The 69,193-nt window shown below is 39.9% G+C and overlaps 7 protein-coding genes across 16 annotated transcripts; 2 read left to right on the top strand and 5 right to left on the bottom strand.

Annotated features, from left to right (window-relative positions):
• Nucleotides 1-10,294: 10,294 nt before the first annotated feature.
• On the bottom strand, nt 10,295-15,483 carry cbx5 (chromobox homolog 5 (HP1 alpha homolog, Drosophila)). The gene is made up of 5 exons (XM_010747374.3): nt 15,298-15,483; nt 14,537-14,716; nt 13,541-13,775; nt 12,761-12,861; nt 10,295-11,920 (listed from the first exon to the last, which is right to left on the bottom strand). Exons 2-5 carry the CDS (start codon nt 14,665-14,667, stop codon nt 11,779-11,781), a joined length of 609 nt encoding a protein of 202 aa, XP_010745676.1. The 5' UTR covers nt 14,668-14,716; nt 15,298-15,483; the 3' UTR covers nt 10,295-11,778.
• Nucleotides 15,484-15,978: 495 nt separating this feature from the next.
• hnrnpa1b (heterogeneous nuclear ribonucleoprotein A1b) lies at nt 15,979-19,785 on the top strand. 3 transcript variants are annotated; one of them, XR_797445.3, is made up of 12 exons: nt 15,979-16,107; nt 16,658-16,774; nt 16,860-17,006; nt 17,100-17,310; nt 17,394-17,486; nt 17,596-17,646; nt 17,729-17,782; nt 17,863-17,997; nt 18,071-18,196; nt 18,277-18,343; nt 19,527-19,583; nt 19,660-19,785. XR_797445.3 is itself a non-coding variant. In XM_019268660.2 (11 exons), the coding sequence occupies exons 1-10, from the start codon at nt 16,096-16,098 to the stop codon at nt 18,330-18,332; spliced, it is 987 nt and encodes a 328-aa protein (XP_019124205.1). In that variant the 5' UTR covers nt 15,979-16,095; the 3' UTR covers nt 18,333-18,343; nt 18,513-18,836. The 3 variants fall into 3 exon arrangements, 2 of the variants coding, with proteins under 2 accessions (XP_019124205.1, XP_010745649.2); XM_019268660.2 differs by lacking the exons at nt 19,527-19,583; nt 19,660-19,785 and adding an exon at nt 18,513-18,836 and having other exon boundaries at nt 17,394-17,471; XM_010747347.3 differs by lacking the exons at nt 19,527-19,583; nt 19,660-19,785 and adding an exon at nt 18,513-18,836.
• nfe2 (nuclear factor, erythroid 2) lies at nt 19,614-24,824 on the bottom strand. Of its 4 annotated transcripts, none has more exons than XM_019268658.2 (4): nt 24,106-24,824; nt 22,186-22,307; nt 21,953-22,090; nt 19,614-21,258 (listed from the first exon to the last, which is right to left on the bottom strand). In XM_019268658.2, exons 2-4 carry the CDS (start codon nt 22,231-22,233, stop codon nt 19,963-19,965), a joined length of 1,482 nt encoding a protein of 493 aa, XP_019124203.2. In that variant the 5' UTR covers nt 22,234-22,307; nt 24,106-24,824; the 3' UTR covers nt 19,614-19,962. The 4 variants fall into 4 exon arrangements, with proteins under 4 accessions (XP_019124203.2, XP_019124204.2, XP_010745626.3 ...); XM_019268659.2 differs by having other exon boundaries at nt 22,186-22,265; XM_010747324.3 differs by having other exon boundaries at nt 22,186-22,312; nt 24,106-24,823.
• A 5,530-nt stretch (nt 24,825-30,354) lies between these two features.
• copz1 (COPI coat complex subunit zeta 1) lies at nt 30,355-35,177 on the top strand. The gene is made up of 9 exons (XM_010747307.3): nt 30,355-30,492; nt 30,900-30,968; nt 32,344-32,425; nt 32,517-32,608; nt 33,359-33,414; nt 33,520-33,597; nt 33,716-33,767; nt 33,854-33,892; nt 34,566-35,177. The coding sequence occupies exons 1-9, from the start codon at nt 30,475-30,477 to the stop codon at nt 34,611-34,613; spliced, it is 534 nt and encodes a 177-aa protein (XP_010745609.1). The 5' UTR covers nt 30,355-30,474; the 3' UTR covers nt 34,614-35,177.
• A 10,928-nt stretch (nt 35,178-46,105) lies between these two features.
• On the bottom strand, nt 46,106-51,841 carry znf740b (zinc finger protein 740b). 2 transcript variants are annotated; one of them, XM_010747289.3, is made up of 7 exons: nt 51,668-51,841; nt 49,401-49,554; nt 49,012-49,239; nt 48,277-48,411; nt 48,043-48,187; nt 47,640-47,758; nt 46,106-47,495 (listed from the first exon to the last, which is right to left on the bottom strand). In XM_010747289.3, the coding sequence occupies exons 2-7, from the start codon at nt 49,443-49,445 to the stop codon at nt 47,346-47,348; spliced, it is 822 nt and encodes a 273-aa protein (XP_010745591.1). In that variant the 5' UTR covers nt 49,446-49,554; nt 51,668-51,841; the 3' UTR covers nt 46,106-47,345. The 2 variants fall into 2 exon arrangements, with proteins under 2 accessions (XP_010745591.1, XP_010745598.1); XM_010747296.3 differs by lacking the exon at nt 49,401-49,554.
• Nucleotides 51,842-52,934: 1,093 nt separating this feature from the next.
• Nucleotides 52,935-58,571, bottom strand: csad (cysteine sulfinic acid decarboxylase). Of its 4 annotated transcripts, none has more exons than XM_027288241.1 (16): nt 58,459-58,571; nt 57,286-57,435; nt 56,946-57,040; nt 56,730-56,851; nt 56,514-56,640; nt 56,332-56,422; nt 55,590-55,812; nt 55,363-55,442; nt 55,094-55,148; nt 54,843-54,959; nt 54,654-54,718; nt 54,462-54,543; nt 54,180-54,379; nt 53,823-53,874; nt 53,640-53,729; nt 52,935-53,455 (listed from the first exon to the last, which is right to left on the bottom strand). In XM_027288241.1, the coding sequence occupies exons 3-16, from the start codon at nt 56,953-56,955 to the stop codon at nt 53,282-53,284; spliced, it is 1,488 nt and encodes a 495-aa protein (XP_027144042.1). In that variant the 5' UTR covers nt 56,956-57,040; nt 57,286-57,435; nt 58,459-58,571; the 3' UTR covers nt 52,935-53,281. The 4 variants fall into 4 exon arrangements, with proteins under 4 accessions (XP_027144042.1, XP_027144043.1, XP_019124179.2 ...); XM_027288242.1 differs by having other exon boundaries at nt 57,286-57,430; XM_019268634.2 differs by lacking the exon at nt 58,459-58,571 and having other exon boundaries at nt 56,946-57,131; nt 57,286-57,532.
• Nucleotides 58,572-59,448: 877 nt separating this feature from the next.
• zgc:174906 (hypothetical protein) lies at nt 59,449-61,133 on the bottom strand. Its single transcript, XM_019268644.2, has 4 exons — nt 61,006-61,133; nt 60,052-60,389; nt 59,904-59,963; nt 59,449-59,816 (listed from the first exon to the last, which is right to left on the bottom strand). Exons 2-4 carry the CDS (start codon nt 60,362-60,364, stop codon nt 59,539-59,541), a joined length of 651 nt encoding a protein of 216 aa, XP_019124189.2. The 5' UTR covers nt 60,365-60,389; nt 61,006-61,133; the 3' UTR covers nt 59,449-59,538.
• Between the last annotated feature and the right edge of the window lie 8,060 nt (nt 61,134-69,193).

Below are 69,193 nucleotides of genomic sequence, written 5' to 3'. Positions count from 1 at the left end.
TGTCTCTCACTCTCAATTTATCCCTACTGCTCCTACGCACACACATGCATAGACACACATGCACAAAGAAAGGCCATAAATCTGCCAGTGAGTGCTGCTGGGATAGAGACACCTAAGACAGGCCTTTGCTGTGTTTGGAGAGAATGCAGATGTACCTGCCTCCAGCACATCATCCTCTGTCCCTCTTCCTCTTCTTCATTCTCCTCTTCCCCGCCCCTTCATTTTATCCTCTCGATCTCTCTCCAGAGTTTTCTGTCTCATGTTCTTAACCCCTTTCAACCTTAACTCAGCTCATCTCTCCTCCACTCTCCACTCCCTTTTCCCTTTGGTCTCACTTTAAGGACTGACGTTCTCCCACTTGGTGTGAACAAAACGCTCCAGCAGAGTCCCATGCCATTGTTGTGCTGAGCCAGAGGACAGACAATAGGGCAAACAGAAGGGGAGATACGGCTCACACTATAGGCGGCACCTTGTAGGGGGATAATGGTAACAAATACAGGGTCTATGCAACCTGTTTGCTGCAGTTCCCCTGTCTGAGAGCCAGTATCCATCATCCAGTGACAGGTCTAACTACCCGCTGAGTGATACCTGATGTCTTCAGATGGGCTACATTCACAGCTAACCACCTCTACATGATATGTCTGGGATAAAGACAGACAGGGACATCACAAAAGAAACAGGAAAAGTCTTGAGTAGGTTTCATATTTGCTCATAATGGAAAATGGTGACGGCAGGTGTAGGTATTGAGGGGATCTATAAAAATCATCTTTGTGAGTCAGACAGCATAATAACTATAACTATGGCTTGTGTTTCAACCCATCTGTATTGGCTGTGATGGCCTCCAGACAAAACAGACCTACAAACCTATGCACACGCCCTCCATATTCACAACAAAGCATTAACACCTATGCCTTGACATTATCACAACCTGGCTTTGCGCAGTCTCCAAGCAAAAACAAGGCCTCAAACACAGGCTCACATGCGTAAACACACACCGTCCAAACAGACATGCCCTGTATGACCTGATTTACAGCGAAGTAAACGCTTTAAGTCGCACATCTCACTCCAACACCTAAACACCTGACAGGCCTCTCATAAATAAGGCTGGCCAGCAACTCCCACATAATTTACACCTTGGCTATCTCCTAAGCTTACATGTAACAGGTCTTCACTCCATATTTCACCACCCAGAGCTCACCACTCACTAGAAAAGATAGACGTGCAAAAGTTAGAGTAGAAGAAGGGGGCAGGGGAACTTCAAAAGCTTAATAGAAAGGTCTGGATTTTGGGGATGTAGTGTGTGGATTGAAGCTCTCTGGGCCTGGAGTGATGTGTGTGCATGTGTGTGTAGTGGGGTGGGGGGTGTGGGGCATGTGAATGACCCTGGCCTGGGGCGTAGCCTAGCCTAGCTTAGCCACAGCCCAGCTCAGATCAAGGCCCACAGCCAGGAGTTCCACTTCTACGTCTGCCATAAATCGTCCTGCCTTTGTCTGTTCTCTCTTTCACTGGCTGAAACTTATCCTCTTCCATTAAGAGTGATGGATCAGCATCTCTCAGGGCGTAAGAGACTCTGAGGTTACAGGTCCTTACAAAAATTGTACTTTACACTACAAATGTGAAAGAAATATACACACAGGCATACATCCACATACACCCTTAACATGCAACATGAGACGTGAAATCAATTTCAAGGCAGGGAGGAAGAAAAAAAAAAGGGAAAAAATGGAGTTGTTTGATGTTACAATAATTTCATAGCAGCTGATATGTATCTGCAATAGTAATTCTTTCTAGAAAGGATGAGAACAATGATGTATGTTTTTAGTGTTGTTAGTTGCAGACTAATGGTTTTTAATTGTCGGGGACCTCCCTTGGATTTAGCAGCATCTGTGCTCCCTCTGGTGGCCGCTCTAATCCATGACTACTTGATATGTTTAGTCAAAGTTGACCCTTACACAACTCTTTGTTCTTTTGGTCTTAAAGAACAATATTTTTTTAATGTACTACGAGATAACTTTCAGTGTCACACCTAGATGTAACATCACAGTAACCATCAAAATAACCAGATTTTTTTTATTTTTTTTAATTAACTCTGGTTTTAAATTATAGACTGCTGTTAAAATAACAAGCATGATAGCGCCAGGTAAAACGAATACAAACCAACAGTGTTTTCTTTTTTCCAATAAAAAGACTTGGCTGTAGGTCGAAGTCTGTTTTTCCCACGGCATGAAAGAGATAATAGTTTGGCATAAGATATTACAAAACTCCTCCACATGTTACAACAACGACCTGCGATCAGCAGATGTGCGGTGTGTGTGTGTCTGTGTGTAGATGTGTGAGTGTGTGGGTGTTTACTTTACAGCTATGTAGAAAGTAGCACATGAGATGTTTGTGCTGTTTGTAAACTGTTAAAATAACAGTTGTTGAAAAGATTGATCGCTTCATGATCATCGCAGGATATTTAAGATGTCTAAATCATTCTCATACAATGACGCATTCTGTCATCAAAATAAAGAAGACCTTGGCCAGAAATTATGATTCTGCAAAAAGCCTGAAGTAGGATTAGTAATACACCTTATATCTGTAAATGTAAAGGGAGTAAGCTCTAGGCAGATTTAAACAGAACATAAACACATAGATTTGATAATACACAATATTATTTGAGGACTAGAGTTGTTTCCCCAGGCTGCAGCTGCGGGCAGGCTGGCTGAGTGATGTTGCCCTCAGGTGGTGAGAGTGGAAAACAGCATCAGTGGATGTGAAGTCCATCAGCCAGCTGAAGGATTCACTACTGATGCTTTCATCTGCTCGCTTCTATAGTACCCCATTGGCGTTTGAATGAATCGTGTTTTTGATTTAGATTGTGTGTGCGTGGTTGAATGTATGCGTGTTGAGTGGTGTTTGTGTGCTGCGCATGCGTAGTGACCGAATGAGCAGTGGCCTTTGTCTAGGAATGCCGGCTTCATGCGCTTGCGCGTTGCTCCGCCGGACAGAGGAGGCACATAAAGCCTGGTAAATTGCACCAGGGCAATAAAATGGCAATAAAATGACAACAACAGTGCATTAATCCATCACCAGGGAGCGCTGAAGGTACTGTAAAGAGCTCTGGCTGGAGTCGGGAATGATTTCTAGGGTTTATCAGCTCAGCGGCTGCAGCGCCCATTCAGTATGCCAGGGGGCAGTGAGGAGCTGGGGAGGGCTCAGGATCTCCCTCCCTGTAGACTAGGCTCATATTAATATCAGACAGGTAAGAACCAGTAATAAAAAAAAAAAGATGCATCAACTTTATATTGAGTGGTCCAGCTTCTTTTAATTAGAAGAGAGGACTGATAAAATGAAGAAATGGAGCTTTGAACTAGCAGGGGGTTGATGGAAATCCCCATCTCTCTGACTATTTTAGCTTAGCCTTATTTGGAGCAGTATTTTCCATGACATGTTCTCACAAGGAGGCAGAGCTTCAACTGTTGCAGCGGTACAGCCCCTCCAGCCTGCAAGCCTCCCCTCCGGCTCCCTGTGGCTCCTGGAGAAAGAGAGCTTTATTCAGGAGCACCTGGATTTATGTGGGGGAACCAGAAGCAGCAGGTGATGGAAACTGCTGGCCCAGTAGGTTGGATGTGGCCAGGGGGTTCTGGCAAAGTAGTAAGTGGACTCAGTGGGTCACACTGTCATTTCCTGTTTCTCTACCCTTTTACTCTCTTTTTACCGTCTTTATACCCCAGCCTGCCTTCATCTACTTGCCCCTGCCTTCCTGCCAGAATCACTTCCTCCAATAGGAAACAGATGAGTAGCTCCGAGTCTGAGGTGGCCGTGCTTTGCCCTTCCCATCATCAAGGCAACACATCTGACATACATTTTCACATACTTGAGGCTAAAATATGCCTTTTAAAGATGTCATTTTGAAGTAATGCAGCTTTGCTAACAAAAAAAATATCTTAGGTCATTTATTTGGCCTGTTAACAACTACATGAAACTCATTTTTAACAAGATTGTTGATGTTGCCTAAAGGGAAAACTGTTCTCTTCAGGTTTCAACTTGGAAACCCAAGCAATGGCTTACCACTGACTTAGACTTTGATTTTGCGCCTGCATCTCTACGCATTTCACTGCTGCCATGACAACAGATTTGAGAACACACACAGGATAACCTTTTAGAGAGAGTCTGTGGTGTAAACATTTAGACCTCCAGATGAAACCACCAGCCGGTTTGCCGTCAGCTATTCCACAGAAACAGCATTCTAAACTGAACCAGGTGTGTACATGCCACAGTGGAGAGGTCAAAAGTGGAAACACATGATCCACCCTTTCTTCTTCTTCTCCCTGCTCTTCTTCCTCTAATAACCGTTGCCTGGTATAAAAATGCTCTGTGCTCAAATATATCATTAAACCTCTTAATGTTACATAAGCATTGTTGGACGTTTTGCATTGTTCTGTTCATGGCAAACAGATTTCAAACCAGGCAACACAGGCGCAGTTCAATTAGTAAGAGGAGGTGAGAGGGGTTAGACAAATGGACAGTCAGGTAAAGTGGGGGACAGACAGCAGAGAGCAGAGGGGTAAAAGTAGGAGGTGTCCATGTTGTGGAAAGACATCTGTTTGGTCTGCTCTGCTTCCTAGATTCTCTCACGTTTACTGGACCTCCGCCACGCTGCTTTGCCTGGGTTGATTCCTGGCCAGCAGTTTAAATGAAGGACTCTATGTTTAGACACGAGCTGTTTGGATAAATTGGCTTGTATATGTTACAGATCCTGTAAGTAAAGCCCTGTATCACTCCGCGCCTTCAGATGTATGACACCTACGACACATTATATTTCACAGCAATTCTACCATGAATCAGCACCACAGACCATCCTCCTCTATTTCACTAAGTTTTATTACAAATGTGTTTACTGCTAATCAGTGTAATGGACTAGACTGTGAGCACTTGAATGTGTGTTTAACGTATATATATCCTGTGGGCCCCAGGAGATGACAGGGCCCTTACAAGAATGGTGGTTGTAATATTGAATTATAAAACCTGGTCAAGAACCTGTCAAGAGTCCCTTTATTCTGTGTGGAGTAACATCTATGCCTTCTTTTATGTGTTAGATTTGTTATGCAATGAGGCTTTATAAAGTATTTATCAAGGCTTTATAAGCCACTAAAATTATAATCAGTTCAGGAGCCACCTCCAGCGGCAGACCAGCCCATGTTGTTGAAAGCACTCTATTCTGAGGCCTGGGTAAGCCTTGCAGCATTTTAAGTTCTGCCAGAACTATTCCTTGTGGATCAGTTAATATGAACTTCAACATCTCCTGTTGAAATAAATACCTTCCCCAGAAAATCCTGGGGATTTCATGGCTCCTCTGAACTCTAAGCCTTGATGGAAATAGAAAGAGCTGAAACTTCATGTTCATTTGACATTCTATGATTAAAATGTAAGATGTGTAGAGTTCTGCAGACAGATGTGATTTTTCCCCTACTCTGCCAAAATGAGACTGTCGCAGCTGGACTCTACTCACTTGGTTATAAGCCTTGCATATTGGACCTCAAGCGTATAATACTTCACATTCATATACAGTGTAACATTAGATAGTTTATGGCGCTGTATTATGTCGAGGCTGGCTGTGGCTGGGAGCAGAGGCAGGAGAATGTTGTGGTCAGCGGTGGGTCAAAGACTGTCAGGGCTCAGGGCTGGCAGAAAGCCAGGCTCTGTACGTGTCTGCTCTGAATGTTAATGGATTAACGCTCACCACACATACAGCTAGACTGGGAAACTCAAGATGACTTTTAACGTGAAAGGCCGCCAATAAGTCGCCATCATAAATTCAGGGACACATGCTGTCTGTAGCAGCGCGGCAGTCAGGCGTGTTTCCTCTGGGAGGCCAGGGCTGAGGGACTGTGTGATGGAGAATGGGGGAGCAGGTGGGCTCTGCGTTGGCTGACCTTGCCTCTCAAGCCCCACAAGATATGATCAGAGCATGCTGGCAGCTGTGGCCTTGCCTAAATAATTTCCAAGGTATCATGTAGAGCAGGTACACAAATACAGTTTTCCCCTTACAGACTACTGTACTAGTTTTACTGTCACTTCACCCCCACTCACTTGTACTCGGGATACAGTGTTTTAAACTCAGACCCTGCTGATTTTGCATTTTCCACCACAACACAAAACCCATTCTGTTACATAATTTTTCTCCTAATTGCTTTGGGAAAGTAACTTAGGCTTGTCTAATGTGAATTTCCGCATGGCAAAAAGAGCTGCAATTGTAGTGCACAGACGCTGTTCAGCGACAGCCCCAATCACTGTGTGTAATTTAGCAGCAGGGGACAATGAGCTAATCTTGCATGAGAGCATATACTCCCAATTTAAAATCAATCAAGATGCTTTTGGTTTTTAGGACCTCCACTTGAGCTGTGCTGTAAATAAGCGTTAGGCTTGACGCGCACAATCGTTGTCTGCCTGCGTGGGGGGTCATTTGAAATCCACTGATGGATTCACAGCACATTTCACTGCAAAGTTTCACACACATTTTGACACTAATATACCCCATTTTTCCTAATCATTTTGCTGCTGCGCTGCAAGTAATTAGGTATAATTATGTCAGTGGATGATGTCTAGCCATTTACAGTATTGAAGAACTGACTTACAAGCAATCATTAGCAGCGGCATGGTTTTAAATACTTGAAGGAAAAACAAGTGACATATGTAGGAACAGAAAAGTTATGGTGTGGGAATTTGTAATCTAGTTATCCTATTCCAGTGAATAAAACACTGTTCTGTGGTCTCCTATGATTTTCTGTCTCCAATCACAGAGGACTTACTTAATGCCTTCAATCTTTTCTGCTCTCTCTCTCTCTCTCTCCTCTCTGCAAATTAATTTATGGTCTAATTACAGGACAAGCCTCCAGATATGAAGGAACACAAATCACTGGTCCTTTCCAGATGGCAGAAAAACGGCACAGGATAATTGAAAATCTAGAAGTGGATCAATATTTAGAAGCCCAAGGTTACATGAAGTATGACAATACTATTAACATGGAAATATGATACATTACATCCACAGGCAAATTGACTTCTGTTATTTGATGGTGAATGGGCACTGATTGAAATGCTTCTAGTGCTGGCTTCTCGAAAAAACAAAGATACCATACTAGCTTTAAACTACCACGAGTAAACTAGTCCCATACAACCTTTGATGATCAAAATTGTACTGTTGCAGTCTCACGTGCAAGCATTCATCCATATGTGCCCATTTTCACGCATGCATACTGTTGGCCAGTGGTGTGCGGATCAGGTCTGGAGGTCTCCGTTCCAACAGAATGTACCATGAAGACTCAAAGCCTCACCATATCACACACTACCTCTGGGCCACCCCACCCTTCTCTAGCATTTACCTCTGGCCTGTTAAAAATGATATCAGCTCATGGAGGGCAAGCATTAGCATTTGCATTTTATTGGAAGCACAGAGATTTAGAGCAGAGGATATATCAGCTCTGAGCAGACAGAATTAGTTAACAATGCATTACCTGCCTTTTATGGCAGCTATAACTCTTTCCCCTGGTGGGGAGAGGAGATGAAGGGAGGAGTGTGGGGGGGGGGGGGGGGGGGTGAAGGGGAAACACAGCCAGCAGAGGGTTGGCGGTGAGCACCGTGGCGCAGTGGAGGGGGCATTTAGAAAGAAGAAGCTTTGTCTGTGGTGTTTTACTGCACATTAAGTGTGATAGCCACCCAAATTAGAGCATCACATCACCTTCACACAGATCAGTGCACAGTGCAGAGGGGTGATGCGCCAGTCATCACTGCAGACTTTTTATCTGGTCGCAACAAGGAAATGGAGACACAGCTGTTGGGCAGCTGTGCCTACATAGCCACAGCACGAGAAAGGCCACATCAAATTACATCTGCCTTTGTGATACTCATGACTTAACGACACTTAGGGACATTTTTCACAGTTTCACTGAGACACTAACTAAACTATGCATGTTTTTTTTTCTTCTTTCATAAACAAGGTAATGGTGCATTGCGCCGTGTGTTCATGTTATCTGTATGAGTGCACATTTATTTGTTGGCTGTTTTAGTAGTATCCTTGAACAAGCTGTGTAACGCTGATGAGGCCCACTGCAGCAGTCCCTACCTTCGCCACAGCTCCCCTGACACCCATTTGGTGTAATGTGCTGCAAGACGACCCACCTCTGCCGTGGGCAGTACCCTGTGGAACTCATTTGCACTAGAAGTTACTGGTACAGGAGGGACTATGTTTGAAGTGTTGTGTATAAATAAATAAATAAATGAATAGAAAAAAAAACTTATTTTAACACATGATTCCCACTGAGACAAAGAACATATGTGCAAGACACACCTGGATAAAAAGCAGTTTTATTATTTCCTATTTAAAATAATACAAGTTACATCAAAACATGTGTTAAAGTTACGGATATATACAAAATATAAAATCATCTTCAGTGTGATAATAAAAACCTACGAATACACCATGAAAAGCAGACATTTCTTAGCTAAGCAAGACACAAACAGCTCTTTATTGACTCTGCACACAAGGGCTCATTTCTAGCATCAAACTCAAAACTGATTTTCCTCATTTAGATTTTTAGCTGCCCATTGACCACGTACCAGATCTGTGTCTACATCTGTATTTGCCACACACATCACAGGCAGAGCTCCCATGAGTGCCACTGTGGCTTTCCCAACCAAACCTACTGGCCTGGGTTTGTCAGGAGACAGCTCCAGGCTCCATAAAACAGCCTGCTGCTCGCTCCCTTTGCCCAGCTTAATGGTCCCAGGGGCTGGAAATTTACTAGTGACCTTTGCATTCCATTTGGAGTGTAAAAGCCTTTTTGCTAGGAAAATTCCATCACTTTAGACGTAGCTGAGCAGCACTTTGTGTGTGTGTGTGTGTGTGTGTGTGTGTGTGTGTGTGTGTCAGAGAAAGAGAGTCACTATAAAAGGCAGCAAGAAAGAAAAAGAGGGTGGTGAGAGAAGAACAAGGATTAGACTCAACCTTAAATGCAGTATATTACTGATATTGCCTTATTCTTAATTGGCATCTATTTAAACAAGTAATTTCACGTTTTTTGTCACGGTGGTCAGATTGTATCAACATGGGGACTCGTTTATTTAATTTTGAAGACTAGCTTCAGTGGAAATTGGCTGGTCTGCTCCTTCCTTGTCATATTCCTTAAGTCGTATCCATGTTGTCATTCAAAATACGTGGTCCTCACTGATTTTTTTTTATGGCTGCATTATTACATCAAATAGAAGTGGGCCGGTTTAGCCCTATAGGGTGCCAACCATGCATGAATATAATGTCCTCAGCTTGCATCCAGGCAGGGACCTTCATTGAATAATACCCCTGTCTCATTCTTTCCTGTCATTTCTATGGATTATTATCTGTATTTAATTAAGGTATGAAATGGGAACTATTATTAGAAATACTCTCTTTATCTTTTTTATGCTTTATTTTAGTTCACACATTTCAGCCTGACATACTGTGTCTGATGTGTCCTGAGACCTTACTAAAAATTTTAATAAATCTGTTTGAACATTGCATTCTTCAGTGCACGGCATGAGTTTGTGGGACTACAGGTGGGTTCAGCAGATGTTAAGAAGAGGCAAAGTAACTCAGAAGTCAATTGACGTACTAGAGAAAGATGTGATGTTAGTCAGTAAACATGACATGAATCCAAAGAGGCATAATAATCCATAAGAAAAGACTAATTTATGGGCTGTTGTAGTGAGCAACTTTAAGAGTTTGAACTGTGAATGACTTGCATAAAATGGAGTTATGACTTTTGCATCGGTGTTGTTTAACAGCGCCATCTGGTGGGTGAGAGCTGCTCATGCTCATGAAACATTTTCTTCAACAAAGAAAACAAAAACAGGTCTCAGTTCAACAGAGGCCACATTAAGCAGTTTTTCTCTCTTGAGACTTGTGACTTATGGGTTTTTTATCTTTCCCCCAGGACCGATAGTTATCTACCCGCCTGATATTAGGAAATGTCCTAATGTTAAGCAAAGTTTTAGTACAGTATAGTTATTACTCATTTCATCCAAAACAACTCCCATTAAATAAGTCATTATGGCATTTTTTTTTTATTTCATCCTGAGGCATAGACTTTTTTTAGTAACTTATTCTTTCTCAGTAGAAATTTAATTCACATCCAAAACAAAAGTCAACTGACTCAACATTAACACTGAAAATGTTTATTAAAGGGCTACTGTACACATATTTGTAACATTTACCGTAGTTGAAACAAAAAATTAAAAATTCTGCACCTGCAAAAACCGAGGCCAAAACTCATGGATCTGAAAGGACAAAATATGTTTAATGAAATTAAACGAAACCATAAGTGATACCAAGGGACGTGATAAATGTACTGTATGTATGAGAGGGAAGAAAATTACAACCTTCGTTCACAATGCCAATTAAAGCAAAAAGTCTGTACAAACTAAACATTTGGTCCTAAGAGTCCATGTCAGAGCACAGCCGATCAAACTACAAAACCGGCATCCATCTTGTGTAAGATGTGACCTCTGCTTGACAGTCAGCAACATTGTCCCAGAAATGTTTAATACTCATATTCAAGAACAATCAAATTACGCATTACAATCAAACCCAGGATATGCATAATTCAATCAGAGACTGGTTTTAATTAGTTCGAATTAACATTACGAGAAAAAAAAATTAAAAATACTCAAATGATTTTATCACATTATACTGTTTAAAAAAATAATAATAATCACTAGCTAGAATAACACCATTAAAACTTCAGGGTTTGTCATCATAGATTGGTCACATGGGCCAAAAGATTTTAATTTTTTAGCCACAAGGTGGCAGACCCAAGTGACTGGTGGTGATGAATGCTGGTTTCATTTCATGTGGATACAGTGAAGATTGTCTAACCTCTTAACATAAGACTGGTCCAAAGATAACACTGGAGTTACAAAGAAAAAAAAAACAGAGCAAAATTTGTTTTATTGTCCTTTTCTTGAACAGGTAATCGCATAAAGAAATCATGAAAAAAAAAAAAAAAATCATCACACAAAGTTCACATGTCAAAATTTGGAAATGAGAAAAGATAAAAATGACATATAAAAAAAAGAAACTAGGATACCATCACTGTTATAAAGACAAAATTGGCCGGCGTCATCTGCAAGTTCGCAAATTGAGTAGTTATATCCTGGTAGACAAGACAAACTGAAAAATCTACAAGAGATAAAAAGTTTCTTAAAAAGGAAGTGATTATGCAGTCAGGAAAGTGCTGCGGTGGTTGCTTCCTGAATATCGAGACTACGGTTTTATCCTCAGTGATGTTAGTGAGATCTTAAAGCAAAGAGGTGCACAGCTTATGGAGACTTCAGAATGGGGTTGTGTTCCTGCCGTGGGACAAGCTCATGGTTAACGCAGCTTGTGCCACCTCTGGCTACCAAGACTATGGTCTGAGTTTTAACAGATGGCCATGGATGCAAAACACCTTACTGACATAATCACATCCTTTAAGCACTAAAACATGTTAAGACATTAAAAAGAAGGTAAAGAATACAAAGACAGAACAGCAGAAACCCTCCTCAGTAGCATATCATCCCATGTCCACTACAGCTTCTCCTCCTGTCGGATGGATCCTTCTCACCATGAAGAGAACATGACTGTGTCCGCTGTTTATGTGTCGTTGTTGGACATGGTAAAGAGGGAGGATGGGAGGTTTGGGTGTGAAAAAATATCTGACTCAAGGCAGTCCCCTGCAGTGGAGGAGGTTTCCTGTGAACCTGCTTCCTCCTGAGGTGATGCACTCACACACTGACTGCATCCTTCTCCTTCTTGTCACCGTCTTCGTGCCAGGTGAGACGCTCCTCATAGAAGGCTATGACTATCTGTGGGCACTTATGATTGGCTTCCTTGGCGAGCACGAGATCAGCCTCATCAGAGTCTTTCCTGCAAGACATAAAGACCGAAGTTTGTCTTTAGAATTAGCTCAGAACTGTGCATCTCTGCACAAGTTAGATATTACACTCTTAAAGTGTGTCATCCATCAAAGTAGGCAGATGAAGCTTGTGAATCTGCTGAGGAGCTTTTTTTCCCCCTCAAACTTTATAAAAGAAAAATTAGAAATGAACAGATCAGATTAACATCTATGTTACAACTGTTGTCCTAATTGGAGCCAGCACACCCTCGAATGGAGCTTGACCAGGCATGAATGACGAGGTACTACACATATATCCATCTAGCTAATGTGTAATGACAAAATTTTATGGTGTGGCTTACTGTTTGGATATGAATGGGCAGCTAGGCTATTAGTGCTGCTAATGGGTAATTTGTCAGTAGCAATCTGGCATATTGAGAGCTCCTGTTCCAAAGAATTGTGCCATTACAAGTTGCAAGCAGTAGCAGTACAGGCAACACCCACAACCAAAGGGTTGACACCTAGAAACCAGAAACGCACCAATACTAGTTTTTTGCCCAGGAGAGATACGAATGTCAAGTACCTTATTAAGTGGAAATACCATGCAGAGTACATAAGAGCCCTTCATGCCGTTATCAGTAGCAGAGTGAAAGCATCCACTAATTAACCTGCTCATATAGGAGACCATCTTTCACAGCCAAGTCCCTGCCTATCTACCATAAAAGTCCTAAACATTCAGAAAGAAGATATTGCATCTGCATATAAATAATCATGTTTGTTTTTTTATTGTTTGTCTTTTTACAGTTGTTCACATGGCAACATTGGACCAAATGCTGCATGCAAATTTTGAGATTAACATAAACAAAACTTACCACTTCATAAGAAACATTAGGTCACCACAAGAGTCAGTTGCTCCTATGATCTTCTCTGGCTCGAGTCCTCTCTCAAAGCCACGTGCAACTAGAATGTCATCCTGAAAGATAACAGGAAGAAAAATACATTTGAATATAGAAAAAGTCTGGTGTAAACCACCAACTGTAAGACTGTAAACTAACTGTATTTAGATATGCTAAAAAAAAAAAAGAATAAAAAAGAAGTGTGATAAAACACACGCATTAAAATAGATTTGACAGGTAGTTGATTTTACAGGCTTTCAAAAAAAAGAATGAACTTTTAATAATTACTTACTAATCATAGTCAATAGTCAATTGAAAAAACATTAAATATTCCATTTAAGCCCCAAACCAACTGATTCAAAATGTTGATTGTATGCCAAATAAAACCAAAAAAAATGTTTTAGCAAAGCAATAAAAAAAAAAAGAAAGAAAAAAAAAAATGCTGTATCCTTTGAAATCCTCTCTTATCAGATCAGACACCCATATCAAATATAAAATGATCATACAAATGAGCTTTTAAAAAAATCACCCAAGAGCAGAAAGCTATGTTTCGGTCACTGTGCAGGGCACAAAGCTTGAAAAACAGGTGTCAGCCTAACACATGCAAATCACCTACAACATCTAAATAACAGCCCATACACTGCACGCTACTGATGTATTCAAATTAAGTTGACGCGTTCTGATCAGATTATATCGAGTTTAAACTTAACACTGTGCATCTAAACATATTTGAAAACAAAAATCTACTGCACCAACCTCCTTTTTCTTTTTGGGCTTACTTCCACCCTCCTCATCATCATCTGAGCTTCTCTTCTTTGAGGTACTGGAGTCTTTGGACCGCCCCAAGGAGCCTGTGCTTGATTTGCTGGCCCCGCTGCTAGGTGTGGAGCTCCCACCGCTGCTGCTGCTGCTTTTCTTGTAGGTCTTCATGAATTCTGAAATAAGCTCTGGGCAGTCCAGATTCTTCTCTGGCTCCCACGTGTTGTGCTTTCTGAGAAAGATCACATTGCAACACGTTAGTATCAACCTAATCATAATACCAGTAAGGTTAATGAACAGCACTGATTAGGCGTGAGTGACCTACTGAAATCAGTATTATGGTACTACACTGAATATACCTCTACACTGTACCTTCTTTATCCATTATTTTAGTCTTTAAATCAGCAGCTCACTAAAAAGATGCAATTTCCTATGTGTATGTAGTAGTGAATACTTCTGCCTGCTTATCTAATGATATGCACTGCACTAGCAGCTAATCAACTCATTAAAAATGTTGTTTCTGTGAAAACCTCCAACACAAAGTATAACCGAATGTGTGTGATATTAAATTTAACACTGTATGGCAAAGGAAATACCCTATTCCCTACACATGTTTGGAGACAACCCACTGAGGTGTATCATGTATGTATCATGTGTATATATGGGGAGTGAGCTCCATAGATTAGCTGTATGGTCTGGTAACTTAAGCATGAAGCATATCTAATCTGGAGAATCTTGGTCAGTGTTTTTTTTTTTTATTTTATCTTAGATAACCACAGAAATTCATAGAAACTGCACACTGGGACATCCTGTGTGCAGAAGCAGCATAATGAACAGTTTGGATCAACAGATACATGACTTATGTGAAACTATTAGATTGTCACACATTGTTTTGTTTTTAAATGTGTGCAGTAGAGGGTTAAACTATAACCCATCTGTGTTGATGGTTATGTATGTGCTAACACATTCATCACACTGGCTGAAATAACTTACTCTGAGTATCCTTTCCACTTCAGGAAGAACTCAACCCTGCCTTTCACCACCCTCCTGTCCAGCACCTTCTCCACAACATATTCTTCCTCATCAGAGGATGAAGACTCCTCTTCGCGAGACTTTTTGCCCATAGCAAAGTTTGTTGCTGAACACTACGCTGTCGCAGCCAATGGCACTTCCCTGTATAGGAAAACGATAGAGAAGCTAACGTTAAAGAGAATACTGATCATCATTTTCCCAACCTGCATACCGGTCATATATATAAATAAATAATTAAATATATGTATGTTAAGCACAATCTATTAGTTAACGTTACTGGTCGGTGGTATACTTTAACCTGAGCCAGCGATAGCTACATAGTATCGTGCATCAGGCATCATTTAATTGTTGTTACTCCAATCCGCAACAGGCACGACACACTGGAGGGGAAAAAGGGGCTAAACAAAGTGGCTGGCTATCGACCACCGTCCCTCCCAGTAACGTTAACCGTGCACCAGCTAAAATACATGAAAGGGTTAGACAGCGTTATCAGAAAACGTGATATGTGCACAAAGCAGTCATGATATGATGTTGTGTTTGCTAAGCTAACGTTACTAGCTAAGCAATGGGCACTGAGAGGCAAACTTAGCCCGCAAGCTAACGCTCCATCGAGCTAACACTAGCTACATTTAAAAACACCAAAAACGTATAAAATAAATGACGATACCTGCAGAGGCATGGAGCACTACGCTGTGCCAAATGTGAACATAAGTATTATTTACCCTGCGGATGAGCAGACTGCCGGTGTTGAGCAAGTGAATCGCAGCGATAGCGAGTGTCTTTTGTGGATCTGCGGTCTGCGAGGCCAACGCTGGGGCTACTTTAGCATCTAGCCTGAATCACATAAAGGTGCTGTGCGTAAAAAGCGCGCGTTAAAGGCGCACAATGAATGTACCCGCCCCGCGGTCAGCTGATGACCTATATATGTTTTGGGGGGGGGGGCTTTATATCTCCCGGTGATTATAAACGCACGTCTTTAAACCTTATGTATGTGTTTACTGTGATAGATTTACACCGAGTGTCTCAATAAATTAAAAAAAAATACACATTAGATATAAATGTATGTCGGTGTAGTAGTGCTGCAACTGGGGAAAGCACAGCTCCACCCTCAGGTCAAAAATCACAACCATTGAGGAGTAATGATCATTTTATTGCGCTATTTATCTATGCTATCCGTCAGTATGTTCACAATCTCAACCCTGATGTGTCCATTATATGTTTATTTATTTGGCATCATAAACGCTTCATCTTAGAAATAATTATTCACATATAGCGTCCATATTCTTCGTTGTGATGCGGCAATGCACGCCCACCGTCAGGCGATTGGTCGTTTGTAGTGATTGATTGAATCGGGGACCAATCAAGACTCACCAAATAGTGACGACAGACTGCAGCGGGAACTGTTGACCAATAGCCGTGCGGCAGAGGTGTAGCCGTTGCTATTTATTCTACAGTTGAGCAGCAGGCTAGGCTCGTCTGACCGGTCCGTTTACAAGGAGTCTTCAAGGATTCATTACAATATGTCGAAAGACGTGAGTACTACACGAGCATATATATTATATATTCCATATATGAAACCGTAGATCGTTTAAAAAAAACCCTAGCTGCGATCACTCGATGCACAGCGCAGACTGCGTTTTCGCCGTCTGCCGCAGCTAGCAAAGCGCTGTGCAGCCGCCATTTTATAGCAGCTGGGCCTCGTGGCCTTTTGTTCACGCCGCGTGTTATGTATGAAACTCACGAGCTTCACTCATCTCGCCGTCGGTCGATTTATGAATGGGGGAGCGTCAGTACTATAGCAGACACACGCGTTTACTGTTTTTACAGCAGCAGTCGCTGCTAGGAATCGTCAACAGCTCTGCAGCGCTGCGCTAAGTTAATGGCGGCGATCTCCATTCTCCACCCTGTCCTGGTTTCTGATGTGTGACGCATGTGGATTAACATTAGATTCTCATTGCATTGTTAATGCCAGAACAGTTTAATTGTGGATGTAGTTATTGCCATCGTGCCTTTCTTTTGTTTGTTTTTGTAATACCCGTGAGTGGACGCTAATGCTAGTATCTTGCTTTGTCTATTGTGCAGGTCCCACGCGAGCCAGAGCAGCTCCGCAAGCTGTTCATTGGGGGATTGAGTTTCGAGACCACAGATGAAAGCCTGCGGGCTCATTTTGAGCAATGGGGGGGCCTTACAGACTGTGTGGTAAGTGGGATTTACCCTTTTTTAACACTGATTTTTATATTGTGTGACTTAAGAAATTGAGTGACTATATACCTCCTTTTTCTAGGTCATGAGGGATCCCAACACCAAGAGATCCAGGGGCTTTGGTTTTGTTACGTATTCATCAGTGCAAGAGGTTGATGCTGCCATGTCTGCCCGCCCCCACAAGGTTGATGGAAGAGTCGTTGAACCTAAGCGTGCTGTTTCTAGAGAGGTATGTTGACGTTATACTTTGGGGCAAATGACCTTCACGTAAGGATAGGACATGTATAGTTGCTACAGCAAATGTTTTTTTTTTTGATTGCAGGACTCAAACCGGCCAGGTGCCCATGTAACTGTTAAAAAGATCTTTGTTGGAGGAATCAAGGAAGATACAGAGGAGTCTCACCTGCGAGATTACTTCCAGCAGTTCGGCAAAATCGAGGTTATTGATATCATGACTGACCGCAACACTGGAAAGAAGAGGGGCTTTGCTTTTGTGACCTTTGATGACCATGATTCAGTGGACAGGATTGTCAGTAAGTATGAATTTCAGTTGCAGATTTGATGGCTTTTTAACTGTCTTGAATGCATTACTTACGCTGTACTTTTTTTCTTCCAGTCCAGAAGTACCACACAATCAACTCTCACAACTGCGAAGTGAGGAAGGCCCTGACAAGGCAGGAAATGCAGACTTCGGGTATGGGAATGAGAGGTCGGCTCCTTCTCTGTTTGAGCAAGCCCCGATTATGCAACACACACACAGTTCATGTTGGCTCAGTTGACAGCTCGTGCAAAGCTAATGTGTCTTTTGTTTTGTTTAGGTCGCAGCAGTGGTGGAAGGCCTTATGACTACGACAGAGGCTTCAACCAAGGTAAGACTTCTTCGATTCTTTTTCTATAGACTTATACAGATCATATTAAATCTAAAACCTGAATTGACATTTGCTTCTTTAGGTGGCAGAGGAAGGTATGGAGATGGTCCTTACAACTGCAATGGAGGTGATGGTGGTAAGTAGACAGTTTGCTGTGTTTTTACTTTGTCATTTGTTTTGAAGATGGTCAGTGTACTCAAAAAGGATATGTTGTAGGTTATGGAGGTGGTCCCGGTGGTCCTGGTGGCTATAATAATGGCGGTAACCGTGGATATAACCAGGGTTACAACCAGGGTGGTGGAGGCGGTGGTGGCGGCTATGGAGGAAATGGTTATGACAGCAATGGCTATGGTAAGTGTTTTTACCTCCCCTTGAGTAAAACTGCTCAGGATGTGGTCGTTTTCTAAGTTATGTTCAATCATAGGTAACTGCGGCGGCGGTGGTGGTGGCGGAAATAACTACAACAGCATGGGCCACTACGACCCCCAGGCGTCCAACTTTGGCCCGATGAAGAACAACTTTGGCGGCGGCGGTGGCGGCAGGAACTTCGGCAAGACAGAAATTTCAAAAAGGACATATACTGTTTCTTTTTGCGGTTTCTGTAAACTGAGTTTTCTCATCTGCTTCTAGGTGGCTATGGAAATGGCTCCAACAGTGGTGGATATGGCCGTCCCGGACGATTTTGAAATGTGAAGTGGTAAGCGTTTGAAACCATGTCCTAAGTATTCGTATCATAAAACCAGAGTTTGACGTTGCAGGGACTCGTTAAGTGTAGACAACAATTATTTTTTTAAAAAATCACTCTGGATCTCAGGTCATACAAAGTCAGTGCACAGTTAACAATGTTGTTCCGTATTGTTCAACAGGACTGAGTACTTAGGAGAGGAGAGCAAGGAGAGGAGAGCAAGCGAAGTGACAGGGCAGCTGTGACAGGGCAGCTGCAGGTTTACCTCCTAAATCTGCTCAGCCAAACAGTTGTTGCAGGTTACAGCTGCTGCAAGAAGAGATGTACAGTAGATAAATCATGGAGGGTCTTCATTTAAACGTTTTGTGTTTTTTCATCGAACTGTATTTCTGGAAACTAAGCATTCCAATGAGGTTTTATGTAGATTTTTTCTTTAAGTCTGGTTTTTATTTGTAACTGCATCCAATCAAGCTGAAATAAACCATCATTCAGTTTTTTTTAAAAAGTCTCGTTAGCCTCTTTAGTGGTTTGGGAAAGGGAGGGTTGACGACTACTAGATGCTGCACAAAGTTGGGGTGAAAGCCACATTGTACACATCACGTAAGGAGTTTGGGAAAGCACACTTCCTGAGATGTATGCGAAGTCACCACACGCTCCATAAGGTCAATGCATTTTACAAGACTGATTCAGGAATGAGGAGTGTACAAATACATTCATCATAAAGAGTCCATCACTTGGTACAGACTCTTGACCCTGAGTTCTGCAAAGATCAACTGGAAGATGCTAGCTTACATGCAAAGTCTTTGAGGCTAGCCATGGAAGCCAGCTGAGGGAGAGAAGTAGCAAAACCATCGCCAGGATCATTGAAGCAGGGGAGAGTGAGAACAGAAGCCTGAGACTAGCAGGCAACAGCTACCAAAAGGCTTAAGTGCTGTGTAGGTAAGACCAGACTTCTCAACTACTGATAGTATGTCTTGCTTATGTCATGTAGCTGGTAGTAAGTTGTTTAGCCCAGTAATGACGTAACATTTGCAAACCAGTTATATTATGACTTGAAACCAATGTTGACTGGTAAACTTGGCCTCCTAATTGTGCATTGAGGCCCTACAACATATTGCATGCTGTGAACAGAAATGAAGACACATTTTCCTTTTTGATAGATTACATTTTACTTATTTGGATTTTTTGCTTCTAGGAAACTCCACGTGGACCCCCAAACCTGACTTCATTTCAGTGACAATGGCTAAATCAGGTACAAATCATCAAAGCCTTACACATAAAATTCATTCTTCGTTCTCCTCTTTATTAAACTCGTTCTGTTTTCACAGGTTTGCCGAAACAATCATGGTGCTGCTGAAGACTTTATGCATTTTTTTTTGTTCTTTTTTAACCTATCTGAAGACTGCTGTGCAGTGTTTTTACTTTTTTAAATAAAGTATTTTTTTTATAAAGCACTGTGTGGTTTCAGTCAATTGTAAGCATTTATACATGTGTCTAGTCTAACATATGAAGGTTAAGTCATAACCAGATGAACTAAATGTGTAACTTCAAGCCAGTTAATATACTTTTCAGTTGGCACAATCAAGCAATATACCGTCAGAGTTTTGAATAATGAAAGGCTATTCAAGTCTTCAGCATTGTTCCCTCTTTTGCATAGTTGTGTGAGGTACCAAATAAATTTTACCATCCGGTGTCTGTTGCAGAGAGTATTCATCTATTGAATATGGTTGTCCATCTTCATCTCTTAAGTGAGAGAATACCTCTGAATAGAGGTCTGTAAGGCGACATTTAATAAAAGTCAAGCTGCGCTTGAACTCGAGCCTTTCCTTTGCCAGGTGCTCTCTCTGGGCCTGCAGCTGGTTCAGTTCTCTTTCAAGGTGAATTATGCTCTCAAGCTTCCTTTTCCTGCAGTTCTGTGCTGCCACCTTGTTCTTCCCTCTCCGTCTAATGTCCCTGACCAGTGCCAGTTGAGAATCTGTCAGAGTATAATGTGTCAGAAGCTCGTTGAAATCATCCACTGGTAGGTTGATAATCTTATCCATGGGGAAGGGGATTTTCAAAGCCATCGCACGCCGCTCATCTCTGCTAAGTGGAGCGGGAGTAGAGATGCTTCCGTGTGGTTTTGTGTACACGTTGTGCTGTGAGCTCCCTCTGCTGGACACTCCAGAGTCAATGTACAGGTTGCTTAGAGCAGTGTTCTGACCCTGCTGTTTGACTGACCAAGCAGTTGGGGCATCAGGTTGTGCATGAGATAAAGTGGGTTGGGCTGAAAAATAAGACTGGTGTGCACCTGAGTGTAAATATGAATGAGAGTGACCCTGGTAGTCCACTGGATAATGGATTTGTGCTCCTCTGGCGTGCTCATTCATGCTCTCTGGTTCCCCATCACTATATGTCATAACTGCGTCTACGCTCTGGTAACCTGGTGCACCACTGACAGGATTATCTGGAGAAGCCAAAGGTGGACTAGAACCCAGAGATAGACCAGAGTCCGACTCCATATCATCAGCTGAGCGAGCGTGAGAAATTTGTCCATGTGTAGTCCACAGCATGTGTCGACTTAGGCCCTGAGAGAGACAAGCATTGGCCCTCCTGTGCCCTTGGCTGGTCCCTGACATGTTCATCTGTTCCCTTGGAGCCATGAGTGAGGGCTGTGTGTGGGAAGAGACGGGGAGCATTCTTTGAGTGAGCTGAGATTCTGAGTGTCCGTATATTGCCTCTGCGTTGCTGCCTAGACGATGACACGCAGGCACCTCTTCAGAGTAACATCCATCATAAGCCTCAGCAGTGCTTAGTTCACAAGCAGCAGCAGGAGGAGGAGGAGGCCCGGAATGGGACTGAGCCATCCCATATCCTCCCATAGGGACCATCGGTTCCATGCTTTGGTACTGTGTTGTTTCATAGGAGCCTTCACCAGGGACTTCAAACTACAGCAACAAAAACAAAAAGGGCATATCCAGATATGACTGACAGGCATATGATTGGTGTACGTGTCACATCAACAATAAAATGACTGAAGATGATTACTACATTTACAAGACCTCTTGAGTTAATTCATGGAACAGTGTCTTTTTCACAATTCATCTGGTTCACTATAGAACACAGTTTGCCCCCCACTTCAGCATGCCACCCATAGCCTATGAACAGCTCTCATAGATGTGATCAGGTTTCACTTGGAAACAGATGGCTATTGTGCAGTGCAGGGGGCCGCTAGCAACATACAGCACTTGCCCCCTCTCACAATCTCTTCATCCTGCCATCACTCAAACGGACCATTGTTGCGTTTCTCAGCTGAGTGTGTATAAGTGTTTCAACAGTTAGCATCACATGAAATATATATAAAAAAAAAAGAAACAAGTATACTCAATTTGATAATTATGAATTCATGTATGAACTGCAATTTTGCATTGCCGTGTTTCAAATTGTACTTTCAACATGACACTGGCCTCTGGCACTGATTAAAATCAATTGACAACATACATTAACATCTAGTGAGGTTGCTATAGGCCTTGGTGATTTTGGAGTCAGACTACAATAACATGTAGTGTCCTTGCATAGTCAAATTTTGCAATGAAAACTTGATTTACCAGAACTCTCAGTGTGTCAGTGCTGAAGAGTTACCTGCAGCTCTGTGATGGCCATCAGCTCCTGCCAAGCAACATCCATCTCTGTGTCCTGAGGACCTCCATGAGACCTGGCTCCAGGAAAATTAGTTGACATGGACACCCCTCCACACAACTTGCCTGGAGTGGCTAATACCTTGAAACAGAAAAGAAAAAGTTTGCTAATGACAACATACTTTTTGAAGTGTATTTGACTTTAATTATGTGTTGTGGTATCTGTGATAGACCTACCTCACAGGTTCTCCTCAGTGGGAGAACACAGTTGGCCGTTGAACACATTCAGGACTGGCTCGTGCTGCAAAAAAGTCAACCTGGTGGAGGTGCAGAGCAGCGGGTTATCTCCTATCTCGTCTCTAAACTTTGACGCACCAGAAAGAAGAAATAAACAACACGTTTAGTCAAACCATACCATGGAACACATTTCTATACATACAGTGTTACATATCCATAGAGCTGTCGATGCTACATAAATGACTGTTTGGGTGTTGTGTAGGTTGTTTGGAACACATAAAGGGTTCAGTTGAGTTGATTTGACTCCTCCCATCAGTTGTCCCGGGGTGCAGCTATGCCAAACCCTGATAAGACAATCTGCGGGAAAACAGCATGCTCTACAAGACAGACTGGGGCCTGATGCCTGCTTTGGAAAATTTTGCATATGGCTAACATGCTGGCAGTAATCTTCTAAACTATTTTGGCTAAGCTTTAATAAAAGGCCTTATTTTGTAGTTTTTGCGGTCCAACTTATTTAATAATTTTTCAGTTAAAGACTCGCAACTATAGAAACACATTTAGAATGTAAAGTTTCCAATACACAAATAAAATTTGCTTTAAGAACAAATGTAAACAAATGACTTTTGCATTGACCGTCTTGTCACATACATGTACGCATACATTTATACACCTGAGTTCAATACAAACATTCACACACAATTTGTGTTATCTGTTCTGTTGTTTTTATCCTGAATCTGCTTGTTTAGATGTTTTAACATGTATTTTAAAAACCTAACCAAGGATGGGGCTGCCAATTAGCTTCAGCTACGCCCTATACCTAATATGTTGCATTACTTCCCCTTATGCAACAATATTTATCGGCATTGCGCTGTCAAATAAACTAATACAAATAAAAATACAGAAATTTAATAAATCAATTGATTCTGATTTTTCATTGTACACCCTGATGTGAGTCACTTAAAACCTTTTCTGTGGACTATAATTACACATCTGTTTGCATATGTAATTCTTAATATCCTGTTGATTCAATAAATATTTTTTAACGAGTACGAGTCCTCTAGTCTATATATGCTAAAAGTGGTGTGATGAAGTGGCAACATGAAGCTACTTCTCTGACAACATTCCTGAAACTACTCTGTGGCTGTGCCATTTGAAATTAGAATTATTTAAAAAGTCATAGCATTGGCCGCTGTCTGACGATTACACTCTTGGTTCAATTACTTTAGCCTTTAGTGCTAGTAATATATTAATTAATGAATAAAAATATATGAAAATGTATATTAAAGTATAGGAAGTTTTTCAATCAATTCTTTCTACTTGGTAAATCTCTTCTTACTGACCTTCAAAACAGACTGTGTAAATGAAATATGTCATATTGATTGTGATTTCAGTAGGACCTGTCTGTGTGAGAAAATTTGCTATCATATCCCATGTGTGAATTATTTCTTAATATTTAAGGGTTCTGAAACATGGGTTACAACTATTTTATCCTGCTATAACCGGTTGTTTGTGGTAAGTTTCTTGAGGCTGTTTCCTTTACTGTAAGAAATCATAATTCACCAACAGCACTCAGAAATATAATAATAAATAAAATAAAATAAATAAAGAAGCTGACAAAACATTGACTCAAATTAAGTCATCAAGATAAATCGTCCAATAAAGTCTAATGTGTGGAAATCAATTTCTTAACATGGAAATGGAAATCTGTGTTATTACTTTAACTGTATTCCTTACAACTTAAATGAATGAAGTTTCAGCACAAATGTAATTACATTTTTAATAGTTTCCCTTTGTTACATAATGATAAAGTGTCACATCTACTTAAAATCTATGACATCATGCAAGTGGTAATGCTGTATCCTCTGCATAGTTTTATAATAGAAAAAAAAGAAAGACAAATCAAGATATGAATGAACATACCTGAGCAACATGCTCTGATTCTTCAACAGGTGATGAGTGGAAAAAACACGTCAGAGGTTAAGCACAATCCTGGTGGTAAGAAGAAGAAAAGAACATATGTTGCGCTGTCTGCTCAGTTTAAACAGATTACAAGAAGTAAAACACACGAGGCCCCTTGCCCTATCTCTGATTCAACTGTCTGTCTGTCTCTCTCTGTTCTGCTACACATACAGCCACCGGCATAAATGGGATGGCCCTGTGCAGACAAACGCAATCTTCCTGTAAAGCACCCACACCACATTTTTTTTGCACTCTTGTATCCTTAATAGCACACTTGCACCCCAACCTCCAAATTTCCCTTTTGCCAACACAACAAACCACAAACCAACAGTCTGGCATACACCACTACAACCATTCTGTCATTCCACGCTGAAGGAGGTAGATATTTACAAATGAAACACAAACACAAAATCCTGTAAGCAATTTTCATTCTAATTATGTAATTTCAATAAACATAAAACACTAAAGTTAAACAACTAAAAGTGAGTGAAAACTAGATGTATGGTTGTCTCTGTCCTGGCCAAACCGTACAAGAACTGTGTCCTTTAAAATCCTCCCAAACGAAAGGTATGAGTAGTGTGATGTGGAGCACCTGGAGTCAGAGCCGGCATTGCAGTGAGGGCCCTGTTCAAGCAGGGGTGGGTTGGAGGCAGGATTGAGACTTAGTTTAGTAGAGATGGAATGTACACCCTCCGACAGGTAAGAAAGACTACATTGTTCCTCTATCTGGCAGAGCAACCGCCAAGGGAGAGAGAGGAGCAGGGGGAGAATGGAGGGGAGCGTGTCTTACATAGCAAGTGACCATTAAAATCCCTCACAAAAAAATCCCCTCATTGCCCTGATCTGAAGCACTGTGAGCAGTGAATTCACAAAGGCTATGTGTTATGTAGAACTGCCCCATTGTGCAACAGCTTTCACACAATTATAGTTAGAGCTGTTGTATATTTATTGTTCCATGGAGAAATGTAAGTTTATCTTCATACACAAGTGTGCCACTGTGTCAGTGATGATTTTGGAACTATTCTGCATCACATTAAATATTCACGACCTTTCATGCTCTGTCAGTGACCCCCTACTGTGTACATTGTGTACAACATAGTGGATAGATTTCATTTTTATAAAGCATGTGTTGACAACAACAGAAATCACTTGACAGACACGCTCAAAATGTGTCTGTTAATTCAGCTTTTGTGGTTAAAACATGTCTGTCGTCATTTTGCTCCTTAAACAGCTGCAGTGTGCAACAAATGTGAGTATTATATTTAAAAAATAAAAATGGAACTAGGAATCTAAAGACATGAACAGATGTCACAATCACTTCCCTCCTTGAATTTCAGTTGGTGAAATTCACTTTTTATGACTTTGTTAAACAGAAAACCAAATTCAATTCAATCTCTGATAAACTGCACACAAGAATATTAAACCTACTATAAATTGTCCTAATTTATCTCTTTACTTATGACATGTGTGATAAGTTGATTAACCTAATCTTTATATTTTTAATTATCCAAGAACACAAAGTATGTGAGGGTGATTAAGTTCGGTGTAAATGTTTGTTCTGAATACTGACCTGAAACTTTTTTATTGTGAATCAAACATATTTTAGGGCTAGTCAGAAAATTGAGTAAAGCCTTTTAGTGCGGCACTCTATATTCAAAAAGCATGAGAACATGGAAGATTTTGTCTGGCCCATTACAATATCACATCCCACTGAGACATAAATCTCAATGTTTTCTCTGTCATTGTTCTAAGATGGAAAAAGTAGGTGGCTGACAGAGTCAAGAAAGGTGAATGTCTACCAGGAATCAAAGAAGGGACTTCCCAACCCAAGTTCCTAGCACCCAGCCCCTGACTCAACCACTGCCACAGCATGCCAAAGAGCACCCTGTTATTACTGTGACCACAGTGGTTTTGAATCTGGACACAGTTCCCAGGTCAACGCCCACGCTCCCTGTTTGTGTTTGTTTGCTTCAATTAGTCGTTGACATCTCTGCTTTCCAGCTTGCCTGAACCTCTCAGACAGAGGCTGTCAGCCTTTTCTTATTGTGCACCTCAGTGCAATGAACCCAACCTCAAAAAAAAAGGCCGAACTTGTTGTCTGGGAACTGCCAACATGTTTGCCCACGGTTGACTCACTTAGGCTTAAATTCTCTTAATGACCATTGGATTTTGTTTTAGGGTATGTTAAATTTAATTTGGAATTAATGGTTGAACATGTTTGTCATTTTGTTGTTCCCCACCTACTCTATTTGTCCTGGTGTTTCCATGGTATTTCACTTGTTCATTAAAGATGAAGGAATGTGGCATCTTTGGTTTTGTTTTAACATCCAGAAAGCTGTATCAGACATGAGTGGAAAACCACCTAACTTCTAAACAAAATGAATGTGTGTCTTGGGTTGTGGTATCAAAAAGGGAATATTTTTGGAGTCAGCTTCTGGGAAAGGAAAAAAAAAATAGAGAGGGCAGATGGAGTATTACTTTTTTTCTTATATTGATCAACTAAATAACTGTAATCTAGATCTGAACTGTAAAAAATAAGGGCATGTTATTTCTTTTCTCTAATTTAACTTCAATAAAAAACAGCTGATAAAAGGGACATAAGAAAAGTAAGATGTACAGTTGTTCATGTGGTGATATGCAGACTGGTACTCAACTGGAAAGAGTGAATTTGATCCACCTACAATGTGTAGGTGCACTGTCTGGCTGATATCTAGTATCACATGCTGGCTTTATCCTGTATATTGGATATTAAAGATGCTCATTCAAATTTGTATCTTTTATCATCTTTACATACAATGTTTTATCTCATATTTTTCAAATGAGCATGCTGTGAAATGATCTTTATTGCACACAGTCATCCTCAGAGCAACTGTTTATGTAAAATGAAATGGGATTTAGAGATAACCTTTCTATTGTTCCTTAAAATATCTGTCAGAGCAGGCAACGGGGCAAATGAGGAACTTGAAGATGCAGCATCATTCTTCTAAATGTCTCAATCAGGCCTGCACTTATCTCAAGATATTTAGATTAGGATAATGTGTTGTAACATTTGTTCTGTATTTTTTACTTAATTTTTGTATTCACACATTCACATATTATATAACTTGTGCTGGAAAATAGAATTACGAATACAAAAACTAAACAGAATTAAGTAACTTAGGGGGCTATGTAAGTGGTGTGTGCATGTGTCTGTGTATATACATAGGTAATTGTATATATGCGATTAGGCCCATTTGTTCATAACAATGAATGTCAAGTCTTGTTGGTCATGCATACAGAGGGCGAAGGTAGGAAAAGGAGGATGTTGGTCGGCGGAAGCTCTGTTTAATGCTGATAAAAGAAACACTTGGTTCTTCGGAAGGGAACTGCTAACTGCTGTGGTTACTGGCAACCACTGAGCAGAGGGGAGCAGCCCATACATTCGCAGTACTTTATTCTCTCTGTCTTTTTCTATGTTATTCATTTCTACTTTTTAATCTTTGTGAACAAAAAACAGGACTAACAATATACAGTAAATATTTCCCAGACTTGAATAGGATATATATAATAGACATCTTGAACATTTACCTCACATCCTGACCTTTTAAGATTTTCTGAAAGTCAATTTATCAGTTTTATCAGTTTCACTTATTTATCACAGGATTGCGTAATAAAATGTACAGTAAAATGTTGGAATATACCTTTTCAATAAGTGTTTTTGTGTGTGCTTTATTTTCATTACTTTCTTTATTGAAGATTAACACAGACAACATAAAAACTATGTAGAGTATAGTTATACACATATAGAATTACATGGTAAAGAAAAATATGTTTTACATTTTGAATTCTTTAAAGTAGCAACCTTTAGCTTTGATGATAGCTTTGCACACTCATCTAAGCTTCATGATGTAGTCACTTGGAATGTTTTTCAATGAACAGGTGTGCTTGTATAAAGATAATTAGTAAAATCTAAGCCTTTTTAATGCGTTTGAGACCATCAGTTGTGTTGTTCAGAGGTAGTGCTGGCATACAGTAAATAGCCCCATTTGACTACTGTAGTAATCAATATTATGGCAAGAACCGCACAATTGAGTAAAGCGAAATGAGAGTCCATCATTACTGCATGTATGAAGGTCATTTCATACAGAATATTTTGAGTTCAATTTTCAATTTGTGTCTTGAAGTGCAGTCTCAAAAATCACCAAACACTATGATGAAAGTGATGATTTTTACAACACCCTGAAACATGACAGCAGATATTCATTACAGTCTCTAAGTTCATTGCAGTTACCATCCTCAAAAATCTGCAATTAACAGCTCCGCAGAGTAAAATCCAGATAAATGCTTCACAGAGTTCATAGCAGCAGACACATCTCAACATCAACTGTTGGGTGGAGACCGTGTGAATCAGGCTGTCATGGTTGAATTGTTGCAAAGAAACCCTTACTGAGGGAGACACAACAACAAGAAGAGCAATTACTGAGCCAAGAAACACAAGGAATGGATATTAGATCAGGGGAAATCTGTACTTTGGTCTGATGAGTCAAATTTAAGATTTTTTCTTCCAACAACTGTGTCTTTGTGAGATGCAGAGAAAGTGTACGGATGGTATCTGCATGTGTGGTTCCCACCATGAAACGTGGAGAAGGAGGTTTGGGAATGCTTTGCTAGTGACACTGAATTCAATTCAAGGCTAGCATGGCTACCATAGTATTCTTCAGTGACAGGCCATCCCATCTAGTTTGTGCTTAGAGGGACCATTAATTGTTCAGTATAATAACCGAAAACATACCCGGCCTCCTCAGTCACCCAACTTAAACTCAACTGAAATTGTTTACGATCAGATCGACCATGGAGAGAAGGAAAATTAGCCAAGAAATGCTCGGCATATATGGGAACTCCTTGAAAAACAAATCAAGGTCCACCTCTTGAATCTGACTGTAAGAATACCAAGAGTGTACAAAGTTGTTATCAAAGCAAATATGGCTACTTTGAAATTTTAAAACATATTTTGTTTTTTGTGGGGGTTTTTTAAAACTTTTTTTAAAAACATATAATTCCATATGTGGTACTTAATAGTTTTGAGATCATTAGTTTAATACAACTTATCCAAATGTAATCATTAGGGTGGTTCCATTTTTTTAAAGCATTATAATTATTATATCATCACACAAAATATTGTTGATTCATTATTAACTTTCATTCATCACCAACTGTGCAAGTCATAATCACCACTGTGATGGTTTATATTTACAGACATATAAACACATTAATATGTTTAGTGTCTAACATGAGATGGCATGACAATGACATCTGAGAATCTTTTAATGTGTGCAAATGAGCTGGATCACAGCAGCATACTGTTTCCTCTCCAGTCTGGGTAGTTTTGAAATCTTAGTGGCTCAATTGTGTAAACATGGTACAGTATTGTGACATCTCATGGTTGCCCGCAGCGCGGTTTTAAACACAAGTCAAAATAGTTTGTATCTCTTTAGCATACACTTTTCTTGGCGGTTAAATAATAGCTGGACCTCATCTGCTTTAAAAACTGTATATATTCCAGTATTATTTGAAACTCAAGCCCAAAAAATATTTTACAGTAAGGCCACACAGTGATGTCATGTATGGAGTGAGATAGAGGGAAATCCCCATAAGCCTGGGTTTCCAAATGCTTCCCAGAAGTGGGAACTAAGATAATTGGGCTTGGTTATATGTAGGAGGATCCTGAAAAAAGATGTTGATGAGTACGAGCAAGTTAAAACGGCATGTAATGTAATGCGTGAGTTTTTTGTTACTATGCAGTCCTATTAAAAGAAAAGAAAAAAAAGTTATATGTGTAATGATTCATAATAATTTGGTAGAACTACAGTACCAATAGTAGGGATATGAAACTCAGTAGTGGGCCTACATTTCCAGAAGAATACGTAAGAGGTCTTCAGTGGGGGAACTACAGCAAAGATAAACTTTATGTTTTACTTTTATGATGACAGTTTAGGATACTTTTAATATCACTTTATAGTTGTAGACGACAGAAGGACCCAGAAACAAGCTTCCTGGAGAACATACTGTGTTTGACTTTACCTGAAGGACATTATAAAGTTGTAAGCTTCCCCATCAATGTGTTTCAGGCGCTGGTGAGTCTGTGTGTACTTTATGATGAGCCATATTAGTTCACTTTGAGTATAAACGACATGCTCCTCTGTGCTGACTGCGTGCCCTGCAGTGAACTGCTCTTTGCCCTGTACGTGCAACGTCAGACGCTGCGTCAGCCAATAGGAAAGAGCCTCATTTACTGTACGTATTACGTAGCCAGCTGCTATCCGACTAGCTAGTTTGCTAACAAGAAAGAAGATGGATTCTCCAATATTGGTAATGTTACCCCGTGTGTTTATTAACAAGCTTTCGGTTGTGATTATTTAACGTACGTTTGTGTCGAGGTTTGTTTCTGGAAACCTCCCGGGATGTGTTATCTGAAGCTGTCGAGTTATCTCAGGCTAACTAACGTGAACTAGTTGGCTGTGTTTGCTAAGCAGTTAGCTTCGTGTTTGTTGGCGATGTGTCGTGTCTCCTTTTTTCACTGTCATCTTTTCAGTCATTTAAAATACTCTTAATAACGTTGTTAAATGTACTCGTGTTGCGTTTGTTTAATTCATCCGATGTTACCTCCCTCCACCGCCGCAGCGTCAGAGTTTTAATTAGTCCATTTTCAATGAGTGTTTATGAACTTCAGCCACTGATTGTTAATGAGTTGCACTGATCTGATTTTGTTTCAACAGGAACCGTCCTTGTACACTGTCAAAGCAGTTCTGATACTGGACAACGATGGAGACAGGCTTTACGCCAAGGTATGCTGAAGACAATTGCAAAGTTTTTATCAAGTGTTTCATGGCTGAACTTTGAGGGTAAGCCTGGTGATATTCTGTATTTTTTCTTATTATAAAACCAACAACGGCATTACTCTATTAACAAGTAGAGAAAAACGTACTATAGCTTAATACTTACTGTGACTTAGACCTCTGCCATTTGTCCAAAAACTATTAAAAACATACCCAACAGGCTCACTGAGTCACTGGGTGACATGTTTTTAAATTGGGCACAGTATTTTATTTTTAGTCAATTCCACAAACACCGCCCTGATACTGTAAATACTCACTAGTGTGATTATTCTCAAACAGTGGTATGTGACCTCCTCGTAGTAGTACTTGAAAGAACCTATGAAATAACTTCTGAAAATAAAAATAAATACTATCAAAATAATGTGCTGTAGTTTTTCATTTCCTGTAATATTTTTTGTCAATATCAGCCTGAAACAGTCACCTACCTATAAGCATACATCCATGATTAGTTGTGAGCTAAAATGTGACAGTAGGTAAATAAATGGAGGGAGGGAGAGGGAAAGAGAGAGGGAGAGGACTTTATTAATCCTCAAAGGACAATTAGGTTGTCATAGCGGGTCCAGTATATTTGAATACAATAGAATAAAATATTGAGGTAGGAAAAAAAAAAAAACACTTCAACTGCAGCTCCAAGCAAAAGAATATTTTGCCTTTTCCACCAAATTATGTTTTTTCGACAACAAGAGTCAACGATAAATAGCATAAAAATTGTTAAATAAATTAGGAGTAAATCTGACTCCTGCGTGAACTGTCTGTAGTCGAACAGGGTCTGACAACGCTGCTCTATTTTAACTTTTGTCATAATGGTTGGAGGCGCACATATTTTTGAGGTGGTACGCAGAGTACAAAGTTTGAGACACACTGCATTAGTGCACCAGAGGCAGAAATATTCCTGAATATAATCACGCACTACTTGCTATAAATAACTTTTGGCATTTAAACATTAACTAGACCTTTTTCACAGCAGCCAGTTTGACCTGAAATAACAGGGTAAACGCAGGTGTTTCCAATAAAACTAATTAGGGCTCCGTGTCATTCAGGTCAAACAGAGTCAGGGTGCTGCTGTGGTGCATGTTGGAACGGAGCCTTAATTAGTATCATTGGAAACACCTGCGTTGACCCTCCTATTTGTGCATTTACTTCAGTAACCTGCACAAGTTGGAAAGTATTGACAGTGACTAATGCATTTTTTCTTATTAATTAAAAGGTACTAATTATGAAATATTAGAAGCTGTATCATTTTAATAAAAATCCAAACTAGTTAAAGTCTGCTTTGTTTGTACATATCAACATATGATAATGTCTTTGCTTTATATTTTTACAGTATTATGATGATACATACCCGACAGTGAAGGAGCAGAAGGCATTTGAGAAGAACATATTCAACAAAACACACAGGACAGACAGTAAGATGCGCTTCCCATATTAAAAACAGTCACTTTCTATGCCTCAGTGCGTGTCTAATAACATGCATGGTTGGTTTTTGTCTGTCCTTAGGCGAGATAGCATTACTCGAGGGCCTCACTGTTGTCTACAAGAGCAACATAGACCTCTTCTTTTATGTGATTGGAAGCTCCCATGAAAATGAGGTAAGCCTAATTTGAGGGTATTGAGATGAACCGTTATTAAATAAATGTGATAACCCAACTATTGAGCAATGAGTAAGGTCATAGAAACAAAAATGTACCCAGTGTTAGTAATTCATTCCTGTCTCTTACAACTGAGGCTAGATATGAAATCAAACAGTAACGTTTGACTATTGATCATTTCTCCACTGTTATTCTAAAGCACTCACAGACTTGAGCAGTCTTAATTTTGCAGGGCACATTTTGTAGTATACATTTTGCAGTAATTTAATCTTTTTTTTACTTTCTACACCGCTGCAGCTTGATTTCAAAGAGTGTGTTGCATGTGAATTTGCATCTTTAACCTATTTAGAGTTGAAGCTACATTACATGGTACTTCTGCATGGTGCATCAACAGACATTTTTATAATCATTTGTGTCAATGTGAACAAATCTGTCTATATTGGGTTTTTATATTTTATTAAGCTTAAATAATTATTTTATAATTAAAGTATCCATCCTTCTAAAAATGGGATGCTATTTGTATACTTCGAGTGTCTGTTATTTATAACACACAACAATAGAGCTCACACAGACGGATATCAAGTTTGGTGTAGATATTAAATAGAAGAAATGATGTGCCTTAAGGTCCAAAGAAAACACTGTAACAACTGATTTTTTTTTTTTTATTATTTTTTTTCTCCAGATGATGGAAAATGATTGTGCGTTCATTTGAGATGAATAGATTTTAATATATTCTTTTATTCTCAACAGCTTATGCTCATGGCTGTTCTAAATTGCCTGTTTGATTCGCTCAGTCAGATGTTGAGGTATGTTTTGGCAGCTGTTCATTCACTTTATTCATTCTATAAAACTTCATCTGCAAATCTTTTTTTGTTGTCTAGAAAGTCGACATGTATATTTTTGTTCTGTAGAAAAAATGTCGAGAGGAGGGCTTTGTTGGAGAATATGGAGGGGCTCTTCCTGGCTGTGGATGAAATTGTAGACGGAGGGTAAGTAAGAATGGAGCGTCTTGAAACTTTGGATGCTCAGTCGTCTCTTGTCAGAATGAGTGTTGGTGTATAACTTTTTAAAATGACTGTTGGGCTGTGTCTTTGCTGCCCCCTGCAGAGTGATCCTGGAGAGTGACCCTCAGCAAGTTGTGCACCGTGTGGCTCTTAGAGTAAGCTCCTCTCCTCTCCTGGAAAAATTCAACAAAGTTTGATGTTGGTTTTGTCAGCTGTAAACATGTCATAATTGTTCCTGTAGGGGGATGATGTGCCTTTGACAGAGCAGACAGTCACCCAGGTGAGAAAAACATTCCTTGCTCCTCTCTCTGCGATAAAGTTTAAAAGCTCCATTAGGTTATTAACTGTTAAAACTCATTACCACAGAACCTATGAATACAAGGGCATTGTTATAGCATCGTTCCCCTCTACTCCTACTTTGTCACTCGCCTCCAGGTTGTCATATATTGCACTGTCTTCTATGCACGACCGTGTACATGATTACTAATTATTCAGTGGTAAGGTGGTAGGTAGCCAACGGTGGTTCCTGTCTTTTAGTTCTAACATGAGTCTGCCTGTGTGTGATCTTCTCTTGATTAATGTTGTCATTTAAGAGGCCTGAGACTGGCTACCGCCACCCCTCCTCTGGCTGTGATTAATGGCTGTCCCCAGTCCCCATACTTTATGGTTATGATTCGGCTTTCATTGAGTGAATTAAGATGATTAATTAGATCTTGCATATTTCTCTTCATTTACATTACTCACTCATGCTTCTTTGCTCTGTTTTTTAACAATTCAACATTGAATTTAATTCATTCTTCCCTTTAGCCTTCATAACAAGATGCCGCACATTTTTCATTTTGTGTTACTTTATACTTTTTTGCTTAAGGGTTCAGCTAACCATTCATATACTGTCCATTGTAATTTCTGTTGTTGCAGTGATCTGCTCACTCAAACCTAGTTTTGTTCCTCAGGTTCTTCAGTCTGCCAAAGAACAGATCAAGTGGTCGCTTCTACGATAGACTCACTCCTTCACCAGTCTAACAGTGAGCCGCTGTTCAGCCCAGTCTTCGTGGCACTGATTCCCATACTCCTTTTCCTCTGATTTCCACTCCTTCAATCAAAGCTGTGAGGAGTACCACTGGCTGATCCAGTCACACTCCCAGGACTACTGCTCAACAAAGTTTTTTTTTTCTTAATTCTGTTTGCACAGGCTTGCATTGTATGACGTAATCAACATGAGGTTAAGATGGTGTACATTCCAGTACCAGGTCTGGCCTGTTTTTTGTTTGTTTTTTCATTACAGCACCTGTGTGCTTATAAAACGAACATGTCTATAAAACATTCATGAACCTCATGATACCCCGTGGCAACATTCCATATGTCTCCTTGCATAAGACCCTGTCGTCTCCTCCAGATTACTGTACAAAGTGTTGAAGCACTATCTCTATCATTTTACATGAATGTTGTAATTGAAAAGTGTACAACTAGTACTGTACCTATGATCACTGAGGTATGTTTTGGTTATGTTTTGTCTGGGGATCTTCCATCATCTGATACTTTTAATAAATGTTTGTTGACGCTGACATGTGTACAGCTGTGATGTGTCGGAACACTATCTGGTATGTATTGAACTTTGTTGGTTTTTCCTTCTTTCAGAGCGTCCACACGGTTTGTTTTTCAAATCTTCAACAAGAGCCAGATACTGTAGAGCAAGGGTTCCATCTCCTGGTGTCTGCAGCAAAGTGCAAGGCAGAGGTACAAAAGAACTGTAGACAAGAAGGTGGAGAAGGGAGGAGACTTATTCATGCGGCTATGATCAGCAGCTCACACTCTTCCTGTGTTACTGTGACATGCAGATAAGTTTTATGGAGTCACACTTGATTCATTTCTATTCTGTAGAGAGCCACTGTGCATCATGAATTGTGCGCCTCAGTGTGTGCACCCCCACCATCACACGCTAACCTCATGCACTCATTCTTATGCAAATGGAGGGTACACTCCAGAGAGAAATGGATGTGAGAGTAGGCACTACATCATGTTTGTACCTGATGCATATTACAGGAGAAGAAATGATCAATCTATCTTCTTTCAGCTAGGTATATCCATATGTTCTCATGCTGATCACTTGAAGGTATTTTTTTGCTAGCAGAGATTTGTGTTGGCCCAACTGTGAACAGATCTAACCGTGTCTAATTTGAACCACATTAGGTAGCAGGTCATGTTACAGATCGTGTGCCCTCCTCCTTTACAATCAGACGCCTCCTCCTACTGTATTTGGCATGCTGCGACATGTCAGTTGGCATTAGTTAAAAGTCATTAAGCCTCTGTTTGTAGCCTTCTCAAAAATTGGCATATCGCCAGTTTTTTTTTTTTTTTTAATTCAGTTACTTTCTCTTATCTCTATCTCAATGAGTCATTTGCCCTGGACATCAAAGTGAGAAGCAGATAAACTGAACGCTCTTGATGTAGAAGATATCTGCCTATATACTGCCTGCAGCAGTAGAAAGGATCACGCATAAGTGGTAATGTTGGAATGTAAGGGGTAAATTAGAGCATTTCACCCTTTTATTTGGCCGATGGGAAATTTCATCCCTCGTCACGTCAGTTATATCTTGTGGTTCTTTAATGGGAGCTGCTTTTATCAATCACGAACACATAGGATAGTAAATACCACAAAGAAAATGCTGTTGTGGTGTTTTGAGGCACTTAAAAAATACCACCATTTAATCAGTCCTGTGCACATAGTGTATATATTGTTGAGTATTTATGTTATAAAATGCATCTGTTATTTATGTTATTCAGCTCTATTGCTAAAAAAAATAGAAAATTACTAGGTCAAACATTAACATGAACATGTAAATGCCTACACATGTTAAAAAGCTCTCTGTATGTTGTATATCAATTAGATTTAACTACCGGCAGACTGCAGCTGACACTAAACAGGGCAACATAATGTGTGTGTGTTTGTGCCTGGATACATGCATGTGGGTTGATGTTTTCATATAACTGAGAGGAGTGTAGTCAATGAAACTGTTATTGGCTCTGACCTGTGGACCTATTGTCTTGGCATTGCTCCAGTTTGATTCAGCCCTTGAATCTGTGGCTCATTATGTCTGTGGAGATGGCATGAATGGAGTCTATGTTGGAGCTACTTGCTAAGTGTTTTACTGGAGAACGCACAGTAAGAAAGGAACAGGTAATCATTATAAATGGACTCCATTATCGCACCAGTTTACTGTTATCGCACCAGTTTGCTTGTATAATGAGGACGGCTTCTGTCTCAGTGTGCGGCTTCAATGAGGGGATGAAACATGAAGGTTAAAGAGGACAAGGTTAGCAGAAGTAGACAGCAGTAAATGTGATTAGACGAGATCCCAGTGAGGGCACGGCAGGAAGGAGAGAGGGTTAAAACAGATCCCACCCAAGGTGCCTGTCCAAACCCTCACTTTTCATCTGGATAGCCCTGCAGCACCATTGGGGGTGCAGTGACTTGCTTTCATCCGCTAATTACAGTTGCACCATCATAAAAAAAAAAAAACAGCAATGTAATTTATATTAATTATACAGGCATGAGTATAACAGTTTGAAACACCATGGCTTGACATGCTGTACATAACATGCAGTAAAATTGTCAGAGACGTGTGGGCTAGGGCCTTGTAATTGATCGATGCATACAGTGAAAGAGCCTCTTTCTCTTGTGTGTGTGCGCGAGTGGACTATGTGAATTAGAGTCAATAAATTATCATCATCTGTAAGCTTACAGAGTCTTTATGTCATAGTCAATGGGTTTGAGCACCCATCCAATGGCTTGCCCTGCTGAAGAGAAACAACACTGGGGAAAACAATGACAGCATGTTGGATCCAATACAGTAAACATATTAAAGGAAGTGCCATTATATTGTCTGAGTAGGACAAAGGCCAAGACCCACATGATGTTTAATGACCCAGTGTATTAAAATTAACAAGGCTATTTTACTTCTACTGCTTTCACATTCCACCCAGCAGAAATGTGACTTAAATGTGACTTAACATAATGATATTAACATAATGCTGGGAAAGAACTGACCTAATGCAAAGAGGAAATTAATGTTGAGCTGCATTCACTTAGTTTTACTAATCCAACGTCCACATAGCAAACATAGCATTTTGAAATAAGTAATTAAAGACTGCTGTGTGGTTGTGCTTGAGTGTGTGCACGTGTGCGTGCAGAGGAGAGGAGGTATGGGCCCAGGCCTGCTCCTTTCGTTTCAGCAGCATCTCAGCAGCCTGACGTGGTTTATGGCCCCAGTTGCCCTCTGTGGGTCTGTTTATGGATTCCCATAGAATGGAGAATCATGGCCACTCCAGGAAAAGCCAGCCAAAAACAACACCTCCACCGTTGCACTCTTGCATGCCTTTGCTATAACTCAACCCGTTGTTTATGTTTCTGCAGAAAAAAAAAGTATTCATAGTAATGACATAAGATGATTGTAAATTCTGATGCTAATGTTTAATATTTTTTGTTGATGTGAGATAAAAATGTCACCACAAATGCGGCTGGTTTATTGGACGTCGTTACAGGTTGCTGAAAAAATTGTGGGCTTTGTTAAGAGAAAGCTTTTTTCTTTGGGTTGGAATAGCATTGCTTTTGCAGGACCAGTTGTTTTATGATGCCTGTAAGATTTATTACATGAAAATGTTCAACTTTGATAGGATAATGAAAGTGTACCACCAAGGGCATTGTTAATCGAGGAAATATTCTACCTGATGTGTTTTCCCTCTGCTGTTTTCCCCACAGTTCTCTTGTGCCAGCGCAGTGCATTACTCTTTACTGAAAGCATGCTTCAGAAGAGCGATAGTGCGTGTGAAAATACTCCCTGTTCTGGTTAGATTCAGAAGGACCATGTTGTGTTTCTTTGTGGTTAGATGGCAAAACAAAATCCTCAAGCATAGTTGCTCTGCTCTGCTGTGCCGCAGGGGCAACTCCATCATCCTCTGAAGTTGCACAACTGGGGCACATCTGGTTAGTGGATGGACTCGACTGGATCCTCCCTGTAATCCAGAGGGTAGCGTGTAGTCTCTGCTCCTGATGGTGTAGAGTCATGGCAGTCAAGAGGTTACTGGGTTACTGCTGTTTTCAAACAGTTAACACTAAGTTTTGGTCTTGCGATGATGCAGAAGAGCACTAAAGAAGGGCCATCAGTCATTTTCACTGTAGACAGTGAACATCAGACACAGCCATGCTGGTCGTAAAGCTTTATGAGTGTTTCTGCTGGTGTTATTCAACTCTCACTGCATCCATCAGGGAAACATATTGTCTGTTCCTCCATTTTTTTCTGGTCACATTTAGTCTTGTTTTGCTTGGAAAAAAATCCTTTGCACACTATATGCTGTTTTACTACAATATGTGAGTATGTAATTTTATAACAAGGGCAGAGAATGCAAAGAAAAGCATTCTCTGTTGCATAGCTCTGAACCCTCGGTTTGTTCCCTCCTCCCTCCATCATCTACTCTTTCTCACTTTCTCCCCTCCCTCCCTGTGGATTCCCCAACCACACCACAACACCGTTAACAGACGCGGCCCTGACAGATTTACTGCCATCGTCTTTCCATTGGCCGCCAGCTTGACAGCTAAGATTTAATGCTGCTTTCTCATTGGCCCAGACTCGACAGGTTAATTTATAGGTGCACTGTGATTTGATGCCTCCTGCCTTTGAAGTGAGTTACAGCTCTGTCGCTTATAGGACACAGAAACGGTGTCAGGTTGCAATCGTAAAATCTTATGCCTGAAGGGGGGTGGCGCTGGAGTATAATAGTCCTGACGTCATGAGAGAAGAGACCTTCTTGTAAGCAGAGGATGAACAGAAATGTGTGATTGAAGAAAATGCTAGGTGCCTATCCAAAAATGCTTTGAGTAGTTTGAACCATATGAAAAATATCCAAGTGCACTGCATAATGATTGTGCACATCCAGTCACATCTGCCATCTTGCCTCAGGTTGTACCTGCATGGGAATGTGCATTTGTCTTACTTCTTCTCATTCCACGCCTCTTCTGTTCAGCAGGTTTTTGTTTGACTTGGTGGGGTCAAAAGTTTCTAAATGACTGAGTAAATCATGCATGTATCGCATAATTGATCAACAGCAGCAAAACTGCTAAAGTCACTTTGGCATTTGACTACTGTATCTGCTCACTGCAGCCCCAGTGTTCGTGCAACACTATCATCTATCTGCAGCCTATCTCTTCATCAGCCTGACAGTCTACCCTGACAGGATCAAGAAGAGCGAGAATGTGGCCCTGTAACAGCCTTGACCCATGGAAATCTCTAAGGGTAAAAAGCATGGCTGCCCCTGCCCTGTCTATCAACCCTTTAGTGGAGTCATGCACTGCTTCCCTTGGATATCAAATCCCTCTCTTTACTCTTTCACTTCACACTTGAGGTCGTCTGCTCAACTGGAAAATTGTTGAGAGAGACAGAGGAAAGCCCTGGACTTGGCTTGTCAAGTGGGATTGCATAATTTCATGAGACCTTCTCGTGGACTTGATAACTTGGGGTTACACAGCATGCCCTCTGACAATGTGCCATGTAAGAGAGAGAAAACAGGTTTTACATCTCAAAGAGACATGATCCCTCTGAACTCAGGGGAATGATGGATAGTGTGGCAGTGTGTTGAAGAGGTTGAGACAATTATACCTGTGTAGAGTTAACCATTTCAATGAGGTCTTCATGTGCTATTTGTGTACCAGGTTCCACCATATACTGTATGTCTTAACATGGATCCATCCATTGTATGGACCTGGGAATCAACATCTTTAGCAGGAATTCTTATACCAAATATGCAGTTTTGAAGGACCAGTGGGTAAAATTTAGGTTTTTGTAATATTTAAAGGTTCTTTTTGGTTGCAATCTGAAACCTCACCACTAGATGCCACTAAATGCTACACACTGGACCTTTAAGGTCTTGAAAAGGGCTTTTCTGAAAATTAATATTCTGATAAACTTATACTACAGAAGAAATGGATGGTTTTATCTATTTTACGATGTTTTGTTTATGTTTTCATTAGTATATATTCACCTGAAAATTGGAATCATTCTGTTTTTGTTGCCTCATATAGAATCTTTTATAGGGGAGACCAGGTATGGTTGTAACCCTAACCTAGAAGCCATAGGTCATTTTGAAGCACTGTTTTTCTATAGTAGCCCACAACAAACCAATTAAACACTGTCTCTTGATACAACCTACATTTTTCATGCAGTTTCTCTGCCACTGTAGTTTCTCCTTCACTAGGAAGGAGATGGTGGGGCAAGGCATTTGCCATCAGTAACTGATACCACTAAATACATTGGCCCTTGTTCCTGGTCTAAGGAACATAAAAGTTGTGACTTCCCAGATAAATAAGTCCCACTTTTCACAGTGCACTGAGCATCTAGCACCTCTGAAGGCCAAACATGGACTCTCGATGTAGCTGCTTGTTTGTTCCCTGGAGAAGCAGGTCCGTCCACACGTGTTCCAACAAGCTGTGGATTAATAGGCTGGTGTAAGGCCAAGGCATGTTAATGTATCTGTCAAGGCTGAACGCACCTCCATTGGAAAGTGATTTTTACACAGTCGGCAGGGCACTGCAGTGTCCATCCTGTCAAGGGGAATATGCATGACTCTGTGTGACCAAATAAATCTCAGCAACAAGGTCCTACACAACTGAACCTGATCTTTGTAAATATATCTGCATACTACAGACCTTTAGCAAAGGTGGGGTAGGTAGAGCATGAGGCCCTGTTTGGGCCTCCTCCTTTCTTCTTTCTCTCTTTATGAGTGCTATATATTGCTAACATATTGTAATAGCCATTTTTCACAGCAGACATGTTGATTATTTGTTGGAAAAGCACAAGAGACAATAATTTTAACACTGGCTCTGTTCTTTTCAAGTATATCAGTCAAGCCATAATGTGTGACAATACCAGGAGCCTGAAATTAAAGAAACTAAATGGAATTCAGCCATGGGCCTGTGCTATTCCAATTGTGACACATCAACATTTCTTCAATGAAAAAGGACACCATTGAGTTTAGATCAAGCCTTGAGCTTTTTTCATATCTCTGCTCCACTTTTTCATCCTAACCAGTTTCTCTCTCTGTCAGGCTTCACTCCGTTTGTGTAATTTAACCAAATTGCAAAAAGTTAATTTTGAAAATTAAGACGGCAAGTTCTGACTTGACTTGACTGGAGATTAATTTTCACATATGAATATTCATGATTTCAATATCTCAAAATATGCAAGTAGGCCGAACTTTGCTTCTCCCTTGTTACCAGTCAGATGTGTGATGGCTTTCGCTTCTCTTCTCCTCTGTGTCGTGTTTTGAGTACTGGGAATGATACACAGAGGCTAATTAATCTTGTTGAGTTACACTAATTAGAAAAATAGTGGCAGACATCTGAATGTGGGACAGTTTGAAGCACGACATGACAGAGGATTCCCCATCAGAGATGTTTTGTGAGGCAGGTGGCTGGTAGACATCCTGCCAGTAACTTCCACACATTTACTAGATTTTGGTAACAGAAACACCGTGACATCTTACGGAAACTGTGTACACACAACTTTGTGCACACTCTGGAGGCCATTTTGTCCATCTCAGATTAATGTAAAATGGCTGCCGTTTGCTTAAACCCTTCACTTAACCAGGCTATTCTTTAATTTTATATCGTTCGCATATAAGTTCTCATATTGGTGCAGAATGCCTTTTGGTTATAAGGCAGACCAGAATTCAGCTACATACATAATTTATTTCTGAATAATAGCCCCCAGTGTTAGAGAATATTACAATATTTGGTAATCATTAATAAGTAATGTACTCACACCTTCACTGCTCATTGTTTGACGAGAACTTTTCGATTTATGGCAAATTCCTTCATGTAATATCAAATAATTATTGAGCTAGTGTGATAAGTCAAATTGATGTTTTTACATTTATGCCGATACAGTTGGGTTAATATTAAAATGCATATAAGAAGACAGTGAGTGCACCAACAGGGTCACATTCACAGTTGATTCATGTAATTTTTTTAATATTTCATTTAAAGAAAAACAGTTGTTGTGCTCTCATTCGTGGTCTTGTCTTGATTGCCACTTTGCAGTGAACGTTTGAGGATGTGTTCACTGAGGTGTTCAGGAAAATGGGAGTAACCCGTACAGAGGAATTGAAATTTTAATGATGAGCAGCACCACCACGCTGACGGCCATGGAACACCTCAGACAGCTTAAATATCACCACTAATTAACACAGAGAGGTGGGCTGTCACAGGCATGATGGATGCTTGGGTGGGGGGGAGCAGACCGCCGCCTTCAACCAACCAGCGATTCCTTTATTAATCAAAACCTGAGATGAAAAGGCTCTCCCACACCTCAGGGAGAGGGAGATAGCAGGAGCTATTGTTGGGAAGGTTTCAATCATGCACCTTGAGTATGTGATGTATTTGATCAGGGGGCATCCAAACATTTGTAGGAGACAGAACATTTCTGCTGCTGAGCGCTTGTTTTTCTAAACCTCTGAACCACACATATTAAAGAGCCATAGTATGTGCAGACAACTTAGATTTAATGGTTGTTTGGGAATTTTTTGTTTGGAGGACCTATTTTTTCATCCTTCTGACAGGAGAGCATATACAGAGTTAGCCATCACTCTTAAACAGCTCGCCTCCCTGATAGAGTGAGCCAGACTGAGCACAAGGCAGCACTCCTACACTTTACCTCCACACTGACTCCATGATCAGTCTGTCTTGCAGAGATGATTTCGACCCTAGATGATTTCAGCACTTTGTGTATGAAGATGGAGTGTTATCTCCCCCTCTCTGGTCTCCTCCCCATCTACCTCACTTAAGGAGGTCCATTGTTAAGTGCCGGGGGCCTGTGGGTGTTGTAAATCAGACTGCAGAGGGAGGGGATGTCTCCCATGGGGGAAAGCGCACACTCCCAGCAGCCTTCAGGCTGATCTCATCCTGCCTATCCTAATGCTTTAATTAAGGAACTGGTCAATAGCAAAGAGGAAGGTGCTAAAGGGTATGATCTGCACTTCCGAACGTACGACTGATGTGGCAATACCCATGCAGGCAGAATGACGGGGCAATGTACTTGAAGAAATACTCTCCTCCTCTCTGAGGAATGTGGGTATCAGCTATCACCACACAGACTTCTATGTCTGTTTAATCACCCACTTTGACAATAATACTTCTTAACAGCAACATTCATACAAACATTTATAACAGGTTTCTTCATACTTTGCTGACTTATAAAACGTTAACCAAGACTACTTTTTACTTGAATTTTTACTTTTCTTTGCAAGTTACAAGTAGTGGAATGCAACATGAAACCCAGGTCATATATTTCCAACCAACTCCATGCCTTGATTAGTGATAGGGTCGTGAAAAGGTGTATTGATCATCTGTTGTCTCAGCTTTAACGATTACTAAATAATGGCTCCTGAAAACTGCAGAGCACTTGGCATTGCATGCTGCAAATACCATCTGTTTCTTACAGTCTGAAGTAATGTTGTGAACAGACGGTAACTTAGGATACACCTCCCTCTTGTGGTGCAGACAAGGCTCTCTAAAAACCTACTAAGGGACACAACTGTATGTGCTGTGCTAATGTGGAAATTTTAACCAAGTGTTTTAAGCAATTAATTAATTGTTTTAATTCTCTTAAACAATAAATAAAACAAAACCTTTGCTGGTTACAGCTTCTCTAATATGAGGATTTATTGTTTTCCTCAGCTTCATATCCCTTTGAATTGAGTAGATTTGGTTTTGTTGAACAGTGGTAAAAAAAAATGCATTTAAAATAAATAAGTAAAATTATTATTATTAAAGCAGGTTTAATTTGAAAGAAAGTGGGTTTTACAGTGTATGACTATTATTTCCTACCCAACATTGTGTGTATAATGTGATGTTTTTGTAAAACTTTGTCACATGCCAAATGCATGTGGAGACACACACACACACACACACACACACACACCTCCTCATTTATGTGTGTATTAACAATTCTCTACCATTTAACTGATCACTAAGACAACAACAATCATAAGTATAGACTACTCTTCTTGTATCTCATTCATGACAACTGTGTGCAAAATTGAATTTCCCAAGATGGGAAAACTAAGTACTATCGAAATTCTTGTACATATTTTTCCCCAAAGCATTGTGGGATAATTTTGAATTACCACCGTTCTGGGAAAAAGATTTTAAAGTGTTTCTTCATATTCATTACTGTGTTAGAGAAAGAACGGGTCCTCAAATGGTCATGGATGCCATCTGCTGACAAGATTGGTACATTACATATTTGTGAAATGTTTTGTCTTTCTAGTCTGGAAACAATTTGAAGATACTAAATATTTGATAATTAATTTTATGTCGACTAGGATTCATCTGAAAACTACTAAAATGTGTAACAATAATTTATGGGTACTTAATGCTGGAAAGTCCTCTGAACCTTCTGTAATTCTCACTGAAATGGAGTCTTGCTTTCTAGAAAACAAATGAAAAAAGGGAAAATGTGAATCATTACAAAAATCCTGTTAGAACCGTTTTTTTGCAGAAAATGTGAAGAACATGCATTTGTTTAAAAAGTGTAACAGCTTTATTGAGACTTGGGGCCCTAAAACTCCATACTACATTATGATTCGCCATATCAAAACTGATCTCACTTCACCCTTGAAATGATAAAAGAAATAAAAAACTAAACTAAACTAAACTAAACAAAAAGGCGGGGCTCACAAAAAAAAAAAAAAAAAATCATTTTACCAAAACAAGATGTATACCAGATCCTCCAACAAACACATGCAAAAGAAACAAAAATATATGCTGACTAATCATGGCTACTATACTAAAATAAGCAAGAGTGGCAGCTTTTACTTTACTTAATGGAAAGTTGAAGGATGACTTGCTAAGGGCTTTTCAGTTCAGTCAAAAGAAAATCACCAGACTAAGGATTATAACTTTGTAAATACTTTGATTTTCTTTTGGAGTGTAGGTCCCACACATACTATTTTCTACCCCCTATTACAATTTAAATATATATTAGCTTCATAAAAAGTAGACAAGTCAGTGATGGGGCCCCAAACTCTTTCCACATGAACTAAAAGAAATCAGAAGTCTACAATACAACCCTCCTACTATTGAGCTAACATCTCCAGTCCAGTGTTTACAGTCTGATTTAATTGTACAGAGGCCTGAACATAATATAATGTAAGCTACCGTCATACAAAACACCGTGTGGACCATATATTCCGCAGTCCACTGCATACAATTAGTCACCTTCACTGAAGATGCTCACGGTTAAACTGGAAATTAAATGACACTGGCACTACAATGGCACTGTATTCAGATCACATTCAGTCAGGTCAAGGCGGAGATGAGCTTGAAAAATTCATGAATGAGCCGAATTATACTTTCAGCTGTTTGAATTGATCTGGGCCATTATCAGAAGCACTGAATTAAACCTCAGGTAAAAATGTTCAGATAACACGCTGACTCAGCCTCAAGTGTCCAAAATACTTTTGAAAGTCTTTCAAAGTCAGAAGAATCTATAAACGCTGAGCAGGAAAAAAAATAGGGCTGACAGTGTCTTCTAGGAACAAAGAGACAACAAATGTTTATCAGGGGGAGCTTATTACAGAAGCATGTCAGGAAATACCTCATTTTTGAAACAGACAGGTGGTTCCTACATCCAGTTAACATTATATCCTACATCCAGTTTACATTATATATATAAAAAAAAAAACTAGCTATATTCAAGAGTGTCACCTTCTACTGTATTTCAACAGTGTACCCTATTAACAGTCAGGACAAAACCCCTTTAAAACAAGGTAGACCAGTGAACATTCGAGTCAACAGTCGCTACACAACTTAACTAATACCAAGATTAGTTTAAAATGTAACATTTCAGGAGCATCTAGTCAACCTTTAGTGTTTTTCATCATCACCGTCAGGGTGACACCTGCAGTTATTCTTTCAGTTTTGCAACTGGATGATTAGCAGGTAAGAAATATTTTTGATTTAAGACTTCCATGTTGAAAAAGCTGAATTTTGACATGAAATACATAAAAATGGATGACTAGTTTTGTTAAGCCCCTGTCATGTTTAAATCAGTGTTATCAAAAAGTATGTTTCAGATGTGTCACGCACACACGCACACAACACCTGTATTGGATAGGTGGCTAATTACTACCTCAAGGCAGCACAGACCACAAGTCTGCAGGGATCTTTTGCTTAGGAGCGGTAGCTGGTACATGATAGTAGCGAAAAAGACACAAAATGAGTAGGACGTGAACACTAAAACGCTACACAGTTCTTTGTGTGTCCTTTAGTGAACTGTCCATATGTAGTAGAGGGCAGCACTGGGCTCGATTGCAGGTCAACAGGACATTTAAGAGGTGCTGCACGATACATCAATGGTCAATGAAAATATTTGCAATCCCTTGGCAGCAATACCAAAAAAAATACCTGCAACCTTTCAGATAAAAGTCGAAGTGTGTGTTGTCTATTTAGTTATTGCCATAATATCATGACCTGTTGTCCAAAATCGTTAATTAGTCCTTTCTCTTTTGCTTGCAACATGAATGTAACAAAGTACAAAAATCCTGGCGAGAGCAAACTTAGGTTTGGTTGTGTTTAAGCTAGACTGTTTTCAGGTTAAAGTACTGTTGAGCTTCAATGTGTGACGTCACTGAGCTGCACACAGCTGTTGTCTGTCTGTAGTGTCTCTGTGGGAAGCTGAGGGTCAGACAGTCAGACGGTTGTTGGAAGGCTGTAAGGGGCTCCAGGAAGCTGGATGAGCAGATGCGTCCTGTGAGTACTGGTTTTCCTCTTTGCTTATCCCAACCGTGCATAGCCGTCGGTGTCTCAGCAGCCTGTCTGTCCGTGAGAAGCTCTGGAGCCAGGCAAAGAAAGATGTGTGTTTCAGTCAAGATCAGCAGAGCAAAGACACTGATACTGCTAAGACAGATGGATTTGTTTAACGCTATAAAGATTCTGACTAAGCATTTAAGCTTTATTAAAACAATGTCTAACTAACCTGATGGCAGCGGTCACACTGGTATGGCTTCTCTCCGCTGTGCACCCTTTTGTGTCTGTCCAGGTGGTAACGCTGAATGAACCGCATATCACACGCATCGCACGCAAATGGCTTTTCTCCTGTGAACCAACCACATGTATCAAGATTCATGGCACATTCCTATGGATGCGATGTCCTTTGAATTTGTAATTAAAAGTTCTTGTTTGAGAGACATTTACACAGAATGTTCACAAAAAGAAGAAAAAAGGTAGAAATACATACAATGCATTATTTACTTCAAGATGACAAATCTTGGAAAATGACAAGCATTTACCTACACCACCCGTTTCTCATGTCTAACTACTGCATACAAAGGAGTAATAACTGCCACACTAAAGTGCAGACGTGAGCTGTGAGCTCTCACCTGTATGTGTGAGTATATGTCTCTTGAGGTGGTAGCTACTCCGGAAAGCTCCATAGCAGTGGTCACAGATGAAGTTCTTCTGCACTTTCAATGAACTGTCGTCGTCTGTGTCGTCATCATCCATGTCGATTTGTGGAAGTATATGCTAATGACGGCAACAAAATGAGTTATATTGGAATGGAACATGTGTGTATACTTAAAAGTGCAGCTTTGACAACAACACACAACCCTTACCTCCACTTTCTCTTTAACTTTGTTGGACGAGCCTGATTTTTTGTGCTTCTTCTTGGGTTGCAAATTCTGGTTTGCCTGCATGTCCTTTCCATCCATCAGTCTTGAGGAGTGATAATCCCCGTCTTTTCGGATCAGCTTTTGGCGGGGAAGAAATGGTAATAGATAAACTGCACCGCACCAGTTTGCCACTAAGACTCATTCTCACTCATTTAGTGTTACATAACATAATATGTATCATATATAATCATATAAACATATATATATTCATATTGCAGTCAAGCAGCAGACACATTTTGACATATACAGGTTCTTTGGTCACTTTAACACCACCATAATTAGTATTTATGAGTGGTGCAAGCACTTTAAGCAGACCTGTGGGCACTCATAAGTAGAGGCTGATGTATAAACACAACAAATGACAATACAGTAACATGAAATTAAATTAAAACAGAATAGGTCTTCACAGGAGAAGTTACAACAGTGTAGTGTGTTATAAACCATTTATTATGTCTGAATGTATTTGTTAAATTCTAAATAGGTTAAAATAATTGGATATAATACACAATATAACTAGAATTAGAGCATTCTGTTTTCCACCTTTGTGTTTCAAGTTTAGTTAAATATATTCTCACTTTCATAACATCTGTGTCAACAACTTAAATTTTGTTCATGAAAGCAAAGTTTAGTTTTTACAGACTTCCTGAGTGACCCTGTCCAGTACTCTCTCTTTCTTACCAGGGGTGGACAGCTACCACCTGAAGCATGGCCCACGTGGCTCTGGTGGGCTTGTCCATGGTGAGCCTGGTGCCCATGGTGACTGTGCTGAGAGTGGGTTTGGTGACTCTCTGGGCTGGCCCTGTGTCCTTGACTCAAGGATGACATCATCCTCTTCTGGCCTGGGATGTTGTTGGCTTGCATGAGGGCCATGCTGGACAGCACCGCCTCGCAGCCCAGCAACCCAGCCTGGCAATACAGACAACACGTCAGAGCAGAAAGAGGGGGCCACAGGACTCCCCACAGAGACAAGGCGTCAGGAGAAGGAGGGTGGGGTGAGTAATAGGAGTAACAGAGACATGCACTGGCATTGTGATGGTGAATCTGGACATGAAGAGACTTCCACTGACCCATTTCATATGGTCTCGAACAGAGCTGTTGGAATGGTGTGTCATCGCCGTGGTTTGAATGCGTGTGTGTTTGAGGGGGAACAGAGGGGGCTTCACTCAGGATGAGGGGTAAACAGAAGAGACCACACACACCCAAATCATCAGGGACCAAAGCCTGAAAGTAGAGGCACGACAACATAAGGCTAACATTTTTTACATGCTGGAATCAGCATGTAGATTTATTTAGATTTCACAAATCACCAAATCTGTATATACGACCAGAAATTTAGGTCCAGCATTGATCTGTATATCAGGCAAGAAAGCCCCAATGGTTTGGTGCATGCCAGAAAACACGACAGTCAGATAGAGAAAAATAATGAGCACAGTCACAATGAAAGCAGTCTTTATAAAGAATAAATACATTATGTGTAGGTATGACACATTAAACAAACAAAGTACATGACGTGATACTGAAATATCGACACGAGACAAGTATTTAAAAATGTATTGTGAGCTTCTGTTTGAGAGCAGCAAATGTACTGTAAAACACAATCTTATCCACCTTAAATTGAATTGGTATCGGCATCTTAAACAACATAACGTGTGATGTTTTCTAAACTGACTGGAAGCCACAGTTTGTCCTAATTTAACTGTGGAAGTGAGCCTGAAAAACCGACGCTTCAATGCAGATAATGTCTTCATAAGTCTTCATCTAAGACAGTTATATTGATTTTTTTGCCCAAGTCATGTTTCATAGCACAAACCAATAGATGAATCACTGGGTCATCAAACAGTTTAGTAGCCGGTCAATCACTGTACGGTGATTTTAGGCAATGAAATCTGGCACTGAGGTTTCAGATGATTTGTACTAAATGACCCGTGCTGCACTTCTAAAGCACGGCATGACCACAATCTTATATCCTTAGAATTTATATTGTGTAAAAAAAACAATATTTAAAAATGTAGTGCTGAATTCTGTGTATTTTCTAAACAGATTTTAGGATTCAAATACTTTTAGACTTATTCTGTCATTTACTATTTGGGATAGAAACTCTGACAAATTGTGTTAGATATGCAAAGAACAGAAAGACTTCAATGAATTTGGAAATCTATCTTCTGGTTATAATTTAGTGTTTGGATTACATGCCATCATTTGTAAATCTGCCAATTAAACATGTCTTCAATCAAAACTATACACTAAGCTTAACCCTGGCACACTATTCCTGCTTTATTATTTTCACACGGTGGAGAACTATGGCAAAGCATGCCGCCTCTCATGCTGTGTGGTATTTAACACACGTACTAAAAAGGTAAAATATCAGTTTGGCCTTACAAACTCAGTGGAAATCCGATAATGTGATACAAACACAGACATTCCCTGGCAATAAGGCAAATCATTTATACTTTATACAAACCAGTTGATGTTTTTAATTGCACTACGTACAGTCAAATTGCTGTATGCAATCTACATTTACACTGTTTAGATCTTTTTATATTTGCTATATATTATCTCTTTACACTTGTATATATATGATCTATTTCACGTTTATTGCTTGTTTTGCACCAGGGGTATGAAGGAAAAGGAATTTCTCTGTATGTCCTGTACATATCAGCAAGGTTGGCAATAAAGTTGACCTGAATTAAAACCATAAAGCACATAACTCCTAACTGACTTATGGTTATTGCAGCTTTAACAACAGATATGCTGCAGTCTACACAGATAAATACAGACCACGCATAAAACCGATGTTTGCTTTCATTAAAATGCATCTTTAAGTTGAAACTTATTTGGGCTGGGAGTGTCTCTCATGTGTTATTTGAAGCTGAACACGGTGCCTCGTTTACAAAATGATGCATCTGAGCAGCAGTGAAGCTCGCTGGCGACCTATCCTCAAAACATTTAAAAGCCTGTTTGGAAAAGTGAGCTTCATGAAATCAAACGGGACTGTTCGTGGAGCTCACTGTGGGAAAGCAGCTTGGTGCGTGTAGCTCAGATATTGAAAGTATCGACTTAAAAAGTGTGAGGTATGAATGAACCAGAAAAGGCTAAGCAGCTAGCCAGCAGGTCAGCCAGTAGTTGGGTAATGGGACAACTCTTGTGTGTGTGACTGCACCCCCACCCCCCGCCCCAGACAACACAACAACAGCCAGGCAGGGCGTGCAGGCTCCGCGCCGACCACAAAACAACGCCTCCCTCGGCGGCTACGGCGGTTAGAAACACACGAGTAACAGATTACGAGACGTTAAAAGAGCCGCGACCGAAAGCCGCCGGAAAAGCCGCCGCTTACCTTTGTATTTTTAGAGTTTTGCAGATTAGTATTTCTTGTCGCACTTCCAATTTTTTCTCAGTTTACAAACACTGACAGGAAACGCCACCGGAAGTGCTCACCGGGCAGCGCGCTGATTGGTCAGACAGCCTGTCACATGACTGAAGCCGAATGACCCACATCCGCGGCCATGATTGTGAGGGCGCGGTGACGCTCGAGAAAGACTTGTACCTTTTCTGGAGACTTCAGAGAAACGCTGGTTCATTTATTTTGGCCTGACCCACATACAAAACAACTGGGGAGTAATCATATCTACCCTTATTTTATATTACCGCAGAAAAATATAGTTGGATTCATGAATATGACAGGCTTTTAGATTAGATTGGATATACTTTATTCATCCCACCACAGGGAAATTTATTTGTTACAGCAACAGAGGAAAGTGTAGCATACACTACAGAATTAGAGAAATATCTCTAACCTACACAATAAACACGAAAAACAATCAACCTTCAAAACAGACAAGTACTGAGGATAAAAGTGGCATGATATATAAAAAGAGTATTGTAATGTAAAGTGACCATAGTGTAAGAAATATTGCATAGAAAGTGATCATGATACAAATAATAATATTATTGCAAGAGTAGTGACCATAATATAAATAATATTGCAAAAGTAAGTGACCATGATACAAATAATAATATCAGGCATCTCTGTTGACAGTTCAATTTAATTAATTTGCTTCTATGAAAAGCCATACCAAGGCCAAATAAAGCAACAACAACTGCATGGATGTGAGTTCTCGTTTATTAATTAATTGACTAAAAGTTAATCTAAAAAAATCTAACTGAAAGTTAATCTGCAACTATTTTGATAACTGATTAAACATTTGAGTAATTTTTCAAGCGAAAGTTCCAACTGATTAAACATTTGAGTAATTTTTCAAGCGAAAGTTCCAGTGATCTAATGGGTTCTGGTAGTAATCTGTTGCTTTTCCTGGAGCTAATCATTCTTTGGGCTTTAACTGTTAGTCAGACATTTAAATCTGGCACTGGAAATTGGCCCGTTTCACTGTTTTCTGATGTTTAATTGACCAGAAGATGCACAAGAATGAATCAGAATCAGAATCAAAAATACTTTATTAATCCCTGCAGGGAAATTGTTTTTGTTACAGCAGCTCCCAAACAATAAGTGAGATAGTAAGTGATAGCAAGAAAGAAGTTACAGCCCTAAACTTATGTAAGTAAATGGTAGGGTAGCAATTCTCTTCAAAAACATGTCTGGTAAACTGATTTCAGAACAGTTGTTTAATTCAATGCATGTTTCCACACACATTTAGATTACATCAGTACAGTACACCAACTTCATCAAAATCACAGTTTCTGCTTTTCTTATTATTGACATGTATCAAGAAGAAGGACTCTTTATTTGTTTATTAGTTCATTCTTTCATTTACATTAAATTCATGGGTTTCAGATTTCAGAATTCAGTATCTCTTGTTATATTATTACAGCTGTTTGAATCTCTCATCTGATAGAGCCAGACTGTTTGTTATAATTTATGACATTACAGTGACTTTTAATAACTTGAATTTCGTGACAGACAACAGCTACACGTTATGAGTTGTGTTTTTGTTCACAAATCATTTCCTAGTCTTTCAATTTCGTCAAGAAAGAAGTCCATGTCTTTCGTAGAAACCTGTGGAGACAAAACAACCAGACGGAAAAAGTTGACCTTGTCAGCCAAAGGTTGGTAGCCCACCATCATAGTGCCTTGTTTCATCATGCGTTCCTTGATAGCTGGAGCTACCTAACAAGAAAAACAGAATAAAACACACCCACAGTTAGATGTTAACTTTTTACTGTTCTGTTAGAGGTGCTGTGCAGAAGTAAATAATTAAAGATGGTGGCGTTTAAGTTTTTTTCACCAATGCACACTACAAATGACTTTATTCTTTATGTTTCCAGCCCACTGATGTAATACAGGAACTTACTTTCCCCAGTCTGTCCTGGTAATCTGCATTTTGCTCCTTCCCCCTCATGCTGGGTGGTATAAACCAGAAGCATATATTCACAAACTCCGGCTGTCCATGGAGACAAACACAGACAAGTAATTAATAGTTAAGCAGGAGAAAAAACAACTAATCTTTCTGAATATGCTTCAGATAGTTACTTACCTTACACACAAGATGAAACCCTTCTCTTTTCTTCATTTGTTCTTCCAGATACCTGCATGAGAGTTGTTAAATTTTCACTTTCTGTTGGCGTTGATCACACTTACATATCATATTTTTATAAAAATGTAACTAATCTGGTGTTATTTTTTTAAGACAAAATTAGATTTTAACAATAATAATTCTGCTGTATTAGATAGGATTTATTGGCAAGCGAAGATTAGGTAAATGAGCAGATTAGATGTCAGAAGTAGCCTATAAATATATTAGCCTTCTGTGTAAGATAGACCGAGAGCCAACACACTGATAAAAATTGATACGTAGCTTGTGTTGTGCTTCAGCCTGCCATGCCTTATTTACCTTGCATGGATAAAAGCTTTGTCTACACGCTGTGCCATGCCACTGGAGCCGATAGCTTTCCACATCAACCACAGCTTTAGACAGTCAACCTTGCGGCTGCACTGCACAGTCTTATCCCCGCAGTCCAGATTCACATCGTAGAATTTGTCTTGCTGGAACAGGTATGTGGCGTTGGCACTGTGGCACCGCTTCAGCAAGTTCTGAGGACAAGCAGAAGTTAATGATTTTAAAAAACATGATCTGTAACAGATCATTTTGTAGCCTCAAACTAGCGAGCTGTACCGTGGTATCCTGTAGCAGGAATGCAGAACACTGCAGGCCGGCCAACAGCATCTTGTGTGGATTCCAGGCTACTGAATTTGCTCTTGTTACACACAGAGAAACATAAATGCACACAATAAACAACTCTAGTCATATACTTTACAGGCAAAATATTGCCTTCCTCATAATTTTTTCTGCCATGCACATTAATACCTGTCAACCCCTTTCATCAGATGCCTGTGCTGCTTGGAAAAGAGCACACTCCCTCCCCAGGCAGCCTGAAAACATTTGACAGAACAGACAAAAGTCTTCATGTTCTTAAATTTTAACAAACACAACAGAAGCGTTACATAACCAAGGCTTGTCAACATGCATGGATTTGCCTTCAACAGGAGGACTCACATCCACGTGCATCCAGATCTTGTGTTTCTCACAGACATCGGCTATGCGGTCCAGTGGGTCAAACGCACCCTGCACTGTGGTGCCTGATGTGCAACTTACAAGGAATGGCACTGCACCCTGGTAGAAACAGACTGAAAGTCAACACTTTGTGCACTCTGTGCTTTGTGGTGTGCAGGATGCAGGATGTTAAAACTAATAAAAGTGACCACAACACATCATATGTGATTCCTTAGTAAACATAATTTATTTACCTGAGATTTTGACAGCTTTATCTTTTCATCCAAGTCCTCTGGAATCATGCAGCCCCTATAGAGCACAGAAAAATGAGAAGGTTAGCTGGTAGACTGTGAAAAACCCATATTTTATCTGACAAATAGTCCAAACACCTAAAAAAACATTTAGCAAGAAAAGCTGTAAATCATCACATTTGATGTGCTGGAACTGGTTATTTGCATTTTTGTTTGATAAAAACAATTAATTGATTCTGAAAATTGCTGGATTCATTTGTACAATACATTACCCATCGTCCACTTTCACCACGATGACATTGTCTATCCCAATGCCTAGAAAGGCAGCTCCTTTCTTCACAGAGTAATGGCTCTGTAAAAACATGAGGAATCAATCATATTTACGTAAAAACAACACATAAACTACAGTGTGACCCTCAATAAACACCTCTGACACAGTTTTAATCTCTACAGTGTCATCAATCCCTCAGACATGCAGTGTATAACAAACATTCCTGACCTGCGAAGATGTGAAGACGGTAAGTCGTGGGAGACCATACAGCCCCTGGGATTTGACCTCTGGGAAGAGTCGGTAGCGTGCGAGGTTCATGGCGTACATGTTAGAGGCAGATCCTCCAGGGCAGAAAATACCATCACCTTGTGTCCAGCCGACCAGTTGCCGCAAGCTTTTCAGGACCTCCATCTCTAATAGCACAAACACTGGGGCTACCTCATAGGTGAAGCTGCAAGTGACATACAAAATGTTTGATAATTTTTAAGATTGTATTTTGTACTGTACTGCTTTATATTATATTGTCTACACACAAAATTTACCACAGACCTGCTTAACACCACTAGGGAAAGTAATCAAGTATATTTACTCAAACAATGTACTTATAATTTTCAGGTACTTTACTTTACTATTTTTATTTTCTGCTATTTAATATCTTTTCTCCAGAACATTTATTTGACAGTCCAGATTCAGATTTCATGTACAAAACATAAAACCATGCATAATTTAAACAAAACGATTAAAATTACCCCCTTTTAAATGCAGGATTTTTACCTATCACAGAATATTATTGATTATTGTTTTTATATAAATTGATCAATTTGAAAAAGTCCTACACCAGTGACTAACATAATCCCATTACTTTATTTATTGCATCATTTGCATTATATTTTTACAGATTTATTCATGCAATCTTTGTATAATTATGTGTGTATATGCTTTAGTTATATATTATATTGATTCTTGTTACAGGTTAGTGTTGAGAGCCTCAGTGAGGAATCGTCCAGCCAAGGCATGATAGTCCACCCCGCCAAACTGCTGATTAAGAAAACGTGGGTGACCTGAAATGAACAAGAAAAGTCTAATAATGAAAGAATGTTTAATATTTATACAATCTAGTTAAATATATTAACTGTCTCTGGCTTGTCTTACTTGTTTTGATGCTGTACTTGGCAACATCTTGTACTCTCTGCAGGAGCCTGTCTTGTGACTCCCCTGTCGCCTTCAGCTCCAGATCCAGCAGCTGAGCCAGCTCCTCTGGCTCTCTCCACTCACAAACCTGCAAGAAGAAAACATGCGTTATGAGTTCCTTTCAGAATAATCACCGAAATCTGACACAATATTTTGATATCAGGCTTCACAGGAGACCTTTTGTTTGACATCTGTGCCCTTGCAGAGCACCTCCTCCACAATAATTTTAAAGGCTTCTGTCAAGAAGAGTTGGCCCTCTGCGTGATCAATGAGAGGTTCGTTCAGGTACCCATTTCCTGCTGTAATAACAGTTAAACACATGAACAAAACACTTCAGAAGTCAAGAGTAATGAACAAAAATAGACATGCAGCATTATAGCACACTGTACTTACATGAGTCCATGTTTGCACTTGCCACACTTTCAAAAAGCTGGTGAATCTCTCCCTCTTAGTTTGGCTGTACTGGCAGGGCTGACAGCAGCAAACAGCTATAAAGCAAAGGTACCATGGTGGGCGTGGGAGGGAGTTGACCTTAGCAACCATAAAGTAATATTGTTTCTTGATATGGATTGGCAGCCTCTGTAATGATTAACATTTTTCCAGTGAAAAAAAAAAAAATCAGTCGTAGCATATGCTTCACACACTCTACAACAGAAGGTCAGCATACAGGTGACAGAGTGTAATTGAGCAGCAGTGGGTTTTTCCACAGTTGTGCAGCATGGCAAACACTCACGTCTGTTCCAGCTTCACAGAGAGGACGCACAGACTGGGGACTCGCACAGGAGACGTAAGCGCCGCGGGTTTGCTCCGTCCTCTGCCCGGCGTCAATTCACACCGGGAGCCTGACGGCAGCGTAGCGTAGCCAGCCGTATTCGTTGCTAAACTGCGTGAATTTCAACAGAGCACATTGCGCCACACACAAAGTCCGACACTGAATCAACGTGTTACACTTCCGCCCCCTTTCAAAATAAAACACAATACGCAGTTCATCACAACTTTCACATCAACATTACGTCATTATCACCAGGTCAGCAGTCAATCGATCAAAGGGGTCTCAACATGAACGATGAGAGACTAATTGGTGAAGTGCAACAACACACATTATGACACAACAGATCCCTTTTATAAGCAAACTAAGCTGTTTGTTGTTGCTGTTTTCTTTATACACAGTTTATCATCCCCTGTGTGAATCCCCAGTAAAGTTATTATAGTTAATTAAAACTAAACTAAAGGAAGGTGTGAAAACATGCATATTTTGTTTAGCTGAAATAATCATTTAAAAAAACTAGACTGAAATGATATTGTGTACATAATATTAATATTAAAAAAATACAAAAAATGTCTTTAGTTTTAGTCTTGCTTGTCAACACACCTGAAGAGGAGCATCAGGAGGTCCAAAGTTTCAGGGTGTCCACACCTCTGAGGACCTCTCTTGGACCCTGAACATTACAACCCTGGTCAAGAAGTCAGACCAGCATCTCTTTATTCGAGTAGAGTCAAGAAGGCCCATCTGCCTCCTCAGATTCTGGTGAACCTCTACTGCTGCACCATTGAGAGCATACTTCCCAACTGCATCACAGTACGGTATTATAGCTGATTTATCTCAGACTGAAAAGCACTGCAGAAGGGGGTAAAAACTGCCCAGCACATCACCAATTCTTCCCTCTTCACCACTGAGGCTCTCCAGTGCAAGTGGTGTCTGCAGAGAGCATGCCAGATCAGAGACTGTTTGTCCTCTGCAATTGCTGATCTTAATGTATTTACTTCACTCTGTTCATATCCACCGCACAATGACAAAGCTGATTCATCTTTTGTTTCATATAAATAGAGAAAACTTTTTAAACATATAAATCAAACAGTTTTTGATAATGAGATTGCTGACAATACTGAGCAGACTTTGTTCTACCTGGAGACAGCGTGTTGACTTGCAGATCCTCAATAGAGTGAAGCAATGGGAAGGTTTCCTGCAGGGCCTGCCTGTTCAGGAGTTCGAGCAGACCCTGTGCTGCTTCAGGCCCTCTGTGGGTGATATGATCCAGCAAGTTCGTCAGACAGCAGACGGTGAGAGTCTGCATGCTGCAGGATAAAATTAGCACCAGGACTTAGAATTCCTATTAGCTTGTCATTCGAGCAGTGGTGCAGTGTAGGGTATACACAAGAATACAATGCATACCTATTTTTCATTCGGCATTGGGTATACCCATTTATAAGACTGATGATCATTCAGTTGAATGATGGCAGAGACATGACATAGTTGGCTGTCCACATTTAATGAGTGGATGGACTAAGGAACAAGGAATACTACACTGACAAGTAATAATTATGTACTTGCCAGTATTTATTGCTAAATCTGTCCCTCTTGTGTGGCTAATGTTGATTTCATGTTGATTCTTCCTCCCTGAAGTCAAACAACAGAATGTGCAAATACCATTACTGCAGACAGACTGCCAAGTGTTAAAAGAAATACGTGCGCCTGTTTGAGTTCAAATATAGGCCTACAGCTGTGCACTATTATTCTACAGCAAGTCATCAGTGTCTGCCTGTGAGTTTCTACAAATAAGAGCTCAGAACCTTGGAACTAATGTATAGGAGATCATTGACTGATTGCGGGACATACAGACACTGCGTGGCTATCCTCCTTTTCTCCAGAGTCACTATCTCAAAATTTTATGAGGCAAAAACTGGGGTATGAGTTCATTGAGGGTATTGTGTGACATTTAGGTACTGCATGACTATCCTCTTTCTTTCGAAGAACCTTTATCGCAACAGAATGCTTAGAAAGCTTGGGACACGCCGAGATATATGGAACGTCTAATCTAAATGACATGATAAAGATAAATAAGTACTGAATGATAATGTGGGTAAATTCCAGTAGTGAAGTAGCAAAGTCTTGATAATGTCAAGTGTTGATTTTTATTGATATGAAACGGCATGATTTATGATGAGAAACACAATAATTTCCAGGAAAAACCCTTCAAAAAGGGTTTCAGTCTCTCAACAGAAAGTCAATGCTTTCAGGTGGCAGCGCATAGTCTTCCTGACTGAGCAGGGAGTGCAGAGAAGCAGCAGTGGCCTTCTCCCTCTGGCGATTACGCCAGTAGCGCAACATGGCAAACACTTGCTCAACATGGTGCGAATTGTCCAATTCAAACTGTTCCAGCTTCACAGAGGGGATGTCTAGAGCCATTCTGCCAATCTCCCTCCAAGTTTTGCCAATGGTACGTGCCAAGGTCATCAGCTGTTTCTCCGTCACTAAGCAATAACCTGTGGAATGAGACACAGGAATATAAAGAAGATGATGGTCGCTACATTGTTTTAAGCAGGAATTCTTTTGAGTGTAGTGGGACCCACCATTGTTGCAGATGTCTTTGGACGGCATGGTCTCAGGAACTGGAAATGTTTCTTTTTCTCCTTGTAAATAAAGAAAACTTTTAAACATATGATTCAAACAGCATTTCATAATGAGATTGCTGACAATACTGAGCAGACTTTGTTCTACCTGAAGACACTGTGTGGACTTCCAGATCCTTAATAAAACTAAGCATTGGGAAAGTTTCCTGCAGGGGTTCGCTGTTCAGTAGTTTCAGGAGACCCGTTACTGCTTCAGGCCCTCTCTGGAGGATATGATCCAGCAGTTCTGTCACTTTCTCACTAGGAGAACGGCAAGCTTTGACCTGCTGGTAGCCGTGACGAGACAGCAGACTGCAAGAGTCTGCATGCTGCAGGACGAAGTCAGCGTCTGTGCTTAGAATTTCTATTAGCTTTGCCTTCTGGCTTCTGAGTAACTTGATTTCTGCTTGTTCCTCAGCCATGACCAAGTGTCATTTAAATCTGCTCCTGAGAAAATAAAAAGATGATTCATTATTTTAATACAAGCACAGATCAAGTCTGAAATATCTGCCAAATATTGAATACATTGTGACGGTTTAGTCCTGAAGCCAGTTATTTTCCATTTAGATTCTCAAAATGAGGTCATGGTCTATGTCTGTAATAAGTGAAACCTTTACTATCTTTGACTACCAGGAATTGTTGATAGGTGATAACAGATAAGATACTTTTATCAAGTTTATTTGAGGTAAAACCTCCAAGGCTGCTTTAAAAAGTCCTGTCAGTGATTTGTTAATGACCAATAAAGAATAAAGAAGTGTTAAGATAAATACATATATCTGTTTAAGTGAACTATTCTGCAGCAAATCACCAATGTCTGACTGCGAGTTTGTTTATATAAGAGCTCAGAGCAATCATCTACTTATTAAACAAAACGTCTATGTGTGTGCTTTTGCACAATACTTGTTCCACAATTAAACTGCATGGCAAGTTATTGATTATTTTTACGTCTATGCTTCCTTGTTTTCTGCCGTCTAGTTGCACATCTGTCGTCGTCCGGCTGCAGATGCGCTTCACTCCCTTCGTGCTTCGTGACACAACCATTTTTTCCCCATCAGACTCTTACCATTGAATGTAACAGCTGGAGTCATACGATTAAACAATAAGAGCTTCTTGCAGACACACTGTCTATATGAACAAGCATCGCTCTTCTACTTCTTTCTTCTCTCGTTTTTCTTCCTTACTACAGCTTGAACTAAACATTTGTTACTATCAGCATTTTATTTGTGTGCTTCCATCCAGTGGGGGGATGATCTAACTGCAGTGACCTGCCATGATATTGAAGATTTAGTGACATCTGGTGGAGTTGATAACACACTGCAGTCTGTTGTGGGGAAAATACTTAGAGAGTTTTTAATCTAAGAAAAAAAGGAAGAAAGAAGTAAAATACAGCTAAGCTTAAATGAGGTATGATAAGATAAGACTTTATTGATTCCTGAGGGCAAATCCACTTGTTACAAAGACTGGGTGAGAGATAAGACAACAACAACAAAAAAGAACTACTATAAAAATAAGAGATTAAATAAATTAGAGAGGTGACTTTAAGTACAAACTAAACCACATGTAAGTGAACTGTGTAAAGGAAGTTTAGTAATGTAACTTAGCCATGACGTGTGAGCTATATTTATGGTATAAATGAAGGAGAAGATGAAGTTTCACTGAGTTGTGGCAGAGAGGTGAGCTGGCACTGCTCCAGCTACCGGTCCACACTCCATACTGTACTTAATGGACTTGAACTGGCCACCCTCCGGTTCCCACGCCAAATACATAGGTAGAGGTATGAATAACTGGGTAAAAAAACTGGATTTAAGTATTATAATACAATATAAGATATTACCACTCTTAAAGCAATTTAATAATAATCTATCTATCTATCTATCTATCTATCTATCTATCTATCTATCTATCTATCTATCTATGGTACTATACAAACACTCACTGTTGTTATTTATTGAACTTGTAAACTAAATGGCTTCTCCGCCTGGACCCGCCTCCTCAAAACATGATACTCAAACATTTATGTTGATGCAGAAAATTGAGTTGTTGTTCATACCGGCGTGGGAATAAATGTTTGATTGTTTTTCAGAACAAAAAGAAAAAAGACTTGCTGCATGAATACCAAATAGAAGATAGATTTGTGTATGTGTGTGTGTGTGTGTGTTTATTCATAGATAAGGCGATGCAGATGATGTAGGATATACAGTACATGTGAGTTTAGTGCATCATTTCAGAGAAAAGGCCTCTGACTGTTACCAGACAACAATTATCAATGACCACAGGTCACACGTCTGCTTAGCCTGTTTACTCAACTTCAGCTCTGGGAAATGACAAATCAATATCTTATTCCTGGACAGATATTTGCTTTGTGTGAGAGGAAAAGCCTCTCGAGCCCATTTCATCCAAACACAGTATACACAGAATCAGTGTGTGTATTAGCTGTCTGAATAAATCCAGTTTTCTCTCTGCCTATAGTGGGTGGAAAGAGTGGAAAGAACCATCATTTGTTCTTGTTATTTATTCTTACCACCCAGGTAAGTCTGCTGCAGAACAGAGGAACGCACTATTCATCCTTTATGTACTTTTAACGACTTTATTATGCCATAAACTTGCATTATGTTCAGACTTGATCTTGAGAAGATAGACGAAGATCTATGAAAATATACACATGTTGACACTCTGGGTAGCTTTCAACTGGAAATGCTGTATAATGTGCCTGTGAAATGTGCACTTAGTCATCTTGCGTTATATCACTGCAACACAAGTGGAGCATATTCTGTATGGAATATGAAAATGAACTTACTTTGCCGCTGATCGAGCACGATCCCACTCATACCCTTGTGCTTTTCAGGCCCCATCGCACTCTCTGTCAAGTGGTAAACTCCATTTGTATGTGCATGCTAGTGGTGGATGGTATAATAGCTCAGACACTCCACAGTGCTGATGGAGAATAATGCAGTTTCCTTGTGAGTGGCTCTGGCTCTATTCTACAGACCTCTGCACCTGGAAAATTGGGATTTTGCAGATCAGTGTATGTGTGTGTGTGTGTGTGTGTTTATTTATGCATGTATACAATTCGAGAGTGAGCCAGTGCTGCAGCTTATCCCCTCCATGCCTTAACAGACAAATTAGATTTACATGTAAAGTAAGAGACAATCATTCCCACTGACAGTCTTTACCACAAGGGACAATGGAGAAGTTGGGTCTACATTTGAATGGATCAAACAATGCTTTGTGCAGGCTTTCACAACACTCAAGTAGGGAGTTTTGTGTTTATACAACGACAGAAGCATGCACACAAAGAGAACTCCTTTACAAGCTGTGGTAAAATCCTTAATAAAAGAGAACACGTCTCCTTTGAATAAACCTTTACAAACAGCAAACTCCTTTGTTGTATTTCCTTGAAACATACACCTGAGCCCACGTTTGCAATGATTCTGCATAAAAGCTCCATTCTCAGAACTAGTATTACTTTATGTGATGAAAGAGGCTTCAACTTAAAGATTTTGTATAAATAGACTCTGGTATAGGAGGAACATTGATTTTTTTCCTTGTAGAATGTGCAGTTTATATTTGCTGTGGCTGACTTAAGTTCAGCTGGGCCCGGGCTGCACACTGGGGCCTTTGAGACGTGACCCCCCTCTCAGGGTGGAAGGAGCTGTGAGAGGACAGCCATGCATTTGAGTGACTCTGACAAGTCTGTTTGTTTAACATGTATTATATATGAAAGACCAGAGTGAAAGAGGAAAGCGCATGGGAGCAGCAGGGCAACAGAACAGAGGGAGGAAAGGAGGGGCATACACTGGGTAGACCATGACAGAGACAGAGGGCAAAGGAAAGCAGCCATTCACGGTACAGTGGGCACATACTGTAGATGGAAAGCTTCTGTAACCATTACGATTTAGTGTTATGAAAGAAGAATAAGAACAAAGTACAGTTATATTATTTTATGTTATACAACTCATAGTTAACTTAGTTCATCCATCCATTATCTGAAACCGCTTATTCTCCTCATCAAGGTCACGGTGGGGCTGGAGCCAGCTTGTCACAGAGCACATTGAGACAACAACAACTATTCACACTCACATACACACCTGAGGCCAATTTAGAGTCACCAATTAACCTATTAAGTGCATTTCTTTGGACTGTGGGAGGAAGGCGAAGTACCCGGAGTGAACCCACACAGACACAAACTCCACACAAAGGCCCCAGCCAAGGTTCAAACCTTCTTGCTGTGAGGCAACAGTGCTAACCACTGCGCCACTGTGCCACCTTTTACCATTTAGTTTATAAAGACATTAAGAATTAAAATGTAATGAATAAGTCCGTTAAAAGGGTAATACTAAACATTAAAATGTACTACTTTAAAATGTCAAATATTTAGAGCCTCTTTTTTAAGATTGTATTGTTTAATGCAGAGAGTAATTGGTCACATGATTAGCGTTTAGTTGAGCGCGTAACTGTGGCATTGTGGGTAGAGTAGAGAGCATAAATACAGAGAGCAGATCCACGGCCCCATAGCAACGTTTATTTTGCATGCCTGATCAATTTTCAGTTGGTTATATTGTGTATGATGTAAAGGTTTATTTCTTTATAGTTTTCACAGTGTCTGATGACCAGAGAGATGTTATTTTTATTATTATTATTATATTATGCTTAAAGAAAGGTGTAATATGGTTATATAATGTATTATCATTCAGTATGTCATATCTTAAATCAAATATATATGAAGATGTTGTTCGTTATGCATAGAAGACAGTTTGTGGTGGACTTATAGGTTGATCCTGTAATGTAATTGATGGGTCCATTAATGCTGATAGAAGATAAATAAATAATTTAGGTGTGTGTGCTCCTCAGCACCCTTACCTTAGAGAGGATACTGAGGAGTGGCAAACACAGAGGCATTTCCATCCATTTAAGTCTAATGAATGGAAAAGACAGTGAGTCCGACTGACAGAGCAGACACATTCTCAGACTGCATTAAAGCCACAGAGGAGCTGCTGGAGAAAAATTGAGTGCAGGAGAAAGAGAGACTGTGTGTGTGTGTGTATGTGTTTGTGTGTGTGTGTGTTGGTTGGTGTCATCACAGTTGAAGTCACTGGATCCAGGGAGAAGCAGGTGTCAGCATGTCATATCTGCTGTAATTCAATAAAGTCACTAGACAGTGTTCTGTCAAATCAAGTCAGTTTTATTTGTTTGGCCCAATATCACAAATCACAAATGTGCTTCAAGGCAGCTTTACAATCTGTACAGCATACAGAACCCTACAACCTTCAATATCATCTGCATCATCGCATCAAAGATAAAGTGAACCAAAGAGGGAAAAGAGAAACTTAGTGTCTTTATGTGTGTGTCCACTGCAGCATGTCACCTCTAGAGGGAGCTCTTATCATTCTAAAGTGTCACTTGAACATGTTCAGATGGATCCCCCCACTCAGCTCTTTATTTAAAAGCTTACCTCCTGTATAATTTCAGCCATTAAGCTCAGACCTCAACATCAACAACATCTCTGCTGTTGGGTCGAGGGACAGAAGGTCCCTCTGGCAAGAGAGGGCAAGCCAGATTTCCTGAACCAGAAAGAAACCCTGCGGTAAAATGGACCCACACTCCGATGACTTCAGGGATCAGTCTGGACTGTCCTAAACTTAGTGACCTCTGTGTAAGAAGTGTAGTGAATCAGTAAAGTTTTCTGAGGACATCCCACCTTACTTATTGATCCAAATACAGGCTTCTGTTATCTGTGACGCTGCCTGATTATCATCTGCTAATGTATTTAGGGTCCTTGTGGATTTACAGCAACATGAACAATGATGATAACTTTTGACTGGTTTAAACTTACAAGTAAAAACTGTCCAGGATGTCCTCCCACTGCTGAAACTGTTGAGATATTTTTAGTAAAGAACTGTCAATGGGGACATCATCGTTTTTGCAGCTAAAGCCAGATTACAACTCCTCCTAACCACAGCCAGTCTATCTATGTGTTGGTTCACTTCTCATTTTTTCACACACATGAACATGTATATCCATATTGCATATTGTGAATAGTTGTTATGCATTTAAAAACTGTAACACAGAACCTTCTGAAGTTGTGCTTTCTGTGTTGAAAATATCTAATATTGTGACCTGTGACGTGCCTCGCTAGAGTTACAGTATGAGAATCTAGTTGATCACAGTTTGGTTATGTGTGCAGGCTTCTTGTGTTTGCAGTCTTAGAAATGTGCATAGACTGGTAGTGATAGGCTTTCAGATTGAAGTGCACTTGAAGTGCAAATGCACATGCTACTGATCTGTCTGCAGTTACTGCACACAGTCATCATATTCTTGAAAATGCACTGCTCAAATTCAATAAGACTGGAAATATGACAAACTACTCAAGTATTATCTATTTATGCTTGCTGGTTACTTTAGCATAAATGAAAGTTTTATGGTATTGTGTGAACTTACCTACTTGCTATTTAGGTTCCTTATTATTAATGATACAAGGTCAGATACAGTTTTTCCAGTTCCATACCACACACAGACACATGCGTGTAACTAATCTACATAAATGCACTCATTTAAATTGTTAATACGTTTTGGGCTCCACTTAAAAACTTTACAGAAGTATTTTATCATTTATAGATTTCAGTAGTTGAGTAGTTGTAAAAACATTTTGCAAGCAAAAAATGAAATATAGACTATAGAAAGGAATGATTTTTGAAACAACTGCTTGTATTGCTTTCAGCTATATTTTCTCTTGTTCTATCAAGTTAAGACTAATTGTTTTCAAGGCTTAGATTATGCACAGTGTTAATCGTCAACTGAAAAAAACCCCATAAACTTTATTGATCGGATCAATACAGGAAAACATTACTTTTTGTGACAAAACCAAACCCTATGCTTTTAGTTTCTTTGCCATCATAAAAATTATATGACTGAGAAAGTTGTCTTTCAGCCCCTTAACTACTACCATTACCTGCACACATTACATCTTAATAACCCCATAGTGCTGGAAAACAGTGAATTGGTATGCTGTTAATTAAAGCACTAGGAGACAGGGTATGACTTGAAACGATTTACATATGTGTGAGTGTGTGTATACTGTATGTGTGAAAGTGTTTGTGCGTACATCCAAAGCTTCCAGTTGGTGTCTATGTCTCCGTGATTGTGTCAGCCGTCACTCTCTCCTGCTGCTGTGTTTCCTCTCAATATTGGTGTGAATATGTGCATTTGTGCCTGTGTGTGTGTAAAGTAATTTGCGGTAGTCCAGATATGGTAGTGATTCACATTTGAGTGTTGCATCATACCCTACATCCCAGCGGGAAGAAGTCTCTTTACTGATTCAACTGAAAAAAAGAGCTTTGCCTAAAAGCCTTGAAAAAAAAGAGCGCTGTAATATATAATTTCTAATCAGATATGTTGGATGTGTTTTATTCATCGTGCTCTCCATATTTATTGTGAATGTCCTTACTTTACAGTTTGAGCCGCATTGATTTTTGACAGCTCATACTGATGCAGATATTTTTGGACTTTAAATCGCTGATTGCTGGTATTTTGTTACACAAGTCAATATCTGTAAATTTGAGCATTTTGTAATTGTTTGTCGGACAAATTTGTTTCTCAGGATGTCTGAAAAGCCTCTAAAAAGGCAACTTCAAAACATGCTTCAGTGGGGTCATACATTTTGCAAACCAGGATCTCATTTCACCTTGCTGGCACCTATTCAATGTTAAACTCTTGAATCTATCAATACGGTATGAATAATCAGTACATGAATAAAACAACAAATGAGGGGAAACAGATATTCAGTAATGTGTCACAATTATAATATCCTTTCTGTGTTTACTTGTACTTCACACATTCACTTAATTTCCTTGCACGTTATTGATACATGTAGGTCAAGTGGCATGGAGAGAGTGTTTGTCTGTGTTTTTGTAGCTCATAGCTGGAGATCTATCCAGGGTTGTTCAGTGTTCAGGCTTTTCCACTCAGTGCGTGCTTGGCTATGGTCCAGAAACTGAGCAGTAAACAATGAAAGAATGAGTAACTAAGCAATTAGATGAATAAAAAATATGCACATCGCTTCCTGACTGAAAAGTGAATAAAAAAGTAAAAAACCTAAGCTTTCTTGAGATACTTTGCAGCAGCTTTCTTGGGATGTGAGTGTGTTTTTTTTCTCTTACATTCACACAAATCTTTGTCTTACGGAAAAATCCCTGCCATGACAATAGATCTCCATGCTATAACTTGACAATCACTTAGTGTCTGGCTGTGGCCTGCTTCCCACAGATTGCACTATTCCTCCCTTGGCCACAGGAATTGAGTGTTATGCAACGAGTGGCCTACCTCAGGTCATTATTATGCCCTCACTCAGCAAAACTGGCACATCTGCGAGCGCTGATCAGCCTGGCCCTGTAGTTGGTGGAGGGATGATAACTGTACGCTAATTAAAAAGCCATTCATTGGAGTGAAAGGCCAATTAAAGGCCTAATATTTGATAAGGCTCTCAGTTCACTCAGCAGCAAGCCCACCTGGGATGTATTTATTAAATGTTAATGGAGACTGTAATTAATATCCGGAGCGGATTAACGTGCAACTGAATATCATTCATATTCACAGAGAGAGAGGGAGAGAGAGAGAGTACTAATGAGAGACAGATATGTAACTCAGCATTTTGCTCTGGTAGGCTGCTGTGAACAGGAGAAGCTCTTATACAGGTTTGTCATCAATCCCAGTGTTCCTGTCGTGGAGCATGACAATTCTTTTTTTCACTGCTAAAAGTTGTGGCAGAAATCTTCTGATTTTGTGTCTTGTCACAGTTCACGTTTTTGAAATACAGCAGCCAGTTAGATCTTAGATAATTTGGTGTTTGTGTCTCTGCTTATTGATATTTTCACAGATGGAACACAGTGCATTTGTGTATCATTTGTAAAAATATCTTTGTGTGCGTCTGTAGTTGTTTCTGAGTATTTACTGAATACTGAATACATTATAGTATTTTACATTTTAGTATTTCCACATGCTAAAATCATGTTTTGTCATAAAATATCAAACTGAATGTAAATTTTCATATGTGCTTCTCTTGTCCTCTCCTTGTTTTTGCTCATATTGATCAGAAGATGTCTTTGACTGGATTGTGCGAAGAGACTAAGAACCATCAACTCCACATTTTAAATCCAGACAACTATCTTTATGCTTATTTACTATCTGTCCATGGATCCTGCTCCTGCTTCATCAGCTATGTTCTTCACTCCTTCATCATTACTTTCTGTACAGCT

The sequence above is a fragment of the Larimichthys crocea genome, chromosome XV (genome assembly GCF_000972845.2).
Source record: "Larimichthys crocea isolate SSNF chromosome XV, L_crocea_2.0, whole genome shotgun sequence".
NCBI lineage: Eukaryota > Metazoa > Chordata > Actinopteri > Sciaenidae > Larimichthys > Larimichthys crocea.
The sequence above is the reverse complement of the archived record's forward strand: the minus strand, read 5'-3'. Positions and strand labels throughout refer to the sequence as shown.

Excerpts from the sequence above, each read along its gene's own strand:
- cbx5 (XM_010747374.3), bottom strand. The coding sequence starts at position 14,667 with ATGGGCAAAAAGTCTCGCGAAGAGGAGTCTTCATCCTCTGATGAGGAA. Across the intron at positions 12,862-13,540 it reads AGCCCAAAAAGAAAAAGGAG|GATGACATTCTAGTTGCACG; the intron begins GTTGGTGCAGTA and ends GTTATCTTTCAG. Across the intron at positions 11,921-12,760 it reads CTAATGTTTCTTATGAAGTG|GAAAGACTCTGATGAGGCTG; the intron begins GTAAGTTTTGTT and ends TATGTCTTGCAG.
- csad (XM_027288241.1), bottom strand. Across the intron at positions 55,813-56,331 it reads GAGGCTCTCAACACTAACCT|CTTCACCTATGAGGTAGCCC; the intron begins GTAACAAGAATC and ends TGTCACTTGCAG. Across the intron at positions 55,149-55,362 it reads GTGGTGAAAGTGGACGATGG|GGGCTGCATGATTCCAGAGG; the intron begins GTAATGTATTGT and ends TGTGCTCTATAG.
- copz1 (XM_010747307.3), top strand. Across the intron at positions 32,426-32,516 it reads CAAAACACACAGGACAGACA|GCGAGATAGCATTACTCGAG; the intron begins GTAAGATGCGCT and ends GTCTGTCCTTAG. Across the intron at positions 33,598-33,715 it reads GATGAAATTGTAGACGGAGG|AGTGATCCTGGAGAGTGACC; the intron begins GTAAGTAAGAAT and ends TGCCCCCTGCAG.
- zgc:174906 (XM_019268644.2), bottom strand. The coding sequence starts at position 60,364 with ATGGCTGAGGAACAAGCAGAAATCAAGTTACTCAGAAGCCAGAAGGCA. Across the intron at positions 59,964-60,051 it reads AGTCCACACAGTGTCTTCAG|GAGAAAAAGAAACATTTCCA; the intron begins GTAGAACAAAGT and ends TTTATTTACAAG. Across the intron at positions 59,817-59,903 it reads CAAAGACATCTGCAACAATG|GTTATTGCTTAGTGACGGAG; the intron begins GTGGGTCCCACT and ends CTCATTCCACAG.
- znf740b (XM_010747289.3), bottom strand. The coding sequence starts at position 49,445 with ATGACACACCATTCCAACAGCTCTGTTCGAGACCATATGAAATGG. Across the intron at positions 49,240-49,400 it reads TTCGAGACCATATGAAATGG|GCTGGGTTGCTGGGCTGCGA; the intron begins GTCAGTGGAAGT and ends CTGTATTGCCAG. Across the intron at positions 47,759-48,042 it reads ACATATACTCACACATACAG|GAGAAAAGCCATTTGCGTGC; the intron begins GTGAGAGCTCAC and ends GTTGGTTCACAG.
- hnrnpa1b (XM_010747347.3), top strand. Across the intron at positions 17,487-17,595 it reads TTCGGGTATGGGAATGAGAG|GTCGCAGCAGTGGTGGAAGG; the intron begins GTCGGCTCCTTC and ends TGTTTTGTTTAG. Across the intron at positions 17,647-17,728 it reads CGACAGAGGCTTCAACCAAG|GTGGCAGAGGAAGGTATGGA; the intron begins GTAAGACTTCTT and ends TTGCTTCTTTAG.
- nfe2 (XM_019268658.2), bottom strand. The coding sequence starts at position 22,233 with ATGTGTTCAACGGCCAACTGTGTTCTCCCACTGAGGAGAACCTGTGAG. Across the intron at positions 22,091-22,185 it reads CACTGAGGAGAACCTGTGAG|GTATTAGCCACTCCAGGCAA; the intron begins GTAGGTCTATCA and ends TTCTGTTTCAAG. Across the intron at positions 21,259-21,952 it reads TGGCCATCACAGAGCTGCAG|TTTGAAGTCCCTGGTGAAGG; the intron begins GTAACTCTTCAG and ends TTGTTGCTGTAG.